Source organism: Osmerus eperlanus, chromosome 2 (genome assembly GCF_963692335.1).
Source record: "Osmerus eperlanus chromosome 2, fOsmEpe2.1, whole genome shotgun sequence".
In the NCBI taxonomy this organism is placed as follows: Eukaryota; Metazoa; Chordata; class Actinopteri; order Osmeriformes; family Osmeridae; genus Osmerus; species Osmerus eperlanus.
In genome coordinates this window covers 20,432,457-20,503,040 of record NC_085019.1, presented here as the reverse complement: position 1 = coordinate 20,503,040, position 70,584 = coordinate 20,432,457, and the positions used below count along the sequence as shown (strand labels likewise).

At 43.5% G+C, this 70,584-nt stretch overlaps 5 protein-coding genes across 6 annotated transcripts; all 5 read right to left on the bottom strand.

Annotated features, from left to right (window-relative positions):
- Positions 1-15,827: 15,827 nt before the first annotated feature.
- On the bottom strand, positions 15,828-33,897 carry LOC134034464 (centromere-associated protein E-like). The gene is made up of 9 exons (XM_062479010.1): positions 33,867-33,897; positions 29,391-29,460; positions 26,933-29,103; positions 23,237-23,324; positions 22,571-22,615; positions 21,754-22,380; positions 21,459-21,527; positions 20,061-21,293; positions 15,828-18,797 (listed from the first exon to the last, which is right to left on the bottom strand). Exons 4-9 carry the CDS (start codon positions 23,259-23,261, stop codon positions 16,822-16,824), a joined length of 3,975 nt encoding a protein of 1,324 aa, XP_062334994.1. The 5' UTR covers positions 23,262-23,324; positions 26,933-29,103; positions 29,391-29,460; positions 33,867-33,897; the 3' UTR covers positions 15,828-16,821.
- On the bottom strand, positions 30,400-36,787 carry LOC134037339 (interferon-induced protein with tetratricopeptide repeats 5-like). The gene is made up of 2 exons (XM_062482549.1): positions 36,750-36,787; positions 30,400-32,779 (listed from the first exon to the last, which is right to left on the bottom strand). The coding sequence occupies exons 1-2, from the start codon at positions 36,785-36,787 to the stop codon at positions 31,714-31,716; spliced, it is 1,104 nt and encodes a 367-aa protein (XP_062338533.1). The 3' UTR covers positions 30,400-31,713.
- Positions 36,788-37,909: 1,122 nt separating this feature from the next.
- On the bottom strand, positions 37,910-41,014 carry LOC134037323 (histone acetyltransferase p300-like). The gene is made up of 8 exons (XM_062482542.1): positions 40,985-41,014; positions 40,431-40,780; positions 39,973-40,076; positions 39,616-39,852; positions 39,086-39,185; positions 38,760-38,879; positions 38,240-38,357; positions 37,910-38,008 (listed from the first exon to the last, which is right to left on the bottom strand). The coding sequence occupies exons 1-8, from the start codon at positions 41,012-41,014 to the stop codon at positions 37,910-37,912; spliced, it is 1,158 nt and encodes a 385-aa protein (XP_062338526.1).
- LOC134034691 (CREB-binding protein-like) lies at positions 40,689-59,846 on the bottom strand. The gene is made up of 16 exons (XM_062479209.1): positions 57,776-59,846; positions 57,312-57,430; positions 56,889-57,128; positions 56,577-56,665; positions 55,349-55,429; positions 55,109-55,165; positions 54,853-54,930; positions 53,107-53,174; positions 52,818-52,968; positions 52,238-52,384; positions 51,902-52,015; positions 49,995-50,160; positions 49,537-49,704; positions 42,377-42,538; positions 41,915-42,196; positions 40,689-41,714 (listed from the first exon to the last, which is right to left on the bottom strand). The coding sequence occupies exons 1-16, from the start codon at positions 57,876-57,878 to the stop codon at positions 41,088-41,090; spliced, it is 2,652 nt and encodes an 883-aa protein (XP_062335193.1). The 5' UTR covers positions 57,879-59,846; the 3' UTR covers positions 40,689-41,087.
- A 1,620-nt stretch (positions 59,847-61,466) lies between these two features.
- LOC134034480 (uncharacterized) lies at positions 61,467-70,188 on the bottom strand. Of its 2 annotated transcripts, XM_062479011.1 has the most exons (6): positions 69,517-70,188; positions 67,356-67,403; positions 66,502-67,143; positions 66,105-66,161; positions 64,694-65,896; positions 61,467-64,418 (listed from the first exon to the last, which is right to left on the bottom strand). In XM_062479011.1, exons 1-6 carry the CDS (start codon positions 69,827-69,829, stop codon positions 62,737-62,739), a joined length of 3,945 nt encoding a protein of 1,314 aa, XP_062334995.1. In that variant the 5' UTR covers positions 69,830-70,188; the 3' UTR covers positions 61,467-62,736. The 2 variants fall into 2 exon arrangements, with proteins under 2 accessions (XP_062334995.1, XP_062334997.1); XM_062479013.1 differs by lacking the exon at positions 66,105-66,161.
- Between the last annotated feature and the right edge of the window lie 396 nt (positions 70,189-70,584).

Sequence of the window (70,584 nt, the reverse complement as noted above, 5' to 3'; positions counted from 1 at the left end):
CCTCCCCAGAAGAACAATCCTCAGCTCTGGAGGATCCTCAGACACTGTGGAGTAAATGTCAGAAATCACAAGTTTTAATTTGTTTTAGTAAGTGCAGCTCACAGGCACAGCTGATGGCACTACACACACTAAGACTTTCCAAAGAGTAATATACAATGTATGAAGAACACTGAAGCAAAGAGATATTATTACTATATATATATATATATATATATATATATATACATACACTACACACAACTATGAAGATAATTTCCCATATTCATGATATATCATGCCATATAACTTGGGGGTAGACATGATTTATGAATCAACTCACTTTCAGGAGGCAATAAATCATAGCTGCTGGTTCCTCTGTCTGAGAATGAAACATATCAGATAGAACAATGGAATGACTATTAGAATGGAACATTCATTCTGAATGCAATTCAAGCATTTGGGGCATTCATTTACAAAAGTGTAATAGTTGAGTGTAACAAGATTGCATGTGCTCCTTGAGCTGAATTCTGTAGTGGGTGATGTTGGTTCTTCAATAGTGTAAAAAGCTATGCTACATGGTCATATATTCATCCTAGATGTGAAAGATGCTAAATATGCCAATATCTGTAGCTATTGTAATAAAAACATGATCTGTTTTTGAGATGCATAATGAAAGCATTCGATTTTCCATATGATAGGGCGGTTTTCACCAAAATAACACAAGCTTTCAAATGTGACCTTGCCACAAAATTCACCACTCAGTCTATTTTGTTCTGTATATCCCAGCATTACATTATTTTCACAGTACATGTGTAGGTTTGATAGGTCTGAAAACAGAATAGTCCATAAATTTCCTTTGGTAATCAAAGCTGGGGTAGCCTATATTTCCTCAGAATGCGATGTTGTTGAACAAGAAAGATATTGGTTTTGATTGCCGAGTTTAAGGTTTTTGTGTTGAGAAGAAAAAAAATTGACAGTCTCCCCTTTATGAATGCAATCCAAACTGTGTAACGGCGGAGCATGTGGAGTAACCATGTCCACAGTGGAGTAACCATGGTGTAAGTAAGGGATAATGATAATGGACACCTCGGAGGGCATTATCCAGCTAAATGCCATGGTCACATGGCAATTTTTAATTTATGTTTTTATGCGTTTTATTTTGAAAAATCTAAGATTTTTCAGACGACATAGGCTAAGCCAACTCTGATCATTCTAGTCCGCACAGCTCATAGAACCAACACCGGCTTTGCAGCCAAAGAAACTGCACCACTTTACATACGGTCCCTGCGGACTTTTATCTCCAAGAGTGTATGGATGCAGCCTGGAGCCTCCCGTCTCATGCCCTCCCATCTCATGCCCAGCATGTCCAACGGTAAGTTCAGAGGTTCAAACATACGAAATCGCGAATTATTCACGAAAAGAATGAGGAATTCCTGAATAACAGATTAAGGACACACAGTCCTCACTGTCAGTGTCAGGACAGTTATCTTTCAGTTCCTCAGTTTCTTTTGTGTTGGCACAATTACAACAACGACATAAGTCTGTGCAACACAGTCCTAGCGAAAAACAGGTACATCTGCCAGTCTCACAGGCACTTTTGCAGCCGCAGTGTATCACATGCAAAACACTGTCAGGGGCCGAATTTCAAGTCATCCCGGTAACGTGCAAGGTCCCATCCTCTATTTGCCAACCATATCCATCCATGTGGACAAAAAGCAGCTACCTTATTGGTGTATAACGATCACGTGTCGAACCGTGCCGTCACGCAATCCCAGCATGCACCGGTCATCGCCATTTTGGCAGTAAAGTGGAGAGCCAAGTGGAGCGCCAGAGTGTACATACATATATACTTACATACATATTATACATAGTTTAATTTGCTGCCTATTTCAGTAAACGTTGATTTAACATGGTGGATAGCTGCTGTGCGCCGGGATGCCTGAACCATCGGGGAAAAGATAAAGGGAGAGCATTTTATAGGATTCCTAAGATCCAGAGAGAAGAACCCCATAATTCCTGACAACCACCCATGGCTTAAACTGAAGATCATTCAGTCTCTTGGAATGACTTATCTGTAATAAATGTTATGGCATTTTTGTGATGAAAAGTGCACTGATATAATGAACGTTAGCCAAAGTTAGTAGCTAACCGTTGACGAACGTTACAGACTAGCTAACACTAGCTAGCTATAGAAGTTATAAAACCGACTACATTAGCTAACGTTACACATAGCAATTTGTAGCCGGTAGACTTCAAAGCTGAATATTCATCACTACTCCCGCTGATTGCGTCCATTTATATCCTTCCAGGCTTTTGTAGGCTTTCAAAGATTCTCTAGAGTAGGACGAATGAAAGTTGATAGAGAGTTGTAAATATCTGGATACAGAAAGTCATGGAAACCTTCCGTTTCACTCGTAAAAAATAACTCCGGGAGCATTATATGGATCACTAATGTTTAATCGATCAAGTTTTGCTTTATAGTTGCGTATGTCTTTTGAATTAAAGTGCGCAGTGAACTCGGACAGGTTGAAATGCCTGCTGGCGCCGTTCATTTTTCAAATCAAATTTATTTGTATAGCCCTTTTTACACGCAAGCATGTCACAGAGGGCTTCACATATGCCCATAGAACTGCCCCTCAACCAACCTAAACCCTCAAGGAAGACAAGGAAAAACTCCCAAAAAACTCAACAGGAGAAAAAAAAATGGAAGAAACCTTGGGAGGAGCAATTCAGAGAGGGATCCCCTCCTCCAGAGACAGTTGGTGGGAGAGAGGAGCAGAACACAGGCTAAACATAGTCATACAGTGTCGATGTTTTTTTTTTGCCGCTACTTTCCTGCCAAAATGGCGACATAAACAGTATAGTCACGTGACGTCCGGAGCTCTATAGACTTTTTTTGGAACGTAAACAATAACAGATCAGTTTAGATCGCAAGGCCCTGGGGCCGGTTGCACAAAGCACCTTAAGTTTTTTCCTTAAGTATGACACTTAAGGGTAGATTTCTCCTTAGCTAAGGGATTTACTTAAGGGGGTTGCACAGAATCCCTTAAATGGTTTCCTTAGCTAAGGTGAAACGTTAAGGGATTTACTACATTAAACGTGATTTCACAGCAGTAAAATTCGACAGTTTCCACGGTGACCGCGTCTGTTCAGTTTTATCGTTAGTCACCTTACAAGAGCTACAGTAGAGCTAAAAATTGAAAAAAAGGGCAAGAAAACCGAATTGGTCAGAGGAGGAAAAGATTGTCCTTCTACAGGAATATAGCAAAATAAAACACATACTCGATCCGCACATAACAGCCCACAAAAAACTACGAATGTGGGAGGAAATAGCAACCAACATAAACTCACGAAGTTTGATCAAATGGTCAATTTCAGAAATTCAAAAAAAATATGATAACTTAACTGTAATGTCCAAAAAAGAGATCACGCATTTCAGGAGGGAGTCCAACAAAACTGGTGAGATCAACTTTACTTGTAGGTGTAGCTTACTGTAGTTGCTACACAGTAACGTTTTGTAACATTTACTGTTACAGTAGCTAGTCGAGGTAGACTAGCCGACCCGTAAATAGCCTTCATGTTTAGACTGCAGCAGCACAGTAGCATATACAGAGTGCTATAAAACAACTACATTGACATAAAATAAATTTTGTTTGGAATACATTTTCAGGTGGTGGTCCACCTCCAAAACCACTTTCAGATGAGGCAGTGATGGTAGCAAACATCATTGGTATCGACTCAACTGTAAACGGTCGGACAATTCGTAAATTGACTGCCGGTCAAATCTATAATTTCAGATCAATTGCTCATCATTAACCCTTGTGTTATCTTCGGGTCATTCTGACCCATCAGTCATTGTGACCCACCGTCGTATTGCGACAGATTTACCGCATACAAAGACAAAGTGAAGCATTTTCTTTTAACCGTTGGGCTGTCTCAGACCCCCCACATTGCAAAGGTTAAAAGAAAATTATTTTAATTTGTTTTTGTATTGGGTAAAATTGGGTAAACACAACGATGGTTCGTTATGAACCTTTGGGTCATGTGACCCGAAGGCAGCACAAGGGTTAAGTGTATCCATTGGGTTTTCGCGGTCGCGGAACACTTCTTGGGATAGGCCTACGTTCATTTATATCCATAAACTCGGCCATGTTGCGGAATAAAAATGAACTAGAGGTACCTTAAATTTTCTTCCTTAGTTTGGTTGCTAAGGTCTTTCGTGCAACGCTTAATTAAAGTTCGTTAATTAACGAACTTTAAGGGATTCCTTAAGTATAAGACGAAGTTAAGGAGAAAACCTTAAATACTTAAGGGAACATTTAAGGAAACCTTAAGGAAAATACTTAAGGGTGCTTTGTGCAACCGATTACATTTTAAGGAAACCTTAACTCTGACTTTAAGGAAAATCTTAACTTAAGGTGCTTTGTGCAACCGGCCCCTGAACTACATCCGGCTAGCGCGTTTCCTACATTATCGCTAGCTACTTTACCATCGAGTTAACATGACTAGTATGGAAGCAAATCGTTACCAAAATTCAAATGCAAATGCATTTCCAGAAATGATTTGCATTTTAAGAATGTGGCTGCATTATTTGACTTCTAAATGAAATTAGCAATCAATCATCCTATTTGCATTTTAATTTTCTTCTTCAAGAGTGCTCAATCTTTCACTTAATTAAAATGAAAAAGAAAAAGACATTTGAGATTTAATTTTCAAAACATGCCCCAGCAAATAGATACCAAAATTCAATTTGAAATGTAAAATTTGAAAATTAAAATGCATTTCCAGAAATGAAAATGAAAATGCATTTCTGGAAATGCATTTGAATTTGAATTGTGGTCACGATTTTGCAGCCACGTTCTTAAAATGAAAATGCATTTCTGGAAATGCATTTTAATTTTCAAATTTTACATTTCAAATTGAATTTTGGTATCTATTTGCTGGGGCATGTTTTGAAAATTAAATCTCAAATGTCTATTTCTTTTTCATTTTAATTAAGTGAAAGATTGAGCACTCTTGAAGAAGAAAATTAAAATGCAAATAGGACTTCTGTGATAAAACTTTTAGACAGGCTGGCCATTTCAGAGCTCACTGCAGGACCCACACAGAAGAGAATATCTAAGCAGCACACACATTTTTAATTTTAGTTTACTTCATTATAGTTTCATGATCATGTTTTTTGATTATCTAAATAAAGTCTTATTTAGAGTCATTTTGACATCATTACATTTACATTTAGGCATTTAGCAGACGCTCTTATCCAGAGCGACTTACAGTAAGTACAGGGACATTCTCCCCGAGGCAAGTAGGGTGAAGTGCCTTGCCCAAGGACACAACGTCATTCGGCAGAGCCGGGAATCGAACCGGTAACCTTCAGATTACTAGCCCGACTCCCTAACCTCTCAGCCACCTGACTCCCCACATCATACTTTCATTCCTCTATAGATACAATGTTGTACAATGTAATATCATTTTTTATTAAGTTTGGCAACTGAAGTGTTGAGATACCTCATTAATGATTTTATCTTTTAGAGAGAATCATTGAGTGTCCCAGCTGTGAATGATTTTATGAGGCAAGACTTGCCCCCAACAAATGTACCCATGAAGTTCGTTCAGCGTCAATGCACCCCTTCAGCCCTGTTATGCTGGTGTAGTGAGTGCCTGAGCCAAGGACACTGGACATCAGGTAATAAGCAATAGCAATAGATTCATCATAAAAGGAATACATATTTCGAATTGTAATTTTAATCTACGATGACATTGCAAGGTTCATTTATGTATAGGCAAAATACATTGAATGATGGAGAATAAAACATTGTGGTCTTTGGTCAAATTGAAAATAAAGTAAAATCATCTGTGGCAGTTGTTTGTCGTTTGAATTCTGTCATCTTTGCCCTTGCCTGATACTGCAAACAATACAGGTGTTGTACCGAAATCGGTGACCTATCGAAAACAGATTAGCAAAACCGGCAAGCAACAACAAAGAATTACAATTGGTTTAGCACATTTGTTCGTACTGAAATCACAAAACTCTTAGCACACACTTAACACAAGTCTGTGGATACTTTTTTCATGGCTGAAAAAAGTCAGATTTACATAACGGTCTGGCGGCTGGCGCACACCTGCGAGGATCACAATGTAGACTTACAATATAAATTGGTGTGTGAGTGTTGCCTATGAGTATAATTCACAGCACAGAATAGATTCTCAATGAGTTGTCAGTGAGTAGGCCTACATGAGCATCTGTTGCATAATCACACATTAAGTCGCGGACCCGTCACGATAGGACTGATGAGGGGAGCATCAGACCAAAAACGAAATAGTCGGTGGCTGTCTTGATTTACTACCGAGTGGTGCAGCACAGGCTACCGCTCCCATCTAGTGGTAGACTGTGGTAATGCACGCAACCACACTGTACTCCCATGTAACGAGTGGAATAAATCGTTTTCATAAAGTGCAGTGATACACGTCCCGTCGCAGCAATTTAACATGTTCCAGAAGAGGGGTTTTGTGTTGGCCTCAGAGGCATGTATACCAGAACATGACATCGAGACATGTTGTCATTCTTCATGTTGAATTTACATTCACACAGAGAAGCCTGACTCACTTGAAGGGTATGACTTTAGCTTCGTTCATCAAGCATCATAGATAGAACCCAGTGACATGTTTTCATGGTCAATGCAAAAAGAGCCCATCCTGTGTGTGTTGGGCGTCTGGTTTTGGAGAGAGACCCTTACTGGATTGTTGAGAGTGGATAAGTGTATGAATGTAATTATATTTTTCCAGGAGGAGGCACTGTTGCGCCTCATATGACATCAGTCACGTGTGATTGATGATCTTATAAAGGGGGATGTTCACCCTCTCTCTTCACTTGTTACCTGACTCTCACGGAGAGAAGCATCAATAAATAATGCCACACATTGATGGCTAAAAAGACAAACGTCTATAAATGTCCGTCCTTTCTCTGAATCATTATTCCGCTGTGCAGGTAGGCAGAAGGTTTAAGCCTACCTGTTAACAGGTTATGGGCCCAGCTAACGGAGAATGATGATAAAGTTTGACGGACACGTGCGTAGATAGCTAGCAAGACTGCGCTAGCATACAGAAGTAGGATTATCATAAAGAGCTAGTTTAGCATCGGGAGTACCGGGAAGCTAAAGCTAGGCTGAAAAGGAGCTAAACTGAGCTACAAACAGAAAAAGCCATGAACAAAAACAAGTGGCCCACGTTTGACGGGAGAGCAGAGGAGTATGAGCTCTGGGAAGAAAGGATGCTGTGCTGCATGCACGGAGTGGGGCTGAAGCAGACGATCCTCACAGAGCCCAGTGGACCACTGACGGTTGAAGAAAAGGCTAATGATGACAATCTGAATGCTGACGCCTATTGTGCATTAGCGCCGCTACTTGACAATACGAGCTTGGGACTGATATTCAGAGACACGAAGGACAAGGGCCGAGAGAGCCTCAAAGTGTTAAGAGAACACTACATCGGAAAAGGTAGACCCCGGATTGTCTCGCTGTACATAACAATGACTGCGCTGAAGAAAGCTGACAACGAGACTGTAACCAAATACGTTATCCGAGCTGAGCAGATCATAACGGCACTCAGGGGTGCAGGTGAAGCACCGAGTGAGGGACTGATGATGGCGATGATCATGAGGGGGTTACCGGAGAAGTACAAGCCGTTCACACTGATGGTGACGCATGGTTCAGCAGACATGACGCTGGGAGAGTTCAAGGCAAAGTTGAGGAACTTCGAGGCTTCAGAAGACTCAGACCCAGTCGCAGAAGAGGCGGGAGAAAGGGTGCTGAGGGCCCAAGCGGCGCCAAGGAAAAAGACCGGGCCAGTGGAGATGGTGTGTTGGTGGTGCGGAGAAAAGGGCCACAGAAGGGGTGACTGCACAGAGAAAGTTTGGTGTAGTTTTTGCAAAAGCAGGGGACACACAGACATGGCATGCTCAAAGAAGGAGCGGGAACGGAGCGCCCGGTGTGCGTGTGTCCAAGATGGCGGCGGCGACGGTAGCTGGAGAGCAGGTCGTGAACAAGATGGCGCCCGGGGAGCCGCGGGAGGAGAAGACCGTACCTTCAGGGCACACACAGAAGATGCCAGCCCCTCAGGTCAATGGCTGAAGATCCAGAGAAAGGGACTGATCGTGGACACAGGCGCGTCGTCCCACACCATCAACGACAGGAGCAAGTTCAAGCGCTTCGACAACACCTTCAAGCCGGAGAGACACAGCATGGAGCTGGCACACGGGAAGCGTACCGTCGGGGTGGCTCAAGGCAGGGGAGACGCACAGGTATGCCTCATAAACAGCGAGGGCCGCCGGTGTGCAGTGACTTTAAAAAACGCTCTCTACATCCCCTCGTACCCCCAAGAACTCTTCTCAGTGAAGTCTGCTACCGCTCACGGTGCCAAAGTGTTCTTCGACGAAGGTAAAAATGTCATATTGTCGCCGGATGGCACAAGGTATAATATTTATGTATATAAGAGAATGTACTACTTGCAAACCGAATGTGATGTAGATGATGTGTGTAATGTCAGCTATGATATCCAGACATGGCATGAGATAATGGGTCACTGCAATTACGAGGATATCTTGAGGCTGCAGGATGTAACAGAAGGCATGCACATTAAAGGTGCAAAGCTTAGGCCTGATAAAGAATGTACAGTGTGCATAGAGGGAAAGTTCACTCAAACGAGAAACAGAGATCCGGCTGATAAGGTAAAGACACCACTTGAACTGGTGAACACAGACCTAGCTGGTCCAGTAAACAATGAGTCCATAGATGGTTTCAGGTACATGCAGTCTTTCACCGATGTGTGTACAGGGGCAGTGTTGGTTTACTTTCTGAAAGCAAAAAGTGATGCAGTTCAGGCCACTGAGAAGTACCTGGCAGATGTAGCGCCTTATGGCACTGTAAAATGCATCAGATCAGATAACGGGACCGAGTTCATTAACAGAGAGTTCCAGACACTACTGAGAAAGAACAAAATTAGACACAAGACTTCCTGTCCTTACTCCCCGCACCAGAACGGGACAGCTGAAAGGGAAGGGCGCACTCTTTTTGAGATGGACAGATGTAAACTTATCGACAGTGGCCTACCTAAGAGTCTTTGGCACTATGCCATCCAGGAAGCAGCCTATACCAGGAACCGGTGTTTTAACAAACACACAGGCACTACCCCATATACAGCACTGACAGGTAAAAGGTGCAATCTAGGCAGTATGCATAAATTCGGGTCAGTGTGCTATGCCTACCAGCAAGACAGAGGGAAACTAGATTCTAGGTGTGAGAGAGGACTCTTTGTAGGGCATGACAAGGGCAGTCCCGCCTATCTAGTTTACTACCCCGGTAAAGGAAAAGTGGAGAAGCACAGACTGGTAAAGTTTATCACGAAGACAACCTGTGAAAACGAGACTCAGACACAGGAACTAGCACTGGACCCCAAAGTAGCTTGTGACAAAAGCATAGAGACTCCACAGCCTAGTGTACTGAGCACAGATGTACAGGCTGACGGTCCACAGTCAGCATCAGAGGATGAGGGCGAGAAACACCCTAGGGTGACGCCGCATGCCTCAGACAGTGGGAGATACCCCACCAGAGAGTGTAAACCCTCGGGATATCTGAGAGATTATACGGTGGAAGATACTGATGATGACAGTACACTCATTAATGTAGATTATTGCTACCGTGCAGTTTGTGGTGTACCTCTGACTTTTAAAGAGGCCATGACATCAACTGAGTCAGGGAAGTGGGAGAAAGCGATGGACGAGGAGATGAAGTCCTTAGAGGACAACCAGACCTTTACACTGACTAAGTTACCAGAGGGCAGGAAGACAGTGGGAGGAAGGTGGGTATACTCGATCAAGGGTGACATTGACGGACATGACCAGTACAAAGCTAGGTTTGTAGCAAAAGGATACAGTCAGATACGTGTAGTGATGCAGAAGGCAGCCCAAGACGATTTGATCTTACATCAAATGGATGTGAAAACAGCCTATCTGCACGCCCCCATTGATCGAGATATATACATGGAACAACCTGAAGGTTACGAAAAAGAGGGAGAGAAGTTAGTGTGTAAACTACAGAAGTCAATTTACGGCCTCAAGCAGTCGGGGCGTAATTGGAATGAGATGCTCCACACATGCCTAGTAGATGACAACTTCACTCAGAACCCGACAGACCACTGCGTCTACACAAAAGAGTCTAAAGAGACAGGGAAGGTAATAGTAGTTGTCTGGGTGGATGATCTTATCATTGCAGCCAGCAACAACGAGAGTCTAGAGAAAGCGAAAAACATGTTTTCTACCAGATTTAAGATGAAGGACCTAGGTAGGTTGAAATATTTTCTGGGCATGGACTTCAGCCAGTCTGATGGCTATGTAAAAGTGTCACAAAAGAGGTATGTTGAAAAGATATTGGAACGTTTAGACATGCAGGAGTGTAGAATCAGAGAAACACCATGTGACCCAAAGTTAGACTACTCTGAAGATGCTCCTAAAATGTCTGATGTTAAGAAGTACAGGGAGGCTGTCGGCAGTCTCATTTACTTGACAACCTGTACACGTCCTGACCTATGTTTCGTGGTGAGCAAGTTATCACAGCATTTTGCTGACCCTACAGATGAACATTGGGTTACTGTGAAACATGTTTTGCGTTATCTCAGGGGTACTGCAGACAAACAACTCTGTTTCAGGAAGAGCAGAGAGAGTCTAGGCCTACAGGCGTATAGTGACGCAGACTGGGCTGCGGACGCTAGTGACAGACGCAGTACCACGGGGTATTGTGTGAGTATGGGTAAAGACAGCTCCTTAGTCTCTTGGAAAGCCAAGAAGCAACCCACAGTAGCATTATCCACATGCGAAGCCGAGTACATGGCTCTAGCTCTAACAATACAGGAGTGTATTTATTTGGAGCAACTACTGGGAGGTATAGATACCTATGTGTATAAGAAAACTGTTGTTTATGAGGATAACCAGGGGACAATTGCGCTGGTTAAGAACCCTGTGTGTAGACAAAGATGTAAACATGTGGACATTAAATATCACTTCATTAGGTCTACCATAAGGGAAGACAAGATGTCACTTGTTTACTGTCCCACAGACGACATGGTCGCGGATGTTATGACAAAACCCGCCTCCAGACTTAAGCTGTGGAAATTTGCAGGAGTCCTGTTTGGTTTGTAAAATGTTGACATTTGACACTGCCATTTTTGTTTGTTTTGTTCATTTTATTATGTAAAAGTTGTACAGTATACATGTCATTCATAAGTGGGAGTGTTGAGAGTGGATAAGTGTGTGAATGTAATTATATTTGTACAGGAGGAGGCACTGTTGCGCCTCATATGACATCAGTCACGTGTGACTGATGATCTTATAAAGGGGGATGTTCACCCTCTCTCTCTTCCCTTGTTACCTGACTCTCACAAAGAGAAGCATCAATAAATAATGCCACGCATTGATGGCTAACAAGACAAACGTCTAAGTGTCCGTCCCTTCTCTGAATCATTATTCCGCTGTGCAGGTAGGAAGAAGGTATAAGCCTACCTGTCAACAAGCGCCGGGCGAAACAACCATCCTGGTCCACGTAACTCTGTCATTGTGCCATTTCATTCTTCTATTGTGGACTATTGTTTTTTTCTTCTGAAAAGTTCTGCTTCCTTCAACTGTGTTTTTAGCATGCGCATAGGCTACTTATTTTAATGTTAAACGTGTGAAACGTTCACAGCATATCTAAGATTATTTCATTGGAATGTCCCTGATTAAAATAAAAGAGTAGTGCAAGTCATGACTCTGAATTGTTAACACAAATGTTTCTTCTTTTCTTCCAACCAAAACGATCAACTTCATGGTAATGACAGTTACGTGGACCAGGATGGTTGTTTCGCTATCGATTTTGACGTTTAACATGCAATTTATACTTTTGCATAAGTAGCCTACTACTTGCTACATGCTTCGATAGCCAAACAAATGTCCTGGTGCACGTAACTCTGTCAGGCTATTGCATTTTGTACTTCTGTCGATCATTTCTTGTTAGTTACTGCATCCATTGAGCAACGAAGTGTAGTACTACCAACCCTTTCCCTTTTGAGTTAATGTAATGTGTTTTTGAGTTAATGTAATGTCGTTTCCCATTTGGGGGAGCGTGTCCTTATATTGGGGGGAGGTGAGCAAGTCATCCTAATTGGGGGGAGTTGACTCGGATTTGGGGGGGAGTGTTTTCTTTTGGGGGATGCACTCATGTTAGTGGGTGTGATTTGCACGTCAGGGCCACCGTAGGATGGCGTCCTGGACCATGTCTCCCCCCAGGTGAGGGAAGGAGGGAGAGGTGTGAGTAGAGCCTGTGGAGAGGATGAAAGATGGATAAGGGAGAGAGAGATATCAGGAGGAGCAGAGTGAGTGCATGGAGTGAACACAATCAACAGAATGTGCAGGACTGCCACGTACAGCACACTGCCAGTGAACACCATCAACATAAAGCAACATACACTGATGGCAACACAAATGTAACCTTCTAACACTGGAGAAGACGACACACATGCATAACGAATGAGAGTTACAACACTGTATGACTGGCATCACAGACACAGAATGTCACAAGCTGTGGCCGGGCCAGACCTGACACAGCTAGGGATAGACCTACCGTACTGTCCATAGGGTTAGGATAGGAAGCGGCCTTTTTAGTGCAGCGGAGAGAGGAGGGAGGGAGGGAAGGGATGAGACAAAGGGATGAGGTAGGTGGGAGGTTGAAATGTCTGCCTCACCGTTGGAGTCCAGCCTCTTGTCCATGTAGACCTTGTAAGTGAAGGCGTAGCGAAGGGCCACGGCTGCGAAGAACATCTCGATGCAGATGATGAAGTTCTGGTAGCCGGCGGCAACCGTGCCCTCGCCCACCGACACCTCGGCAGAGTTGATCTGAGGGATGGCACCACACTTCTCCAGGAGCCAGGAGCATGCCTGGGGAGGGAGGATGTAGGAGGGAGGGAGAGCAGGGGAAGGAGGGACAGAGGAAAGGGAGAGTGGGGGAGGGAGGGGAGGGAGGGAAGCGAGCAAAAGCAGAGGGAGATGTAAGGATTCACATTTTGACTCTTAAACAATGAGTATAAAAAGAATTGTTGGGAAAAGTCAGCATTTGGCTTACACTGATACCCATGATTCTGAACGTGTGTTAATCTGCCTGGTTTGCGTGTGTACATATTGTCTGTATTGCACGTGGGCAGTGATAAAAAGAGAAATAAGGAGAGAGAGAGTTGCTCACCCTGCCAGAAGGAGAGGAAGATGACCGACTTGACCATGAAGAACTTGAGCATGGGGCTGTAAGGGACGAGCAGGTCACGGGTGGCGAAGTAGAAGAGGAAGAGAGCGTAGAGGGACAGGCTGACCGAGACGTTGTAGATGATGGTCACGTACAGGTAACCACCTGCCACACTGGGGGGGGGGGGGGGGGGGGGGGAGGGGTACATTAGCATCAGGTACAGGTTCTGTAAAAAATCATGTCTCATTACCCATTCAATTATACTGGGGTAGACATTAGCATCACGTACAGGTAACCCCTCGTCACACTGGGGTAGACATTAGCATCACGTACAGGTAACCCCTCGTCACACTGGGGGGGCATAAGCATCACGTGCAGGTAACCCCTCGTCACACTGGGGGGGGCATTAGCATCACGTGCAGGTAACCCCTCGTCACACTGGGGGGGGGCATTAGCATCACGTGCAGGTAACCCCTCGTCACACTGGGGGGGCATTAGCATCACGTGCAGGTAACCCCTCGTCACACTGGGGGGGGCATTAGCATCACGTGCAGGTAACCCCTCGTCACACTGGGGGGGCATTAGCATCACGTGCAGGTAACCCCTCGTCACACTGGGGGGGGCATTAGCATCACGTGCAGGTAACCCCTCGTCACACTGGGGGGGGCATTAGCATCACGTGCAGGTAACCCCTCGTCACACTGGGGGGGCATTAGCATCACGTGCAGGTAACCCCTCGTCACACTGGGGGGGGCATTAGCATCACGTGCAGGTAACCCCTCGTCACACTGGGGGGGGCATTAGCATCACGTGCAGGTAACCCCTCGTCACACTGGGGGGGGGGGGGGGGGGACATTAGCACAAGTACAGGTTCTGTAAAAAATCATGTCTCATTCCTCATGAAATTATTTGATTCCGCCAGTGTGCCTAATTAGTCTGCTAATTCTGTAGCAGATAATATCCAATAATTATAGAGGAACTGATTTACAGTGGTGACATATAATTATATATATATATTTCTGTATACACACACACACAGTAAGGTCCAAAAGTCTGAAACCACTAGTCAAGATACATCCATTTGGCATTTGTTTCTAAATGTAATAGATATGTTTTCGTTACAAAGGATAATATCATCTTAACAATTCCCCCCCCCCCCCCCCCCCCCCGTTGCTTTAATGACAGTGTGCACTCGAGCTGGCATGGCCTCTACAAGTTTGTGCAAAAACCTGATGATCCCAGCGTGATATGACACGTTCCAAAGAGCTTCTGGTGATGTCACGGAATGCTTGGCTTTCTCAGTCTCTAATTGCCCCATTAAATGTTCAATGTGGCCTCAGACTTTTGGACCGTACTGTAAAATAAATAAACGCATAACTGAGTACATAGCACATAATCTGAGGTGGACCACTAGAGGGAGGGGCACAGCTCCACTCACTTGAAGTCTGTATCAGAATTCAATTGAAAACAAGTGTATTGTATGTACTACAATGAGATTCACTCTCTGTGTATGATGTTGATCTGAATATACTTCCACCTGTTGTTTTGTGTTGATCTTCATGGATCTGATGGTCCTCCTCACTGTGTTTCAGGTACTGGACAGCTGAGCTTGGAGGCACATTGTGGATGTGAAGCATCTATCCTTCCTCTCTAATGTTGTTTTGTATATAGGAATGGTTTGCTGGACCCCATGTTAGTTTCCTCAAGGATCACAATGACTCTTGCTTAGAGTTTTGCTGCTCTTGTTGGTTAGTGGTAACTGATTTAAATTGGTGAAATATTTTTTTACTGTTGCTTGCTTTTCTACAGGTACACTTGCACTTATAGCGATTCATGTTGTTTAATTGTAACTTGTTTAACTACATGCTCTTGTGGTTCTTCCCTTTGGCACTTATTTTGGTTGTTCACAATATGTGCTTCATGTTTTGGCTACCTGCAATGTTTTTGGGGCTATCTTGTTGTTATTATCAGTGAACTTGTAAAGCTCTCTCTTGGAAGTCGCTTTAGATAAAAGCATCTGCTAAATGAATAAATGTAAATGTAAATATAGGTTTCAGTAATTCTGGAATATCTGACATGTTGCTCAATATTTAGCCTCTTGTCCCTATTTGCAGTATCACCAGACTTTATTTAAAGTTTTAATACATTTGCAAATGTACGTTTTAATTGAGTTATTATGAATTATTGTATGTTGACTGACAGGAAACCAAAAAAACATTGTTACTACATCTATGAAACAAGAGTGTCATACCACTATTCTTTGTGAAAATCTGTGTACTAGTAGAAGCTGACATTTTCAGCGACCAGTTAAAATGAAATATTTTATATAACTTTAACTTTTTCTCTGTCATTCAAGAATCCATAGGACTAGCTTTTTTGTTATATATTTTCTGAAGTCCTATGGAGTTACAGTATCTCTGTCAGTACCACTTCTCACACATTGTTGACTGTATCACTGAGTCTAGATAGTAAATGCTACTGAACTGGGTTGGGTCAGTAGCAAACATTTAGCATATTTCTACTTTTAACTGCTTTTCTGAAGCAATTCTAAAGTCAACTATTTTGAAAAATAAATATATTTGATTCAAGCAGATTCAGTCGGTTTAATGATACAGTCTGTGCAAATAACAAGCTTTTCATATTTCACTGTGACAGTTTGTCCAGATCAAATCAAAATCAAAGGTAATAAAGATTTGTTTACGTGGCTGTAGTACGGTACAAACAGATACTTTAAGATAAAGTAACTCTTAAAAGTCTCAAGGCATCTAAATATGTGCACTATGCATATTAGTAGAAAAACTGTCCACAATTTGTTTATACATAATATCAATGGAAAACTGATTAACACTTCCACACTTTATAATACGATTTTGTTTGTTTAATTCAATTGAAACTATTTGATCGGAAAACAACATTGGAATCATCTTACATCTTACAGAAACACAAGTGGTAAACACTCATCACCATGTGATCATGTTGATTAATGTGTGACAGCTGACTGCTTTAATAACTCCACTCCAGTAATCACTCACTCTAATAAAGGAAACATGGTTGGGGGTTTAACATACATACAAGTACTGCATACAATCCCCAAGGAAAAAAGAACATAACACATAATGTCTTACTTTGTTACGTATGGTGGCAAAATACATAATTTTAAAATAAACATCACTAATACAGCTATGCCTTTGTTTACATGGAGTAACATGTATTTTTTACTATATTTTTGATATTGATGTTTCTTTCATACCCCTTCGTAGCCAAATAACATGTCTCTGTAAATGTACACAGACACTAAACCAACATTTCAGCTAATATGCAGATCCAGAGAGAAGAGCTAATTAGAAGCAAGAGAACAATGGTCTTACTTCCCTATGAGGGGGCTTAATTCCCCTCTGTACAGTAAGTTGCTTTGGATCCTTCTTCATGATATCATCATCATAACTGTCATATTCTCCATAATTAAGTATCAACAATTATAACTATTTTTTTAGATAAACAAACACTTACACAAATAATAAACAGTTTGTTGTTTTGGCCAATCAACAAAAACGCTGTTAAACTTTGCAGCAGAACCATGCAATTACAAAACATTACACGATGCATCTTTTTCAAATGACTTTTTCAAGTCATCTGACTGTTTTTGATGTTTCTTCCGTAAAGCATCCAATTCCGTCTTCAGCTTTGCCTTTTTATCTTCAGAAAGTGATATTTCTTGTCTCAGTGTATTCTCATTAAGGCTAGAGAGATTTTTCAGGACCTGATACTCATCATGATGCTTCTTAATAAGTTCTTCTGTATCTGTGGCTTGTTTCTCCATGAGGGCTTTGAAGTCCCTGGTGTATTTGTCTTTAAAGTCATTGAATTCCTCAGCTAGTTTTCTGGCCTCATCTTCATATTTCTTCTTCATGTTATTTATTTTTCTCTTATGGTCTTCCTCAATTTCTCTGCGCGCTCTCTCCTCCTCTTCTCTCCTGAGTCGATCCTCTTTCTTTCTCTTTATGTTCTCTTCTTCACGTTCTTTCTCAAACTCCTCCTGAAGCTTTCTCAGTCTGTTTCGCTCCTCCTCTCTTCTCTGTTCATGTTCTCTCTGTCTTCTTTCCCACTCATCTTTTCTTTCTTTCTCCCACATTTCACGTTGATCTGCCAGCTCCTTTTTCTTTTCTTCATATAATCTCTCAATTGTATCTCTTTTTTTCTGTTCGGCGTCCCTTCTCGCTTTTTCTTTTAAAAGCCTTTTAGATTCTTCTTCTTCAATTGTTCTCTGTTTACTTTCCCACGCTTGCTTCTCCTGTTTCATTCTTCTCTCATATTCCTCTTCTCTCCTTTTTCTTTCCTTCTCCTGCTCTTCCTCCCATAGTTTCTTACTCTCCAACACCTCCTGCTGTATCTCCATCTTACTCTCTTCAGCTTCTTTTATTTTTCTTTCCCATTCTAGTTTTTCTTTCTCATCGGCTTCTCTCCTCTTCTGCTCTTCATTTCGATATTCCTCACATTTCTTTTCAAATTCTTTTTGTTCATGACGTAGGCTCTCCTGTTGCTCTTCTTGTTTCTCTTTTTCTTCCGCTTCTCTTTGTTTTTGTTTATTTTGAAACTCTTCTGTTTGTGATCTTATTGTTTCCTGCATAGTTGTACATTTTTGCTCCCAGTCCAGGCTTTGCTTTTCTTCCTCATTTCTCCTCCTTTCATCCTCTGCTTTTCTTTTAGCCTTTTCAGTTTCTCTTTCTTTGTTCACGTTCTCGATTAATTCTTCCTTTTCTTTTAGTTGTTTTCCCCTCAGTTCTCTCTCCTTTTCAACTTCTGACCTCTGTTCCTCCAGTCTCCTCTTCATCTCTTCCACCTCTGTCTCATGATTCTTCTGCAGAGTCTCCTTCTCTCTCTGCATCTCTTCTTCTTTCTCCTTCAGAATCTTGTCAAATTCTCGTTTAATAGCAGCCTCAGCTTCCTGGAACATTTCATTGGTGTAACATCCTCCTCCATTTTTCTGGACCATCTCTTCTATCATCTTAATCAGTTCACTGACCTGGGAGCAGTTGTCTGGATCATTGTTGTTAAAGACATGACATCTCCCTCCACAGTCTCTAATCAGTTTTTGGACCTTGTCATCACCACTTGAAACATAATTTTCAATTGTCCGCTTCTTGAGTTCATCTCCTCTGGTAAACAGCACAATGATGAATATCCCAGAGTTCTTCCCAAAGCCTCTCTTGATCAGTTCTAATGTTTCTTGCGCTTCCTTTGTGAAGCGGCCGATGGACAGGATGAGTAAGAACACATGAGGTCCTGGAGCCAAAAGACTGATGCATTTAACAATCTCTTGCTCAACTTCCTCATTACTGAGAGTTGTATCGAACAAGCCTGGGGTGTCGACTACTGCAACAGACCGACCATCCACCTTTCCCTCTGCTTTCTGGCAACACTTTGTCACAGAGTTCTGGCTGATGTCGGAATCAAACACTTCTCTGCCTAAGATAGTATTGCCTGTGGCACTCTTTCCACTTCCAGTCTTCCCTATCAGCACGATCCTCAGGCAATCTGTGCTCTGATGTTCCCCATCTCCTGCAAGACAATAGAACTGTATATTACCTTTTCAGATCTGTGATTACATTTAGCAGACACCCTTATCCAGAGCGATTTACAGTAAGTACAGGGACATTCACCCCGAAGCAAGTAGGGTGAAGTGCCTTGGACACAACGTCATTTGGCACGGCTGGGAATCAAACTGGCAACCTTCAGATTACTAGACCGACTCTCTCACCGCTCAGCCATCTGACTCCACAATGATTAACAATGGACAGTCAGCTCAAAGAGTAAGACATAAAGTTGTGGTCCAAAGCTTACATCTTTACACTTGTAAAGAACATGTATGTCATGGCAGTTTGAGTTTCCAATAATTACTACAACATTTATTTGTCTGTGATAGAATCATTGGAGCACATACTTTGTCCCAAAAAACAGTAAAGAAATGTTGTTCTTTTATGCATTTATTATAGCCTGGCTGCCAGCCCAACTCCGTCCCGCCCACAAAAAAATTTGGTTGGGAAGTTGGGTCTGGAGGGTCTCGTATTGTGGACAACTACAGAAAACCCAAATCTGGGCGGACCAATGAAATTGCCAGGGCGGGCTTTATACGATGATGGACAGATGAACAACAGTAACGTAATCACCCACGACACAAAAGAGCGCTTAAGTTGAATTCGTTTTGAACAAACATACTGCTGGAGATCTGGGATGTTATGATTCTGCCATTGAGTCTGTTTTAGAAGACATCGACAGCGCATTAATTTTGAAAGAGGAACAGAGAAACGCAATCAAGGCATTTGACGATGGAAAATATGTTCTTGCCGTCCTTCCTACGGGATTCGGTCAAAGTTAACATAGGCTACTACGTTGCTCTGATTGGTTGTAGATCTATCCAATTGAGCGAAGAGGCATTTGTTTTCCAGGTTCGTTTGAAACACGCCCCGTAGTCACAGCCCAACGGAGAGTTCTCAGACTCATATTCTGACTAGAATTATGAGTATGACAAAGTCAGGCTACATTTATTATGGATCTTCTGAAAATGGGTCTGGGTCAAAAATAGAGTGATAGTAAATATTGGGAACTCATACATGACATACATGTTCTTTAAAGTGTATGTAAACTTTTGACCACAACTGTAAGGTATGTCAGTGAATTAATCATTCTTACAAAATACTTCTAAATAGTACTATTTGTATAAATTTAAAAGGATTTACTTTTATTTGTCTTTTTCCAAACTCTTCTAACAAAACTATTAGAGGTATCAATAGTACTTACTAATAGTACTTGTAGTAAACTTACGCGCTAACTGGTTCTGTTCTTTTAACTTCTGTATCTCTTCATTTCTGTCATCCAGCTCAGCCTGCAGTTTACCGAGCTTCTCAGTTAGTGTTTCCACATACTTCTCTGTGGTGAAGGAGCTGAAGTTGCATTCAGCCATCCCTCCCTCCACCTTCTCCAGCAGTTTAGACACTGATTGGTTATTTCTCAAATTCTTTATGTGTAGGATGTCAAATCTCCTCCCACAGTTCTGTAGCAGGTGCTGGATCTCTTCTGTTTTATACAGAAAGTCAGTCACAGGTTTAGCTGTAGGGTCAGATTCTGATGTGAACAGAACCATGTGATTGATTCTTGATCCATAGATGTCCTGCAGGGTCTGCATCTCCCCCTTGTCTTCATCAGTGAGTGGACCCACAGGCACCACCAGGAGGAAAGCATGGACTCCAGGAGGGTCACACAGAGAGACACAGCGGAGAGTCTCACGCATCACTTCCTCCTGAGTGAGGGCTGATCCATACAGAGCAGGCATCTCCACCAGGGTCAGCCAGCGTCCACACACCTCTCCCTCTCTCTTCACACACACTGCTGAGGAGAGAGACTCTGGCCTGGTCTCTCTCTGACCCAGTATGGTGTCGGCTGTGGAAGTCTTCCCACATCCTCTCCTCCCACACAGGACCAAGTTCATTCTAGGAATGTTACCCTCTGACTGTGGTGTCTCTTCATCATGTTTCAGGTATCTCCACCCATTCCTTCTCACCATCTCCTCTATCTTATTTGTTAACTGTGGGTGGTCACCTCCATGTGTCATTTTGTAATGACGTTCTCCACAATCTCTGATGATCTGAGTCACACAGGAATTCTTTTTCTTGGTGTCATGTGTTGTGATCACCATAGAGTGTCTGAAAGCCTCTCTTCCAAACTGGCTTAGGATTGATTTGGATCTCTCTTGGTCTTTATTTCTAAACGTCTCTGGTTTCAGCAGCAGTAAGAACACATGAGGACCAGGAGCAGACAGGGACAAACACTTCTTCATCTCCTGCTTTAGAACCTTGTCAGTCAGATTTTCTGCAAAGAGGTCTGGAGTCCTCACAACTGTTATGCTCTTGCCATTCACATGTGCAATGGCTGGCACACATGTTTTAGTGGAGACGCTTGGTAGATTAAAGGTACTACAACCCTTCCCCAGAATAATGTTTGCAGCCATAGCCTTCTTATCTTCACTCTTTCCCAGCAGCACAATTCTAAGTGATGATTCTGTTAAACACATTTCATGGATCAAATGGGTAAATGTTATATACTGTATACAGGATTTCATTCAGAACTATTGACATAAAATCCTTACTGATGTAATTAATCACAACTCTAAAAAGTGTATAAACATGTTGTGTCAGAACTGTTAGAAAACTGTATTATGCTTACCATCTTTATTCAGAGTGCTTGATGAGGACCAGGGTCGCCAGTTGAGGGCACCACCCAAACTATATAACCCTATATAAAACATTTAACTTCTGTCAGCCAAGATAAAACATTCCAAATGGTTGCCTATATCAGTACATATTGTAACGTATTAACAGTTACTAGTAGCATCTGTACTGCCATTCTAAGTCAGTGTAATTGGCTTATATTAACGATCACATTCAATGATCAAGTTCCTATACTAACCTACTGAATTATTAACAGTATTCCTGCAGTGTAATGTAGTATGGCCACTTACTATCACCCCATGCTCCCATACTCCACCCACTCCTCTCTTCTGCTTCTGCTCCGCTCTCTGTTGTTGCTCCTCCTGTAGACTCTTCATGCAGCTCACAGGTGAGGTGTCCTCCTCCTTTCTCTGCCACAATCTTGTCTATACTTGATATAAGGTTAGTCTGATCAACAGAGTGCTTTAAGTAACTCTGCCTGCATTCTATAAACAGTTCCTGAACCTGGGGATTTATATCCACACAGGTTTCCATGTCTCGTCCTCTATTGAGTCCAACATTTACTACCACCATTGAGTAGTCATACGACTTTCCACTTAGAGAATCAAGAATGTGTCTGATTCTGTTCCTCTCCTCCTTAGTAAACTCTTCAGGTTTCACCACCAGGAGGAGCACATGAGGTCCAGGTGCAGACAGAGTCACACACTGCTGCAGTTCCTCTGACAGTTTATCATGAGAGATATCTGGGTGTAACAGGTCTGGAGTGATGACCACAGTGAAGCATCTTCCCTCCACCAGTCCCCTGGCTCTCTCAGTCTGGTGCAGAACATAGTTGAGATCAAACACCTCTCTACCCAGGAGGATGTTTCCCACAATGCTCTTCTCTCTGTCATTCCTCCCCAGAAGAACAATCCTCACTGTGGACCAAACATCAAAATACATTTAGGTTAATTATAAGTGAATTATGAAGTGTGCAGCTCAGAGACACTGCCATGTGCAAGTGTCAAGTGAGGGGGGATACATGTGCTTCATTGTATCCCATTAGTATGTAGGCTACTGTACTCTAAATATATCAGTACAATATTGATGATTTAACAATTAACTTACTCTCAGGGGGGACGTCCATGCTTTTATGCCTCCGCCTCCTATTTTCTGAGACAGTAAATATCAAAAGAATAGACCAGTGTAAATAAAACAGGTGTTTATCCTTATATATGATCATATAGCCTAACTAAGCTTTGCATAAAAACTTTGGACGTATCCTATAAAATGTTATGGACGGCTTCTGTATCGGAGTAAGGTAATGGTTCTCAGTGTGTTTGAAGGTCCAAGGTTTCTAAAGTATTTTACTTGCTCACATTTTTTATTTAGAGAAATTTTGCAGATATCCATAATCTAATTCTAAAAGAATCACTTTAGGTAGTCTTTTGAGTTGTGTGTGGTTTTCTTGATTATCCAAATAAAAAGTATAATCCAAAATCCCAAATTTCTTTCAGACTTCACCCTACGTTCTGAAGACACTGTATATAGGGCATGATGAAGTTAAATCTTAAAACAATGTTCTGTCTTGAATATAAGTTTAGGACATATACAGAAAAAAACGAAGGCCTAATCAGAAAATGTATGTTGAACCATGAGACACGTGACCCTCTGGAATCAATAAGTTATATGTGCTTGATTGGGAATGATTGTTATTATCAAAACAGTAGTCTATAAATATGCCAGTTTACTCATATTTTTCTGATTTCAAATTGTATTGTTTAGATTACTCACCGAGAGGTGTTGTAGACTCCGCCATTTTATGTCAGCAAGTAACAAGGAAGTGAAAGTGAAGGTATAAACTCATTCAGTTAACCCATTCCTGTGAAGATAGAAGGTTAATGCATGCGGTTTTAGTTGCAAGCATGCAGGAACGTATCTTAATGTGTGCATCCGTCCATGATCTTTTATCTCCCCAGTGTGGTTCTTTAGCAACACAGAATACAACAGAACGCACATCAGCACAGCACACATGAATAAAAAACAGCAAAAAAGGGAAGGGGACACGAGGCATTCTTTAGCATGTGTAATGTGCACACCATATATACCACATGTTTAACAAATTGAGTTGTATGTTTCATCTGGTAAGGTATACTTTACAGTTTTAACAAACGCTACAATGATTCTCTTTAGTATCTCTTCAAAAGTCCCAGAAAACATTGAGACAATATCTATTCTTTTAGTTTAGCAAACAATAGTCAGGCAATGTTTTACAGTAACAAATTTGTAACTAAAGCAGTTTCAATTATACACTCTCATTTAAAGTTAATCCCTGAGCGCTCTTCCGAAGATGTGAGTGAATTCAACAGATGGATGTAGAACCTGAGAGTAGGTTAAATGAGAGAACCATGTATGATAGTTAATTCAGTTTAGAGGAGGAATGATTGACGGATGAGGGTATTTCAGTTGTCATTAACAGTTACTTTGTACATTCTGTCTAACTACATTAGAGCCTAATCAACTTTACAAATATTTTGAGAACTGATAGAAGAGTTTCCTCACCAGGATTCCGGATTTCAGTCTAACCAGTGGAGCTTTTTTACTTAAAAGCTCTTTTCTCATTTCTCATCTCATTTCCTTGCCTAGTATTAGGATACAAAACCTCATATAGGCCACACAGCTGGGTAGTCTTAAAAAATCCACTTGTAACAGCAGCAGGTTAGACCCATCAGTGCTTCCAACAGGCACACACTCTCATTTACAATACAACAGGGTTCTGTTTGGGTTCATTCATCCATGATCTTTTATTTATTTGTTTGTGGGAAACCACAATGACAAAACACATTAGTCACCCTAGTACCCATACCGTAGGCTATATAAAACACAAGGGAGAAAATACAAGGCCCTTCTTAGCTGGGATACCAGTACACCCTATCATCATCACTTAACAAATCAAACTGCTCAATCTTTAAAACAATTTATACACAAGATGTGTTTTTTTCAATGCTGGCGCTCAAATGTTTGCTTACTCAGTTTTCAAATATTCGCTATTCCATAAACCTTTTCAAATAGCACTTTCAAAAAGAGGTGTTGTAGATTTAAAGTTGTCATTATACAAGTTACTGTAATGATTTAGTGTAAATGCCAGGTGTATTATGTGCTGGACTTTTATGTGTTGCATGTGTCTGTTATGGGGGCGTTGCTATGGGCTACAAATGCTTGCTGCGAATCTAATCCTGAGCCTTGTTGCCCAGGGCACAGAAAATTGTTAATCCGGCCCTGGAGTGGTGTAGTGCGTGAGGATAGGTCCGTTCCCTGTATTAGAGGGGACGGTGGATGAACGTGAAGGAGAGATCCACACGACGGACGGGAGCGATCACAATTCAACAGCTCTGGCGACGGCGGAGTGAGTAGGGACCCTGGTGATGCTCCGGACGGGGTGCCTGGTCTGGATTCGAGGCTGACGGCCTTGCGAACGGAAGTTCATTACTCCACCCCACTGTGCTTCTGTTCCACTAGCTCGGTCTGTTGAAGGGTGTGAGTCAGCCTAAGCACTCCTGTCCCGCATTTTGTTTTCTGCAGCTTGGGGGAGTCCTCGAGGTGGGCGGAACGGCACGTCACCAGCGCTATTGCGGAGGCATTCGCAACGGACAGCGGTGCACAGATCAGGTTCTGCGCTGGAACAGGCGAAGGCGTGTGTATGCCGTACTGGACAGTGACTACACGCCTCACCTACGGTATTCAGCGCGGGGCTGACTGCATGGACTGCCTGTTTCATTGTTTTTAATACTGGTCGGTAAGGACAGACCGACCAGTACCAATTTATATTCGTCAGTGCTGCAGGCTGTTGGGGAGGACAAGGGACTGTTAGGTGTGGGAGCAGGGATCACCATGGTCGGCTATTGCCCAGCCCAAGACTACTCCCCTCTTGGTAGTGACTTTGCGGTGACTTTGCTGTGCTCTGCTGTGGCTTTGTTATGGGTCCTTAGTACCTTGCTGTGGGATGATATTGTTCTGTGGGGGGGCTCTCCGGTCAGGGCATAGCTGGCCAGTAAGGGGGGGTCTATGTCTAGCACCTAGTGGGATCCCAGATATAGCTGTTCTGTGCCACAGTCCTGCCTTTTGTAAAATAAACTTTTGTATAAATGTACTCTGTTTCTGGGTATTGTCTGTGACCTGGGAGGATCTGGTACTTGTGTGCTGCTAGGCATGACACAAGCACCCTCTGCTGGTCATTCCACATGTAATTCTAATTGGTCACCATGACTTTTATTGTTGGGATTAATTCAAGTGAGTGGATAGAAGTCTGTTACACGATTTGATCATAATATTTAGGGGAAAGACACCATTCTAATACTACAGTAGCAGTTTAATTCCATGTTCAAACTATTGTTTTGGTGGGTGGCTACAATATCCCTGAAGCAGCACATTCTCTAGTTCAAGACATCCCCCTTGAACATCCATTAATACTAGGGATTTAACGATACACTCAGCTCACGATTCGATATGAATCGCCATACTGGGTTCACGATACGATATGTATCTAGATATGTTGAACCCCCCAAAAAGAGTGTCATGCCCATAACCATGAGGCATGAGGGGCGCTGCACAAATACATTTGATTTACATTACTCGCTAATTACATCACTTGCAACCAACTTAGTCAAAGCTTTATAGTTACAATTTTGTCATTAGCCACAAGCATGCAGCCTCTACACCTTTAGGTCAGTTAGAACGTCAACAGGAAAGCTGCTCTATCCTCTTCCAGATAAACTGGATCAACCTCATTACACTTATGGAACCCTCCTCCATACACTTATGGAACCCTCCTCCATACTCTTATGGAACCCTCCTCCATACACTTATGGATCGCTCCTCTATACTCTTATGGAACCCTCCTCCATACACTGTAATTAAGGAATGTAAGGAATGATACTAGCAGAAAAATACTCTTTCCACGCCATCTTTATGCTTTTCTATTGTTTCAACAAAACAGTCTTCAAGCATAGACTATTTCCATGCTCTGAAGCAATTAGAAATGTTAACACTGGATTTCTGTCAGCAACCATCAGTATACTGAATTTGTGCCAGAATAAGTGAAACCATGGGTACGGTACTATACATGGAATACCATGATAGAAAGAAATCATGTTTAGAATCTGAAATATACAATATATAGGTACTATTAGGGCTTTTGTTCATAAAAGCAATTTGGGGGAATAGTTTGTGCCACTGTGTCTATTGTTCTAACCTAGCTATGAATGGGTACATTTAAATATTTCAAAACATGGTTTTCTTTTTTAGGCTCTGAGCACACTTCTAGTTGAAACTCAAAAACAATATCCAATAATCACCATGTTCAGTACTATCACACTTGTAACTTTTGTAACAATACATACTGTATACAGTAACAGTATTAGTGACTATGTTAAGATTGTGGAAAACTCATTGTCTATGTTTTGGATTCTGCTACAATGTAAATAATCTCACCTGGACTTTTGGCTCCTTTGGAAGTATCCATAGGATTTTCGTTTTGTCTGTGTTTCTGAAATAGTACCTAATGACTAACTTGACATTACTTTTTAAAGGAAGTCTCTTTTAGATCCTACAGATCCTCCCTAAACCAGTAGAGCAGGTCCTATGGTGTCACACACTAAGGAATGTAACCTGCCAACCGCAGGGTTTGGTGCAGCCAGCAGCATACCTTTACTGAAAACTGAACACAACTCATACTGTTTTGACTTGATGCGATTGTACAATTGTTTTGCACACACCAGTTTATTACTGCTTTTCTGGATCAAATTGTAGTAGCGAAAGATTCTGACTAGCCATAAATGCACAGTTGATTTAAGCAGATTCTGTTTTAAAAGGTAGCCAAATATTATACATTATATTGTTGTAAAATAGGATTCAATCAATCTACTAGTGAAATGGATTTGGAACCAACGACCCTTCACTGTGAGATAAACTACATCTAACCCATGTGCACTGTCAGTGTCATGGTCCAGGCCAGACTGCAGGACAAGTTTGGAACTGATTTGACTATCACATGAATACACCCTCTGCTGGTAGTCAACCCTATTATGTAATGACATAGCCTAGACAATGTAACACCTTTTCACTGAAGGCTGTTTATGGCAGCATTACACTGTAAGGTGAAGACATAAGAATTGACTGACTGTAGTGTAAGGCTGGGTGTCCCCCTGCCCCCACCCCTCATTATAATAGGATATAGATGTACAAACTCACCACAGGCAATTCTAGTTTTCAATGTACACTTACAAAATATTCACGCATCATGCACAGACAGGACACTTCCACGTTGCTGATAATGTGGGCTGCATCACATATGATCTTCACAGTGCAGAACAATAATTAACTGCAGTTGCTGTATTGTGAAGTGTCTTTAATTTGGAATGATAATGCTACTATTTAGGTGCTACATTTACTGGTCAGGGCCTCTTGCTAGAGACAGGCAGGAGCCAGAGAGTAGAGAGTATTGGGCAACACACTGATGAGTTCTGTCAGGTATGACCTTTCAAGAATACTAATATGCTGACCACATGCTGTGCACAGTGAGGACATATTCCATGGAATTCCATATATTTGAACTAGTGTACCATTGTATATAAGGCCTTCTGTAACTCATGGCCTCACTCATGTGACCACTTTTCCTGGACTGGTTTGAATGATCCGAGCTCACTCTAATAAACCAAGTCAACCCTTTTAAAATGTCGTCCATCTTTCCGGCCATCGTGACGACATCATCCCAACACTTCCTATTCATATAATCTCCTTCATTTACTGATGGAGCTGTGATAGGAATTTAAGTGCCATCTATGCAGCCAATTACACCTGGAAATCCTAAAATATATCAAATGTACTTATTAGAAGTCTTAAATCTTCATACAAATTTGATTAATTATTGCTTAGACTGGCAACTGCAATTTAATGGAATTCTTCTTTGATGTGTCTTGTGACTTGGAAACACCACAAAACTGTACAGAAAATGTTTCAGTGCAAGTCACATTTCTGACAGCACGACAGACGGTTGCCTTGGAAATATGCCCAGTGTCACCGATGTTATGTAAAAAAAACTCCCATTGACAAATGGGAAAACTAAGTGCAACATAAAGAACTTGTTCCAAACTGAGAGCATGTCCATGATGTGTCATGAACAATATAAGGGCTGAGAAAAGTGTTCAAATGAATGATCCGTTTTGTGCAGAAAAACGGTAACACTCAAACAGGTAATCATCAGGAAATGATCAAACATCCAAGCTGGGTCTGATCAACTCATGTCCTGCTTCTGCAGCCGAGTCCTCCTCTTCTCCTCCAGCTCATTCTGGATCTTATAGATCTTCTCGGCTAACAGGTGGTAGTACTCCGTAGACAGAGAGAGGAGATATGCATTAGGGAGGATCTTCAACTCAAATTCAATGTTATCACTCTACCTGTGTGTGTCCAATGCTAACCTGCTGTTGGCAGACTCATTCAGTGATTGAGTGTGCCTGTGGGTGTGTGTGCGCGTAGGTGCTCCTACCCTGCTGTTGGCTGACTCGTACATGTCCCCCTCCACCTTCCTGGCGTAGGCCGCCAGGTTCTCCATGCGCCGGTCCTTCAGCGCAGCCGGGTCCGGGGTGGGGAAGATGGCCTGCACACTGCTCACCCAACACACGCACAAACACAGAGAGACACATAGATTAATTACTGCAGTGGTGCATGGGGGGGGGGGGGTGTCTTGTCAGTCTGACAATAACAGTTATCTTGTAGACAACGCCTTTACTTAGTATTCTGTCTGTGAGGCAACGCGCGAGACAGAACTGTTGTAGGTCAACACTGTTATGGAATTGCATTGATATGTTCACCGTTCATGTTTGTGCAGACTGTAGCGTGTGTTTTTTCATTCAGAAACGGTGTGTGTCTGGTGCAGTGAGGGCGGACTCACAGCTTATGGACGAGGTGGTTGCGCAGGTCCTGGGTGATGTCCTCATGCCAGGACTTCCTCATGCCCGCTGCTGAAGGAGGCGTTGCCGTGGGCATGGAGCACAGACAAAATAGACAAATGAATGGCCAGGTACACATACCTGATGAAGTTAAAACATCAAATAAATTGTAGAACCATTTGTTGTACACGAGACAAGTGAACCTGTGGCAATCAATAGCCTAAGTTATGGGTGCTTGATTGGGAATGATTCTTATGTTCAAAACAATAGTCTACAAAGGTGCCAGTTTACAAAATATTTCTCAGATTTCAAATTGTGGGCCTATTGTTTAGATTGCTCACCGAGTGGTTTTGGACCGTGTACCTGCGGTGGCCATTGGTTTTTCTATTTTGATATCCATGTTGACAAACGCAAAATAGGGCCGTAATATCGTTTTGTCACTTTAGTAACTCACATTTAGTAACACATTTAAGTATAACAGCTTGTTGTTGTTGTTTTTTTTTGGGGGGGGGGGGGGCAGGGGTAATGAAATAACCATATAAAACAAATGCTATAACGAGCCATTAATCGTTGTTTTGATTATTCCATATCCTTTTTGCTGGTATCTGCAAACAAATGAAAAATAGGCTTGTAATATCGTTTTGTCCATTTCGGATGTCAGAACTGGATTATGGGGAAATGCTTGGATTGTTTTATTTTATTTTGGAATAACCATATAACACAAATGGTATTAAGAGTCATTTACTCGTTTGTTTGATTGGCCTTATTATGCATACTGGCACTCGTGAAAAGGAGAGAGAGGGGGAGAGATGTGCAATGATCGGAGGTGTTATTATTTCCAAACACCCGATGGCAGCAACGACTATCTTTTTTTTAACCTGTGATCTGTAGGCCTACTATCTTGACGACACAGCAGCAGGTTCTTTAGTAGAAGACACACACACCAAACTGTATGCACATGTTGACCGAGTTTGCTAGTTGCTACTAAGTTAATAAACAATGATCTTTGATGAACCCAAGTTTAATATATATTAGAAACATTACAAGGCGGGGCTCCAGTGTGTGTTCAAACAAGGCCAAAAGTGCCATAAGGTATCAGTTGAAAAAGACAATCACACCCGTCAAAGTAACCCTCCCCCCACCTCAATTACCTAAATAATCTATATACTACAACAGCATTATAGATCCCTGAAATTCAGTTATGACTTTTGATTTTGGAGTGCCACCCCAAGATTGTCAGTTGCCCCATCTGGCCACTCCTATGAAACATTTCTGGGGGCGCCACTGCTTTTGCCTGTTAATGCCTGCACTGCAGTGAAGAAAACTATATGACAACAATAATGTTTAATGTAACTGGCCCCTCTAACAGAACCTCTGGCCCCAATGTAACTGCCCCCCTCCCTCCCTCCCCAGAAGATGGGAAACTGAACAGTGTATTAGCATGAACCAAATAATGCCAATACCAATGGAATTACAGTTATTTGCCTCTAAGGGTCAAATCAGAGCAAGAATGGTCAAAGTAAGGTTACATGAAATATACATTTAATAACATTGCAAATGAATGAAATCAATTACAAGGCAAACGTGTTACCAAATGAAGGTAAACTCTTACCTACGCTACCATGATTATTGTAAACCAGAGATAAAAAGCAATATGTGAGGAAGGAGAAGGACTAGCCAGAGCTGAGGAGAAGGCCTCAGGAGATGAAGAATCCACAGAACAATGCTTCACAATTCCCTTTATACACAAGAACAACCAATCAGACCACATATTGACCCTTACTTATCAACATATGACTGGCAATGCTACAGTAAGTTACACAATGAGATGTGAGAGCCATCAAGTAGAGACCCCGTCCAGCAACTCCAGGTTTTAGCATATGAGAGGTGGGGGCAGGATGACACCCAGCCTTACATATGCATACATATTTAAAATATACAGAAATATCAGTTGCAAAATGTAAGTACACCAATGAAAATTCTCCAAATGTTTGGATGTTTGATATTAGTTTAAACAATAGGTTTGGAGGTGATATAGTAAAATTAAAAAAAATAAAAGTGCCCCCAGCGTGGCAAGCACACCTCACAATTTCCCTGAAATTGTACTCTCTCTAGTTATGCAAGTATTGTATGTTTGTCTTTGAAAATCAACTAGTCACATTCAGTTAAAAATGTTTTAGAGGTAAAGTTACAAATTATTTCCATCTCAGATTGGCAAACAGCATGGGCAAATGTTCAATCTAAAACTCAAAAGTGGTTGACAGGTCATCCCTCATTTTCTCCTGTAGCATTTGCTTGTTCTCCTTCCTTTGATTCTCTTTCTCTTTATTCATCTCTCTCTCTCTTTCTCTTTTTCCTCTCTTTCTTCTTCTCTTTCTGTAGCTCCCTCTTCTGCCTCCTGCTCTCCTTCACACTCCTCTGCTCCACTCTTGATTTCTCCTCGTTCTCGTTCTCCTTCTCTCTTTGTCTCTCCTGCTCCTGTTTGTCCTGGTCATGCAGAAAGGTCAGTATCTCATTGGCTTCCTTGGAATGCTGTGTGCTCCACCATTCAGCTATCAGCCTCAACTTTTTTTCTGCCTTGTGTTTTTCACCTGTATGAACTGGAATTTGATAGGCTGCTTTCAACTGTGTGACAGTTGCGCTCAGGCTCCTGATTTCATACATCAAGAAACACCCATAGGAGCATAGCACATGCTGCCGCTCAAACTCCCCCAGGCTCTGGTCCTTCTCCAGGGAGATGAAGATCTTAGTAGCCTCTTCCATCTGCAGGTTTTGACCGTAGGCCTCTGCCAACTTCACACGAGCCGAGATGTTGGAAGGCTGTAGCTCCACAGCTCTTGAGAAGTGATGTATGCTCTCTGCAGTTTCGTTGTCAAGCATGCTTTCCGACGCAACCTGCTTCATCCTCGCACGCTGCCTCCTCTCCTCCAGCATCTGGAAGAGCAGCCACTGGTGGCACAGGCCTGTCTGGTAGTGCAGAGAGAAGGATGTGGGAGTGACCTCCAGAGCCTTCCTTAGAACATCCAAAGACTCCTTAATGGATCCCTCCATTTTAAAGAACTTGGTTAAATGGTTGGTAACCAGAAGAGAATCTGGGGACAGGCTCAGGACCTGCTTGACAAGTGCCATGGCTTCCTGTCTGTCCTTGTCCTGGCTTTGCAGTTTTAGGGCTAAGAGGGCCATAACCTCCACATTTTCAGGCTCCAGGACCAGGGCCTTCCTTAGCTGGCTGGTTACCTTGCTGGTCTCCTCTTCTCCCTGTACCTTGCCCTTTAACCTACCATCTAGTCTGTACAGCACCACAGCATAGCCCACATTGAAAGACACGCTCTGTGCTTTTGAGCAATTGAATATATCTCTTGTTCTGCCTGTTTTGTGATATACATGCCTAAAAGGTGCCTAATATTTATATACTGATATAAAATCGGCATTATAATTATTAGTACTATGATGATTTTTGAGTTGGCAATTTTTTGGTGCCCCCTCAGGACTTGGTGCCCTACGCACAGCGCGTAGTGCGCGTTATGGGAGCGGCGGTACTGAGTACAATATTGATTATTTAACAGTTAATTTACTCTCAGGGGGAATGTCCTTGCTTATACACTTCTGCCTCCTATTTTCTGAAACAGAAAATATCAAAAGAATAGACAAGTGTAAATAAAACAGGTGTTAATCCTTAAATATTATCATTTGGCCTAAATAAGCTTTGCACAGAGACTTGTTGATGTTGTTGCATCAGCACTGTTTATGTAGCATAAACGTATCGTATAAAATGTTATGGATGGGTTCTGTATTTGAGAGTACAGTAGGGATTCTCTGTGTGTTCGCATTTTTTCCGTCTTAAATATAAACAGAGGACATATACAGAAAACGCACTTGTTCCGGGAGTACAACGGTACTTAGGAATGGTTCGCTTGACCCGATGTTAGTTTCCTCAAGGATCACAATGACTCTTGCTTAGAGACTTGTTGCTCTTGTGGTTAGTGGTAACTGACTTAAATTTTTGTACTCGCTGTGATATATTGTTTTTATTATTGTTGCTTGCTTTTTCCACAGGTACACTTGCACTTATAGCAGTTCATGTTGTTTAATTGTAACTTGTTTAACTACATGCTCTTATGGTTCTTCCCTTTGGCACTTATTTTTGTTGTTCACAATGTGTGCTTCATGTTTTGGCTACTCGCAATGTTTTGTGGCTATCTCGTTATGATCAGTGACCTATGCACTTTGTAAAGCTCTCTCTTGGAAGTCGCTTTGGATAAAAGCGTCTGCTAAATGAATAAATGTAAATGTAAAACAACTTACGCCTAAACAGAAATTGTATAGGTTATGTTGCACCATGAGACAAGTGAGTCTGTGTCATCAATAAGTTATGGGTGTGTGATTGGGAATGAAAGTTTTAATAAAAACTATGTCTATAAACATGCCAGTTTACAAATATGTCTCAGATTTACAATTGTATTGTTTGGATTACTCACCAAGAGGTTTGGGAGACTCCGCCATTTTATGTCATCAGAAAACAAGGAAGTGAAAGTGAAGGTTTAAACTCATTCAGTTAACCCATTCCTGTCAAGGTAGCAGGCTAATGCATGCAGTTTTTGTTGCAAGCAGGAAAGCATCTATCATGCATGTGCATGTAGTCTGTCAATCTAAATAGAGCTTAATCAATTTTACAAATATTTTAAGAACTGGTAGAGGTGTCCCCTCACCAGGATTCTCTGGCAATTTCAGTCTAATCACTGGAGTTTTTTTCTTAAAAGCTCTTTTCTAGTTTCTCATCTCATTCCCTTGCCTACTATTAGGATACAAAACCTCATATTAGGTCAGTAGTCCACACAGCTGGGGCATCTTAAAAAGTCCACTTGTAACAGCAGCAGGTTAGATCCAATAAATATCAGTGCTCCCAACAGGTACACACTCATGAACAATAAAACAGGGTTCTGTTTGGGTGCATTCATGCATGATCTTTTATTTATATGTTTGTGGAAAACCCCAACGACAAAATACATTAGTCACCCCAAAACAATCTTCAAGCACAGACTAATTCCATGCTCTGAAGCAATTAGATATTTTAACACTGGATTTCTGTCAGCAGCCATCAGTATACTGAATTTGTGCCAGAATAAGTGAAACCATGGGTATGTGGCCGACATGTAATGAGGTGCCGACTACGCCACCTAGTTGTAAGTCTAGGAACTCAATTGGTTCGTTCTGAGAGGGAGGAACCCGTGTGTTTGACCAAAGGAACAGTCAACAACCATAAACTATTGTATTTTAATAAGTAAAAGGTATTTACAAGCTTTCGAAATGTCTAAAAGTCTAAAAGAGAGAATGTCTCAGTCTAACAGCGTCACCCGTGTGTGCTGACTGGTAGCCTCGTCCGTAGGTCTCCTTCCGTAATCCGGATCACTGTCTTTCGGTCCTCTGATTACCTCGGTTCCCGTCTCGTTCCCACAGCGTCGTCCGGGTGTGCCGACTGATAGCCACGTCCTTAGATCTCCCTCCGTTCCCTTGATTGTCCCGATCGGGTTCTCCGTGACTTCGTCGGTGGTCTATCTCTCCTGTTTCCCCGTGACTTCCTCGTTTTATAGGCCAGGTAGCCCACCCCAACTGCACTCCAATTGGTCCCTTCCCTTATTGTCAATTAGGCCCAATTGCGCTCCAATTGATCCCTTCCCTTATTGTCAATCAGGCTTGGTGATTCCGGAGGTACAGCTCCGCTGTCAAAAGAAAAGCAAAACAACCACACAGCAACCAAACAAAGCACACCACTGCAAACCAAATAATAACCCAGTTAACTAATTATACAAATACACCCTGTACCTCACTTTCAAGCCTGTGACAGGTTCGGTACTATACATTGAATACCATGATAGAAACGTGGAACCAATACATCTGTTCTTCAAAATGAAGTTTTGAGCAAGTTCTTTTTAAAGAAAGCTCTTTCTGAAAGCATGTTTAGAATCTGAAATATACAATATATATGTACTATTAGGGCTTTTGTTCATAAAAGCAATTTGTGGGAACAGTTCAACTGTCAATACTCCATTTGTTTGTGCCGCTGTGTCTAATTGTTCTAACCTTTTTTTGCAGGCTCTGAGGACACTTCTAGTTGAAACTTAAAAGCAATATCCAATAATCACCATGTTCAGTACTATCACACTAGTCATTTTTGTAACAATACATACTGTGTACAGTAACAGTATTAGTGACTATGTTAAGATTGTGGAAAAGTCATTGTCTATGTTTTGGATTATGCTACAACGTATATAATCTCACCTGGACTTTCGTCACCTTTGGAAGTCTCCAGAGGTTTTGTGTTTTGTCTGTGTTTCTGAAATAGTGCCTAATGACTTACTTGACATGACTTTTTTCTGTTTTAGATCCTACAGATCTTCCCTAAACCAGTAGAGCAGGTCCTATGGTGTCACACACTAAGGAATGTAACCTGCCAACCGCAAGGTTTAGTGCAGCCAGCAGCATACCTTTACTGAAAACTGAACACAACTCTATTGTACATTGTATTGTTGTAAAATAGGATTCAATCAATCTACTTGTGAAATGGATTTGGAACCAATGACCCTTCACTGTGAGATAAACTACATCTAACCCATGTGCACTGTCAGTGTCATGCCAAGTCAGACTGCAGGATAAGTTTGCAACTAACAAGTTTGCAACTTTTATGTACTGACATAGCTTAGACAATGTAACACCTTTTCACTGAAAGTTGTTTATGACAGTATTACACTCTGTAAGGTGAAGACATAATAATTGACTGACTGTAGTGTAAGGCTGGGTGTCACCTTGCCCCCACCACTCATATGCTAAAATCTGGAGTTGCTGGACAGAGTTTCTACTTGATGGCTCTCACATCTCATTGTGTAACTTACTGTAGCATTGCTAGTCATATGTTGATAAGTATTGTAAATATGCAGATTGGGAGAGAAAACTATAAATCTGACAATAAATGACAATAAATGACAACACATCACCAGGCTTAGGTCTCAATCATGTCTCTCTCAGCTCTGAAGGCTGGAGGACCATCTTTTATAGGGCACAAGAATGTAAACATAGATAGTGACAATTAGGCAGTAATGATGTTACAACAATCAAAGAGAAATAAATTCACAGCTCCCCGCTATTGACCACTCTCAGGGCAGAGAGGGATCATAGTTGGAGCTCTCCTTGTAGTCATCACAAGGGACGTTTACCCAGTACTTTCTCCTGACGCCGAACATCTATTCAGCCTGGCACATAGACACAATCTACACTTGTTAGTAGCAAACATATTAACTAGTATCCAATAACTAGTTCTATTGATTGGTGAATAATGTAAGTACACAGGAAATCCTCCACAGTACCCTCTGTCACCAAGCAGGTAACCATCAAAATCTCCCATGATAATACGAGGATACAGTTTGCATTTTCAGTTGCAATAGGAGGAAACAAAATATACATTATAATAGGATATATATATAGAAATTCACCAAGAGCAAATCTAGCGGTCAGTGTACACTCACAAAATATTTGCGAATCATTCACAGACCCAGGACACTTCCACGTTGCTGATGATGTGGGTTGGAGTATGAAGCTGCAGTTGCTGTATTGTGAAGTATCTTTCATTTAGAATGCTAATGCTACTATTTAGGTGCTACATTTACTGGTCAGGGCCTCTTGCTAGAGACAGGCAGGAGCCAGAGAGTAGAGAGTATTGGGCAACACACTGATGAGTTCTGTCAGGTATGACCTGTCAAGAATACAAATATGCGGACCACATGCTGTGCCCTGTAAGGAAAATGTATATGGAAACTATATTTGACCCACTATACTGCATTGTATATAAGGCCTTCTGTAACTCATGGCCTCACTCATGTGACCACTTTGCCTGGACTGGTTTAAATGATCCAAGCTCACTCTAATAAACCAAGTCAACCCTTTTAAAATGTTGTCCATCTTTCCAGCCATCATGACATCATCCCAACACTTCCTATTCACATAATCTCCTTAATTTACTGATGGAGCTGTGATAGGAATTTAAGTGCCATCTATGTAGCCAATCACACCTGGAAATCCTAAAATATATCAAATTAACTGATTAGTGCATCAAGTCTCAAATCAATACTACATAAATAAATGAATGCTTAAACTGGCAACTGCAATTCTATGGAATTCTTTTTTGATGTGTCTTGTGGGTCAGTGATTGGGAAACAGTACAAAACTATTCAGAAAACATTTCAGTGCAAGAGTCAGAACAAGAGTCACATTTCTAACAGTACGACAGACCCGGCCCAAGCCCGGCCTTGGAAATATGCTCAGCGTCAGTAATGTTATGTGGAGAACTCCCGTTGACAAAAAACAAGTGCATCACAAATAATTTGTTCCAAACTGAGAGCATGTCCATGATGAGTCATATGAACAATATGAGGGATGAGAATAGTGTTCAAATGAATGATTGATTTGTGCAGAAAAAACACTAATGGATAATTATCAGGAAATTATCAAACATATAAGTGGCGTCTGATCAACTCATGTCCTGCTTCTGCAGCCGAGTCTTCCTCTTCTCCTCCAGCTCATTCTGGATCTTATAGATCTCCTTGGCTAACAGGTGGTAGTACTCATCCTGGGACCGAGAGAGGAGGTATGCATTAGGGAGTATTTCCCCTCTCTAATATTATCACTCTACCTGTCTGTGCAACACCAAGACTCATTCATGTGATTGAGTGTGTCTGTGTGTGTGTGTGTCTGAGTGTGTGCGCCCGAGTGTGTGCGTACATGTGTTCTTACCCTGCTGTAGGCCAACTTGTACATGTGATTGAATGCATGTGTGTATGTGTGGTAATAGTATTCCTACCCTGCTGTTGGCTGACTCGTACATGTCCCCCTCCACCTTCCTGGCGTAGGCCACCAGGTTCTCCATGCGCCGGTCCTTCAGCGCAGCCGGGTCCGGGGTGGGGAAGATGGCCTGCACACTGCTCACCCAACACACGCACAAACACAGAGAGACACATATAAGCCAAGTGGACACGGGTGTCCTCACCTGACCACACCTCCAACACTGCCTGGTCAGGGAGCGAGGCCAGGTTAATTACCTCAGTGGTGCACGAGCGGTGTGTCTTGCCAGTCTGACAATAAGAGTTATCTTCACAACGCTTTTACTGTATTTTTCTACATCTTTGATGTATTCTGGCTGTGAGGCAACTCGCAGACAGCAGCGCTGTAGGTCAACACTGCTATAGAAATGCGCACTTTGATTCAAAATCTCTTTGGGTGCTGTTGGTTGACGTGTTCACCGTTCACGTTTGTGCAGACTGTGCGCGTGTGTTTTTTCATTCAGAAACGGTGCGTGTCTGGTGCAGTGAGGGCGGACTCACAGCTTATGGACGAGGTGGTTGCGCAGGTCCTCATGCCAGGACTTCCTCATGCCCGCTGCTGAAGGAGGGGTTGCCGTGGGCATGGAGCCCAGACTGCCCACCCCACTGTCATTCATCAAACTGAAGGGAGGGAGAAGGGAGAGAGAGGGAGGGAGGGGGAGAGAGACAGGGGTAGAGAAGGAAAACAGAGGAGGGTGGCGAGGGAGAAAAGCAGAAAAGAGAGAACGTGAGTTATGGTGCGAGCCCAAAGCCAAGATAGATAACAGAGATGATGACTAGCCGATTCAAGGGAGAGGAGGGTATGTGTGTGTGTGTGTGTGTGTGACCTCTGTGCGTTCATGCTGTTGTGCAGCATGGCGTCTGGGAGCAGGTTGGACTGTTGGTTGGGCTGCTGCACCCCACCATTCACTCCCATGGGGTTCCCTCCTGGTGGACAAACACACACAGAGCAGACCCACAGCGGTCACAACACAGCTCCTGCTGGCTTCCACTTCTGTGGAGAACTAGTTATACAAAATAGCATGCACATTTAAATCATGCTAAAATAAAACTATTCACTACATGACTGAAATGTACTCAAACAAACTACATATGAAATAGGTCTTCCATCACATTTGGTCCCGAAAACAACCAATCACGTGGGTGATCCAAAACATATAGGCAAGAGTGATTATGTCAAACTCTTGATACCTGACAACAACATACCACTCTAAAGCAAAGCTGTGACAAGCTCTCCTAATTCAAAACAAGATTGAATTACTCCTGTGTGGTAATCAGTGACTCAGAGCCTTTTGCAACAGCCAGCACATTTGCGCTGAGCGTGCAAGTGTCGAGGCTCTCCCTTCTGCCAACTCACCCATGGTGTTGAGGGACCTCATGCCAGGCTGGCCAGGCAGGCCCTGGTTGGCCATGTTGCCCTGGGGGGGCTGCTGAGGCATCTGGTTGCCCTGGTAGGTGAGGCCCAGGGCTGCGTAGGCCCGCTTGATGGAACTGGGGTCGATCTGGCTGGGGGGGTTCAAGTTGGGGGTGCTGGGCTGGCCCCCAGGTACGGTTCCGAGGGAGCCCAGGCTTACCCCTGCACTACTTAGGAGGGCTGTGGAAACAGACGACCACTATGAGACATGTGAAGGCATATCAACAAATAGTAAGGTCTGGGACCACACAGGCGTGCACCTACCCACACACACACACACACACACGTCTGTACACTCACACTGCTGGTTCCGCTTGTCTCCAGCGTTCTTTAGCGGAAGGCAGACAGGACAGTGCAGTTCTTCCAATGGGAGATGATCTGTCTGGATGAGGCACAGTGCGCCACTGACAAGGAAAAGAACAGACAGAGAGAGAGAGACAGAGAGACAGAGAGACAGAGAGACAGAGAGACAGAGAGAGAGAGAGAGAGAGAGAGAGAGAGAGAGAGAGAGAGAGAGGAGTTTGAGTATAAAGACAAGGTGTCCCTGGGGAGAGCTGATAGTGGCACTAGGAAGGTCCACCCAACAGTAGGACTCAGGGCAGACACAACACCGTCTCCAGAAATGGAGAGAGAGCCATAGCCCTCTGTTTCAAACGTAATCAGCAGCTGCCTTAGTGACCACAGGTCTTAATGACTGACCCTGACCTCACTTAGCCAGTGTTAGGACAAACAGGACTGTCAAGAGTGGCCCGACTCACCCTGGCAGGACTTGCCGGCCTGGCAGTGGGTCATGTGGTTGAGGACGTTCTTCATGGTGCGACAGTGGGGCAGGTTGCACTGGCGCACCTCCCCGTTGGCCTGCTCCCGCCGCTGGCACTTGTGGGCGTGGAGGAGCAGCACCAGCTGCTGCTGGATCAGCTTGCGCTTCTCCGGGTCGGCCGTGGGGGGCGCCGCCCCCGGGCCCGTTCCGACGGCGCCAAGGCCAGCCTGGGCCCCGGCCGCGCCCGCTGCTCCGCCTACGGCCACGCCTCCGATGCCTGAGGGCTGCTGGGAGGCCTGGAGATGGAGGGGGAGAAGTGGAGAGGAGAAGGGGGTTAATGTGATTGGACTAGGGGACTAGTTCTCACTGACTGGATAGATCAGTCAGAAAATAAGACATTCTCAGTGACCACTGCCTTGTTAAATTAGGGATGGACCAACAATCAGGGTTGGACGATATTACCTTTATTTGTGATAAGAACAGATATATGGTGCATTAAGTGTGAGAAAAAGGTCTCTACAGTTTCTAGAGGTTAGTATTTAAGATTAGCACCAGACTGATGAGCTCTGGCACTGACTTCATATTTCCCTGCATTCAACAGTAAGTGTAGTTAAGTCAATAAATCAGGGTTGCTAAATTGGAAGTGACAGAAGTTCTAAAAAAGTAACTGGTAGGTGAGGCCCAGGGCTGCATAGGCCCGCTCGATGGAACTGGGGTCAATCTGGCTGGGGGGGTTCAAGTTGGGGGTGCTGGGCTGGCCCCCAGGTACGATTCCGAGGGAGCCCAGGCTTAGTCCCCCGTCCCCCCCTGGTCCTGGGGGGGGCTGGCCTACCCCCTGCATGCTGGCCATCCTCCTCCTCAGCATCTGGGCCTGCTGGAGGCGGTGCTGCAGCTGCTGCTGCCTCAGCTTGTGCTTGATGTTGAGGCAGAAGGGCACAGGGCACTTGTTCTCCTGGCAGTGCTTGGCGTGGTAGCAGCACAGGGCGATCAGCTGCTTGCACACGGGGCAGCCACCGTTGGTCTTGCGCTTGCAGCCCTTGGTGTGCAGCACCACGCGCTTCATCTTCTGGCAGGACAGCAGCGAGCAGTTGGCGTTGCGGCACTGGCAGGCGTGGACCAGGCACTGGATGTAGCGCTGGATGCTGAGGCGCCGGCTCTCCTCGGGGGACTCGGACGCCTCGCCGCCCTGGCTGTTGCTGTCGTCGTCCAGGCCCAGGCCCCACTTCACCATCTGGTGCTCGTGGCCCTTGGCGTTGTAGCAGATGATGCAGAGGTCAAAGTCCTGGAGGAGGGGAGGACAGGTTTGTAAACCGGGGGTTGTTTTACGGCGAGGCGCAACCAACAGGCTGCTGTCTGTGTGCATCTGTATAAGTGAGTGTGTGTGAAAGAGAGAGAATGTGAACACAGTGTTTGCTCGCTCCATCCCTCCCTCCTTCTTCCATCCATCCCACCCTCCATCCCCCCCTCCCTCATCCTCCTCACCTCGCAGACGGTGCAGTGCCAGCGTGTCTCCACGTGGTGCTTGCACTCGTTGCAGGTGTAGACGAAGCGGTCCTGGCCCTGGTTGTGCAGCTCCACCAGCATGCACATGGAGCTCCACTTGCAGCGCCGCAGCGAGCTGAACTCCCAGTGCTTGTCCCGCGCCAGCGTCAGGAAGGCGTCGCGGCCGTCCATCAGGTCGCAGGTCAGCAGGGGGTCGGGGTCCATGATGGGGGGCAGGGTGTTGACGCTGGGGCCCGCGTGCAGGTGGATGACGAAGAACACCTGGGGGGGAGGAGGAGGAGAGAGAGAGAAGGGGAGGTGAAAGAAAAGGAAAAAGCTGGAACTAAAAAACCTTACAAACGGGTGCTGAAGAGCTGTGTCCATGTCAAGTCCAAAACAAGTGCCCTGTTACGGCTCAAACCCCCTCGCCCCCTTAGTAGCAGGAGAGCCTGAGGCCCCTACCTCCTTGTGCTTCTCCAGGGTGGCGTACAGCTTCTGGGAGAGGTCATTGGCCACGTTGGGCATCCCCGGCTTCTTCTTACTGGCCCGGCTCACGCTGCTCTTGTTCTTATTGGTCTTCTTGTTGTTCTTCTTCTTGGCGTTCTTGGTGTCGCCCTGGGTTCCCTGGGGAAGGGTCAATCGCTCTGTTTAGCGCCCGAGGGCTACTTGCACTTGTTGTGCAGACAGGAGACTCAGCAACCCATAGTTAAGACAAGACGACGCCGCCATATACATTTGTGAGACATCAAAACAAATACTTAATTACAAGTATTATTATTTAACCTTTTAGGAATCCTGTTAAATTTGCCTGAAAACGCCTAAACAGCATACCCAAAGTAAATTGAAAGCTGTTCTTGAACCATTTGGAGTACACTCTGAAGTTATTTCTCCTGATGTCAGGACCCCTGTCAGTCCTACTAGTGTTGAGTAATAGAAGCTTGAACACAAGGAAAGTGAAAGTTTCTATTTCCGCCTATATTTTGTTTTGAAAACAGAGGCCTGAAGAGGCCTAGAGGTGGTATGTATTAGCTGGAAGACAGAATTGGACCACAGCTTGAAGCCTAACCCAGCCTAACTAATTATTAAATACACATCCACACCACTCCCTGTTACTGCCAAATCATTTGAACACCATTGTGCGATGCTAACTGATCCTATCAAAGCATGCTTAATTGTTCTTTATCGCCCACCAGGCCCGCTAGCCGACTTTGTGGAGGAGCTGGACATGCTCCTCAGCGTCCTCCCGGATGATGGAACCCCCCTGATAGTCCTTGGGGACTTCAACATCCACCTCCAAGGAACTCAGGCCGTCGACTTCTTGTCTCTCCTGACCTCCTTCGACCTGACGTTGCTGAGCACACCGGCGACCCACAAAGCAGGCAAACAGCTAGACCTCATCCTGACACGTAACTGTATCACTGACTTAACCTCTGTAACCCCACTGCATATTTCTGATCACTACTTTATCCAATTCTCTATCTCTCTCCCTCCAACTCCTTCTACCTCCCCTCCCCTTGTAACTTTCCGGCGCAACCTCCGCTCCCTATCCCCCTCCCATTTCTCCTCTATTGTAACATCCTCCCTCCCCCCCATTGACGAGTTCTCGTCCCACCCCACTAACACTGCCACTGACACCTTGTTAACCACTTTAACTGCATCACTTGACTCTCTCTGTCCCCTGTCAACCAGGCCTGCACGATCTTCTCCCTCCTGCCCGTGGCTTACGGATGTTATCCGTGAAGAACGGTCCACCCTTCGGGCAGCTGAGAGGAGATGGCGCAAGTCCAAAGGCGGTCCGGACCTTGATAAGTATCACTCCCTCCTCAAATCCTTCTCTTCTCACATAACTGGTGCTAAAACCCTCTACTTTCTGAACAAAATTAACTCTGCTTCAAACCCCCACAAACTTTTTTCTACCTTCTCCACGCTTCTTAACCCACCTCCCCCACCCCCTCCCTCCACCCTGACAGCAGACGACTTCTCCTCCTTCTTTGAGAAAAAAGTCGCTGACATTAGCAGTCGGTTCCCTAAGCCCACCTGTCCTACCCTCTCACCCTCCATGACTGACCCGACTAAATGTCTAAACTCTTTTTCTCCCCTGTCTGAGGCAGAGATCTCTGACCTCATTCTCTCTCATCGCCCCACCTCCTGTCCCCTTGATCCTATACCCTCCCCTCTCTTTCAAGCCATCTCCCCCTCCATCATAACTTTTCTTCTCCATGTCCTAAACTCCTCTCTTACCTCTGGCACCTTCCCCTCGGCCAGAGTTACCCCTCTACCCAAAAAACCCTCCCTTAACCCAGCTATCACTCCAGAACTACAGACCAGTATCACTGCTACATTCTTTTCAAAAACAATTGAACGCACTGTATCTAACCAACTGTCAAACTTTTTCTCTCAGAACAACATCAAGACTGGCCACTCCACAGAAACTGCCCTCCTGTCAGTCACCTCTGCCCTCCAGTCTGCCAGAGCGGCTTCAAGGTCATCCGTCATCATTCTGCTGGACCTTTCTGCAGCATTTGATACGGTTAACCATCAGATCCTGCTCGCCCGACTCTCTGGGATGGGCATCACTGGCATTGCACTTCAGTGGATCTCATCCTACCTGTCCAGAAGGTCCTACCAGGTCTCCTGGGGAGGCAAAGTGTCTGGCCCCCGCCAGCTCTCCACTGGTGTCCCAGAGGGCTCCGTCCTTGGCCCCCTCCTCTTCTCCCTGTACACCACCTCACTTGGACCGTTCATCACCTCCCATGGCTTCTCCTACCACTGCTATGCTGATGACACGCAGCTGTACCTGTCGTTCCCCCCGACTGATCCGGGGATCTCCGCTAGGATTGAGGCCTGCCTCACAGACATCTCCGCCTGGATGACCAAGCACCCCCTCCAGCTGAACCTTGCCAAAACAGAACTTCTCATCATCCCGGCTAAACCCTCCATCTCCCACGATCTCTCAATCACCCTGGGATCTGCGACGGTGACCCCTTCATCCTCTGCCAGGAACCTTGGGGTTACCATGGACGACGAGCTCTCCCTCACGGCCCACATTGCTGCGGTCTCCCGGTCGTGTAGATTCACCCTCTACAACATCCGGAAGATCAGGAGATACCTGTCTGAGCACTCCACCCAGCTGCTAGTCCAAGCACTTGTCCTCTCCAAGTTGGACTATTGCAACTCGCTGCTCGCTGGTCTCCCAGCATGTGCAACCCGCCCTCTTCAGAAGATTCAGAACGCAGCGGCCCGCCTGGTCTACAATCTACCCAGACGCTCCCATGTTACCCCGCTCCTCATCTCTCTCCACTGGCTACCTATCATGGCCCGTATCAGATTCAAGACCCTGGTATTGACCTTCCGAGCAGTGAACGGGACTGCACCCGTCTACATCAAGTCTCTCCTGCAGCCCTACACCCCCACCCGTCACCTACGGTCTTCTTCAGACAACCGCCTGGTGGTCCCACCGCTCAAGACCGCCCGGTCCCAACACAAGCTCTTCTCCTGTCTGGCCCCCCAGTGGTGGAATCAACTCCCCACTTCCATCAGAGACACTGACTGTCTCTCCACCTTCAAGAAAAGGCTCAAGACGCACTTGTTCCGGGAGTACAACGGTACTTAGGAATGGTTCGCTTGACCCGATGTTAGTTTCCTCAAGGATCACAATGACTCTTGCTTAGAGACTTGTTGCTCTTGTGGTTAGTGGTAACTGACTTAAATTGTTGTACTCGCTGTGATATAGTTTTATTATTGTTGCTTGCTTTTTTTCCACAGGTACACTTGCACTTATAGCAGCTCATGTTGTTTAATTGTAACTTGTTTAACTACATGCTCTTATGGTTCTTCCCTTTGGCACTTATTTTGGTTGTTCACAATGTGTGCTTCATGTTTTGGCTACTCGCAATGTTTTGTGGCTATCTCGTTGTTATGATCAGTGACCTATGCACTTTGTAAAGCTCTCTCTTGGAAGTCGCTTTGGATAAAAGCGTCTGCTAAATGAATAAATGTAAATGTAACCCAATTCAAATCAAAAGTCAAACATAATACCACAATATATTCATATTTGACACGTTTTTATAAGAGTACATCCAGGCGTTTTCTAAAAGGGCCTTTTGGAGACTCTAGAATGACCCTTTGTAACCAAGGTCAAATACTTAGGATAAAAAGGTATTATTTTTCATAATTGTTATCTCTAATGAAAGGTGGTACTTAGAACTATCATATATAATAGCTAAATCCCTCATTAGTATTACTGAAACACAAAAACTGAAGCATGAACACATTGGAGTGCTTTATCTGATTCCCAGGATTGGCGCACAAAGAACACTGATTCTGTCAACCATGCGCAATATACTTTTATTTTGAAGGCTTCACAGATACATAGCAAATGGGGTATTAGCATTTACAGCTAGCCCTCAGCTACAAGGCTAAGAAGCTAATTTCAGAGCCTGTCAAAGCCAGTTTGAGAAATGTTTTTAGAACGAGTGTGTGTGTTTGTGTGTGTGTGTGTGTGTGTGGGGGGGGGGGGGGCAGGGAGGGGGCAGGACGCAGAGACCTAGTTGGTTTAGAGGGCTGTCAACGGGGCATGGAAGCTCTTATTGGGTCAAACAAGGTGTCAATCGAAAGGGCAGAGTGTAGCGGCCATTTTAAGACCATCCACTCGTAAGTACTCAAACCACATCTCCTCCTTTGATGCGTGAGAGACTGAAATAAAAATAATTGGCGAAGGAAGAATGAAGCAACAAGATCGTGGCTATGTATGGATATAATTAATTGTTTGGACAACTACTCGACATGGTTAGATACTTTGGACCTTTGGGAATGTAAGCAGATGAGGTTTTGATGGGTTATTCCCTTACAAAAAATATGTATATTAAAGTATACTATAAGTATACTAAAATATGGCAAAAGGGTTGCATTATGCATTTGAAGGTTATACTGTCAAACTGACTGAAGAACGAAATAACGACGTGAAAAACTGAAGATAGCGTGGCTCATTGGCTGGTCAATTCCCATGATGCAAAGCGGTAAATAGTGTTAAAATTTGCTGCTAAGTTTGCCGTTTGTTCGAAATACAAATGTAAGTTCATGAATTTCGTTTTTCAAAAAACCCACCAGGAGCACCGACAACGTCGGCAAACCTTCGCCTGGCCTCATTCTTTTTATTAATGTCTTTGTACAAATACAGAGACGTATCGTACAGGACTGGATATGCAGCCACACAGGCGATTAGTTTCTCCTCCATCTTAAAAACTGAAAGCTAGAAATGTTTACCATGGTTGCTACGTTACGAGAAACAAGAAAACACTGCGATTGGCCATCCGTGCGAAAATCGCTCCTCATTTGCATAAAGTTGAGAAAATCTCAACTCGATCGTGTCGCTACCCACAATGCACCACGCAAGCGATTCGCCTGGCTCCATTGAAAATGAATGGAAAACATTTTGTCGCTCGCATCACGTCGCTGCAGTGTAAACGCACCGTATCGCGTCGTGTCGCTACCCACAATGCCCCACGCAAGCGATTCGCCTGGCTCCATTGAAAATGAATGGAAAACATTTTGTCGCTCACATCACGTCGCTGCAGTGTAAACGCACCGTATCGTGTCGTGTCGCTACCCACAATGCCCCACGCAAGCGATTCGCCTGGCTCCATTGAAAACGAATGGAAAACATGTTGTTGCTCGCATCGCGTCGCTGCAGTGTAAACGCACCGTAACTTTGCAAGGGCCCCCGTTCTCGCTAAGTGACTTATAATCTGAGGGGCTCCTAAACATTATAATATATTAGTAAGTAATAGTAAAATTATTAATTATTATATTATTTAAAAAACTTAGCCGTGGCAGCCAGCCACGGCTAAATTTCTGTCGCCACGGTATCAGAAATACGGCCATACAAAAGGCCGTCTATCAGCAGAGTGCATGTCGGAGAATAGCACGGACACGCGCTTCACACCGCGGGCACGTGCGCCACTCGGCGTTAAAGGGAGAGAAAGAAAAAAGAGACTGCCGCTGTCCGGAGGATAACTAGCCAGTTGAGATTGCGTGTGGGCGTCCTTGAGAACTTTAAGTCGTATAACTTATGTTGTCAGTTCATTTTAGCCTGTTGTTGTATTAGTCTATAGTTCGTGCAAATATAAATTAAGTTAACTGGTGATTTTCGTTGTTTGCATTCTTCACCTGCTAGCTAAATTGCACTTGGCTGTTGATTTGATAGCGATTGCTGAACGCCCTTGCTCACGTTTGTATTTTAGGTGCCTTATTATGCTGAAGCAGTTACATGGCATTAAGATAATGTAATTAATAGTGAGTTTATTGTTAATACTTGCTAGAGAATGTTTAGCCAATATGTCAAGATCAAATTAAGCAGACAGTTCCGTTTTTTTGGGGGGGGGGGACAGGCCTGCCCCCACTGCTAAAAAAAATCCTAGCGGAAACACTGCCAAGGTATACTTTTAAGTACTATGGGAAGTATACTTTATGAACTGAAAGTGCACTACACAGGTTACTTTAGAGTATTCCAAGGTATACTTTTAAATACTTTAGGAAGTATACTTTATGAACTGAAAGTGCACTACAAAGGCTACTTTAGAGTATTCCAAAGTATACTTTGAAGTACTTTAGGAAGTATACTTGATGTACTGAAAGTGCACTACACAGGCTACTTTAGAGTATTCAAAAGTAAACCTTGAAATACACTATAAGTGTACTTTAAAGTGTACTAAGTGACCTAAAAAGTGGGCCAATTCAGTTTACTTAGTACAAAAATAGTATATAAATAAGTAAAAAAATAGTATATAAATAAGTACACTGCTAGTATACTTTAACTAACATGATAATAGTATACTTTTTATACTAAGTATACTTACAAAATAAACTTGAAGTACACTTCTTTTTTGTAAGGGTTTGCATATCTGGACCATTCCGAAGTAATGGTAGGTAAGTACAACTTTGTATACTTACAAAATAAACTTGAAGTACACTTCTTTTTTGTAAGGGTTTGCATATCTGGACCATTCCGAAGTAATGGTAGGTAAGTACAACTTTTTCCTCTGGCTTTGTTGATATATTGGTCACCGGACAAAGACGTTGACTGTACTTGCTGTTGCGACTTGATCTTGAAATGGTTTATTTCAATGGAAGCACAAGAATCGTAGCTTTCCAATGATGTACAACATGTGTAGCAGTCTAAAAAATATATTTATTAACATTTAGTGCGTAGTAACTGGGGGAGGAGGGGGCAGCGTTTCCGAAAATCAGGTTAAAAAATTATTAAACTATGTATCAATTTATATAAATCCCCCTGTTTCTCCCTCCACCCACCAGGGTCCCTCCCAGGGTCCCTCCATCCCTCCCAGGGTCCCTCCCTCCCAGGATCCTTCCCTCCCAGGATCCCTCCCTCCCAGGGTCCCTCCCTCCCAGGGTCCCTCCCTCCCTCCCAGGATCCCTCCCTCCCAGGGTCCCTCCATCCCTCCCAGGATCCCTCCCTCCCAGGGTCCCTCCCTCCCTCCCAGGGTCCCTCCCTCCCTCCCAGGGTCCCTCCCTGCCAGGATCCCTCCCTCCCAGGGTCCCTCCCAGGGTCCCTCCATCCCTCCCAGGATCCCTCCCTCCCAGGGTCCCTCCCTCCTCCTCACCTCAGGGGTGTCACAGGAGGCTGTGTGCTCCTCCTTCTTGCGCTCCTCCTCCTCCTGCTCCAGCTCCTTGATGCTCTCCTCCAGCACGTTGGGCCAGAAGTCGCCCTCGAAGTACGGCAGCTCGTTGGCACTGGTGATGCAGTCGTCCGTCGCCTGTTTGAAGATGTCCTGCACACACACACACACATCAATGGTTTATTTATTTATAAAAAAAGAGAGCATATTTGCTTTTAATTCTAATTTGTTTTTATTTGTGCCCAAGACTTTGGATCTGTGACTGAGTACAGATTTTCGTTTTTATGCTTTTGTTTAACAGCAACAATTAAGTATGAAAGGAAAGCCGGGGGAGGAAGAGAGAGACACAGAGACATGCAGCAAAGAACCTAGGGCGGATTTGAACCCAGGTCGCTGCGGTGGTAAGGGCTCCCCTCGGTGACCCCTCCCCCTCGGCCACACACCTTGTAGTCGTGCAGGATCCTCTCAGCTAAGGCCTTGTCCAGCATCTTCTTGCACCACTTCTGCAGTCGTTTGGACTTTGGGATCTTCTGGTCCATGGGGTGACAGTGGAAGATGTAGTCGTCACCCTCGCTGGGGGGACACGCCCAGATGTGACCCGTCACGTACCTGGAGGGGGTACATTGTTAGCTGGCGTTCGTTTTGATTCTTTTCATTTGATTACATGTAATAAAATAAAAACATTCAGGACCCTATTTTAACAATCTGAAACGCAAGTATCAACGCAAAACGCAAGTAACTTTGTGGGCGGGACTCCGGCGCTGTTGCTATTATACCGGCGGAATAAATGAACCCTCCGCCCAACGCAAATCTAAAATGGGTTGGTCTGAAGTAGCTACATTACTCATAGGTGTGGTTTGGGCATTACGTGCAATAAACCAGAGCGTCAGAGCGTCATCTCTCATTCCCTTTAAGAGCAGGCGCGCTTGTTCCATGGCGGATTGCTATTATAACGGCGGTTTTTCCAGGCGCACGTAGGGTTGCAAAGGGGCGGAAAGTTTCCAGTAAATTTCCGGAAAGTTTCCGGAAAGTTTCCACGGGAATTTTGGCTCGGGAATTTTGAAGAAAAGAAAAAAAACGTGCCAAAGTTTTTTTTTGCAAAAGCATATAACAGGGAACTTCAATGTAGTTGAGAACAAGACTATGCACGCCTAGCTCAGCTGGACCCTGAATGCAGCTGGTTGGGAACATTGTCTGCCTACAACAAAAACCTAAATGTAAAACGTTCTGTTGTTTTTGAACGTCTTTGTCATCAGTGTTGCGTCTGAACGTTTCAGCCCTATGCCTGGCAAGTGTGAGAGCTCTGAATTGCGTAGAGGCCACGAGCGGTATTGCAGACAGAGATTTCAATTATAGCTGGCAACATATTGAAATATTTTTGGAGCTGTGAACTTAAACATTTTGAACTATGAACTGAACTAGTTCATGTAGAAAGTGAACTTTCCCAACACTGTTTGTCATTACCTAGCATATTGATTACTTGGTAAACTGAAGCCATGTTCATTTAAATACCAGTGTTAGTCTACCATACAGTAGACTAACACTTTTTACAGCAGTGAGAGTAGGATGTATCTATGTCCACACAAAAGTTGTATTATAAATGTTTGCATGCATGTCTGCTTATGACATGGTAAATACAGTTAAATTACCCCCAAATTTCCAGTTTATTCCTGTTAATTCCCGTTAATTCCTGTGGAAAGTTTCCAACTTTGAATATTCCCGGAATTTTGCAACCCTAGGCGCACGCCAGGAGCGGTTCACAGCCGAGGAGACCGACGTTCTCGTCAGTGCCATAAAAGATAGAGAAGTGACATTTTATGGGGATGGGAGAAGAAACCCACCCATATTAGCTTCGGTTAAACAGGCGTGGGAGGAAATTGCCACAATTGTTACAAATCAAGTTCACATACATAGAGATTTCTCAAGAAAATCTTTTCAATCATTGACATGAAAGAAATTTAACACAGTCATACAATAAATCAAAAGCTTTTCAAGAAGAAGACCCTGCGCCAGCAGTGCGCACGGGCTAAGCATGCGCCTTTAAAATAGCATCTGAATAACGAGCCACTGACTTTAGACTGTTTTTCCTGGTCTGTGGCGGAATTGTTTTCTGAAACTGCAAAATAGCACCGGAACACGCCTCCTTTCACTGAACCGCCCCCGGGAGCGCAAATGTATTCCCTAATTTACCGACGTGCGTCTGTGAAGGGAAAAGTCCGCTGTGCGTTGAGTGCGAAATAGGAATGATACATGCGTCGGTGTACAAAGTCAATTGCGCTGGGTGCAAGATAGGACCCTCAGTGTCCATATTTGAGAGGGTCTGTGTGTGTGTGTGGCTCTGAACACCTACCCCAGTTTCTTGACATACTCCAGGTAGCCAATCAGGATCTCGTGGTAGACGGCCGTCCTCAACCCGCGGGGCTTAAAGAAGTGGATACTGTCCAGGTACGATATGTACACCCGCCTGGAGGGAGGGAGCAGAGGGGGAGAGAGAGGTGGTCAGGGGTACCGTATCTCAAAAACAGCCAGTAGAAATACAGTATCCTGGTGTGTGTTTTTTTTATGCGGGTGGAGTCTATGGGTCCTGACTTTTGACAAGGACGTCTCATGTCACGTATCGTGTCTAGATTCATAGTGGAACGGGCCTGAGGGGGCGGGCCTGAGGGGGCGGGCCTGAGGGGCGTACCTGGTGTTGGGGAAGGAGCACTCAGAGCCATACTCCTGGACGTGCATGCCGAAGAAACACACGTCCACGCCGTCGATCTCCTCAAAGGCAAAAAGTGCTTTGGTTCTGTAGGGGAAGCTCTCCATCATCTCCCCAGAGTCCACAAACCTGGTGGTGAGGAACACGCTGTCAACACATGGTTCTTCCACACAAATAAAAAGTACATATAAATGTAGCACATCTAAATGTGCAGCGACAGTTTTTGTATCGCCATTGTGTCTGTTATTTATATACCATTTGAAAAACTAAATAGAAGTACTGTGCAAAAGACTTCAGTACAAATAAATTGAAGAATTGAAGACAATGAAAAGAGAAAAAATAATCTCAGCCCTTTTATACTGCAGTAGAAATACTGAAAAAAAGCTATATTTACGATCAAATTTGTGTAACAAAAAGACTCTTGCACAGCACTGTGTAATAAATTAATGAATAAAAATGCTATATATAAAAACTTAACAAATGCTATTTTTCATGCTAACTGCTTGCATGTTGACAAACAGAACACGTCAAACACACGCGTGTCTCCTCCGTGGTGTGTTACCTGGTCCTCATGCCCGGCTTCACCTCCACCGTCTTGTCGGAGCTGGCCACCACCCGCACGAACACCTCCCCCGCCTCCGGGTGGTTCTGCCTCTTCAGGTACTTGTTCACCCGGTCCTCGATGTACATACCCAGCCGTGTGGTCTGCAACCCTGGGGTGAGGGAGGGGCACACACACGGGCACGCACACACACACATCGAACAAGGATTAGAATGATCATCATGCTTCGTTTGTGAGTCTCATCTCACAGAAGGAAGGTTGTTGTTATTTGACGGAGGCTCTGACTTACTCTTGGCTGCAAACTTGTTCTCCTTTCTCATCTTGTCCGACTTCTTCAGACAGTTGTCACAGATGAAGCTGGGGAGACCACAGGACAGACCACAGGAGAGACCACAGGAGAGACCACAGAAGAACCGTCAAAACCCTTCAGCTTACTCATCTTTCAAACGCAGATCCGAGTCGGCTAAATTGAGGATCGCAAGACTAAGATGGAGGATGAGAAAGAGAGAGAGAGAGAGTGAGAGAAAGTGAGAGTGGGAGAAGGAGAGAGAGGGAGGGAGAAGAAATGAGAGAGAGGGAGGGAGAAGAAAAGTGAGAAGAGAGAGAGAGGTAGAAGAAAAGAGAGAGGGGGAAAGAGACAAAAAGAGAGAGAGGGAGAAGAAAAGAGAGAGAAGAGAGAGGGAGAAGAAAAGAGAGAGAAGAGAGAGGGAGAAGAAAAGAGAGCAAAGAGAGTGAGAAGAAAAGATAGAGAAAAGAGAGAGAGGGAGAAGAAAAGAGAGAGAAGAGAGAGAGAAGGAAGAAAAGATAGAGAAAAGTACGGTGGCCCTGAAGTGCAAATCACACCCACTAACATGAGTGCATCCCCCAAATGAAAACACTCCCCCCCGAATACGAGTCAACTCCCCCCAAATAGGATGACGTGCTTACCTCCCCCCAATACAAAGGTACGCTCCCCCAAATGGGAAACAACATTACATTAACTCAAAAACACATTACATTAACTCAAAACGGAAATGGTTGGTACTGGTACTACACTTAGTCGCTGAATGGATGCAGTAACTAACAAGAAATAAGAAATTGATCGACAGAAGTACAAAATGCAATAGCCTGACAGAGTTACGTGCACCAGGACATTTATTTGGGTATCGAAGCATGTAGCAAATAGTAGGCTACTTATGCAAAAGCATAAATTGCGTGTTAAACGTAAACATCGATAGCCAAACTATCCTGGTCCACGTAACTCTGTCATTATAATGAACTTGATCGTTTTGGTTGGAAGGAAAGAAGAAACATTTGTGTTAACAATTCAGAGTCATGACTTGCACTACTTTTTATTTTAATCAGGGTCATTCCTATGAAATAATCTTAGATATGCTGTTAACGTTTCACAATATTAAAATAAGTAGCCTATGCGCACGCTAAAAACGCAGTTGAAGGAAGCAGAACCTTTCAGAAGAAAAAACTAATAGTCCACGACAGAAGAACGAAATGCCACAATGACAGAGTTACGTGGACCAGGATAGTTGTTTGGCTATCAATTTTTACGTTTAACACGCAATTTATACTTTTGCATAAGTAGCCTACTATTTGCTACATTCTTCGATAGCCAAACAAATGTCCTGGTGCACGTAACTCTGTCAGGCTATTGCATTTTGTACTTCTGTCGATCAATTTCTTATTTCTTGTTAGTTAGCCTACTGCATCCAATCAGCGACGAAGTGTAGTACCAACCCTTTCCGTTTTGAGTTAATGTAATGTGTTTTTGAGTTAATGTAATGTTGTTTCCCATTTGGGGGAACGTGTCTTTGTATTGGGGGGAGGTGAGCACGTCATCCTATTTGGGGGAAGTTGATTGGTATTTGGGGGGAGTGTTTTCATTTGGGGAATGCACTCATATTAGTGGGTGTGATTTGCACTTCAGGGCCACCGTAGAAAAGAGAGAGAGGGAGAAGAAAAGAGAGAGAAGAGAGAGAGGGAGAAGAAAAGAGAGAAGAGAGAGGGAGGGAGAAGAAAAGAGAGAGAGGGTGGCACTAACCCAGACGGCCAGATTACATCATTGTGCAGCACGCAGATCTGGTGCATCTTCCTTCCACAGTCCTTACATTCAACAAACCTGGAGGAGGGAGGAGAGGAGGGAGGAGAGGAGGGAGAAATGAGATAGGAGAAGGAGGTGAGAGTAGAGGAGGGGGAGGGTAAGAGAGGGAGCGAGAGAGAGGGAGGAGGAGAGAGAGAGAACATCCACTAGGGCTCCGCCCATCCACATGCCCAGGAGTCTGCCTGACCACACTCACGGCTCAGGGTCCAACATGTCGTTCTTCTTCTTCTCAAACTGGTCTTTACAAATCATCCTGGAGGCAGAGAGGACCAGAGAGGGACTTAGTACAGCAGATGACCAGAGCATGAAGCCCACCATGGGAACAACAGCCCCAGAACTGGGTCTGATAAGTACTGTAAATATGCTACTTGAAGTCCCAACAACCAGGCTGAAGTAGAGAAGTCCAGGTTGTGGCTGTGTGTGTGTGTGTACTCACGTCTGAGGCTGTGCAGGGTCGTCCCCCAGGGTGACACTGTTTCCCTGGATCTCGTTGAAGCACTTCTCACAGAAGTGGTACCTGTCGGCGACATGATTAGGCATGTTAGGGTGAGCTGCAGCCGGCACACACACTGTAGCAGCAGGTGACAGGAGCAGGATAGAGGTGACAGGTAGAGGTGACAGGTAGAGATGACAGGAGCAGGGTAGAGGTGACAGGTAGAGGTGACAGGAGCAGGGTAGAGGTGACAGGTAGAGGTGACAGGTAGAGATGACAGGAGCAGGGTAGAGGTGACAGGTAGAGGTGACAGGTAGAGATGACAGGAGCAGGGTAGAGGTGACAGGTAGAGGTGACAGGTAGAGATGACAGGAGCAGGGTAGAGGTGACAGGTAGAGGTGACAGGAGCAGGGTAGAGGTGACAGGTAGAGGTGACAGGTAGAGATGACAGGAGCAGGGTAGAGGTGACAGGTAGAGGTGACAGGAGCAGGGTAGAGGTGACAGGTAGAGGTGACAGGTAGAGGTGACAGGAGCAGGGTAGAGGTGACAGGTAGAGGTGACAGGTAGAGATGACAGGAGCAGGGTAGAGGTGACAGGTAGAGGTGACAGGAGCAGGGTAGAGGTGACAGGTAGAGGTGACTGGAGCAGGGTAGAGGTGACAGGTAGAGGTGACAGGTAGAGGTGACAGGAGCAGGGTAGAGGTGACAGATAGAGGTGACAGGTACAGATGACAGGAGCAGGGTAGAGGTGACAGGTAGAGGTGACAGGTAGAGGTGACGGGAGCAGGGTTGAGGTGACAGATAGAGGTGACAGGTACAGGTGACAGGAGCAGGGTAGAGGTGACAGGTAGAGGTGACAGGAGCAGGGTAGAGGTGACAGGTAGAGGTGACAGGTAGAGGTGACAGGAGCAGGGTAGAGGTGACAGGAGCGAGGAGAGGTGACAGGTAGAGGTGACATGTAGAGGTGACAGGAGCAGGATAGAGGTGACAGGTAGAGGTGACAGGGCTGTCCTGGCTGTGTCACAGGAGGGAGGGATGGGGGGAGGGGTCCTTTATAAGCACATGGTGTTGGTTCATCTATCTCAGCTGTTGAGGGACAGGTCCTCTGTGGCCTCAACTCAACCCCCCCTCCCTCCCTCCCTCCCCTCCCCTCCCCTCCCCTCCCCTCCCCTCCCCTCCCCTCCCCTCCCCTCCCCTCCCCTCCCCTCTCCCCTCCTCTCCCCAGGTCTCACCTGTTCTGGTAGCTGTAGTAGGTACCGTCCCTGGAGATGGAGCAGAGCTGTTTGCTATAGCAGCACAGGGTCTGGGGCGAAAACTCATACTGGGGGGTAAGGGGCACACGGACACACACACACACCCACACACACGGACACAGTTAGAACATAGCTAGGATTAGGGGTGAAGGCATGTTTGGCTACTGATGCATCTAAGCTATTGGTTCTTCCTACGGCTGAAATGTACACACATGCCTTCCACACCATCAGCAAGTCTCTCAAACGTTTACAGTCCCTCCCTCCCCCCCATGCTCCCCCCTCCCTCCTCACGTTCCGCCCGCAGCAGTAGCCCATGCCCTGCATGACGGGGTCGATCTCCTGCTCGAACACCTCGGCCAGCTTTGAGCAGTATTTGTAGAAGTGCGACGTCTTGCGGTTGTACAGCCAGGCGTTGTTGAACATGAGCCAGATGTCGTCCACGTACTGCCAGGGCTCCTGGTACTGGCCCGTGTCCAGCTTCCTCTTGATGCTGGACAGGTCCATGGGGGTCTTCACAATGTCAAAGTAGTCCTGGTGGGGGAGGGGGGGTGGGATGAATACAGTGAAGGGGAAATGACCCACGCCTAGGGGTCCAGGATCTATGTCATGCATGTCTGCGTGTATGGAAGTGTGTGTCGGTGCACATGGGTATCTGTGTGTGTATCTAAGCCTGTGTGTGTGTGTGTGTGTGTGTGTGTGCGTGTGTGTCCTCACCGGGATGCCCAGCAGCATGGGGTCCACAGGCTGTCTGAAGGGCAGGGACTCAGGGTCCTGGCGGTACAGAGCCTCCAGGGTGGGCATGAGGGCCTGCCGCAGCTCCGCAGGCTTGAAGACTTGAGGGGGGGTGAGAAAGATACAGAGGTGGGGAGGAAGAAAAGAGGGTTGAGAGGAAGTGGTTGCAAGAAAGGATAGATGGTGGAGAGAAAGAGAGAGAGAGAGAGAGAGAGAGAGAGAGAGAGAGAGAGAGAGAGAGAGAGAGAGAGAGAGAGAGAGAGAGAGAGAGAGAGAGAGAGAGAGAGGAGACATTATATGAAGGAATGGGGATGGAGGGGTTAACACATTCAAAATGTATTGTTATACATTCATATGTATATATAACTAAAAGGATAAAACAGCTGCATTTCCAGAGATCCAATGAGATCGGTCTGGAGAGAGAGGGATGAGGAGGGCCGACTTACTCTTCTTCTTACTCTGAGCACTGGTGGGGGAGCTGTGCGTGCCTGAAGACCCCAACCACTCCTCTTCCTCGCTGGCCGTCCCCGACGAGGACGATGTGTCCATTGGCTCGCCCTTATACCAGTCGCCCAAGGGCTTCTCCTTCTTAATGTGACAGGACAACGGAACAAGAAATCGTTTAGTCACTTAACTGTACTGTTACGGCGTAGCTGTTTGACGATACGAAATCAGTCTGCATTCACAGTAAGTTTAGTTAAGTCAATCAATGAGGGTTGCTGAACTGGAAGTGACAGTTTAAATTCTATAAAGTAACTTGTATGCCACCCTGCCAACTTCCACACCAAACTCCCTAAATTTCTTCTGTGTGGGGCGCCCCGGTAGCTCACTGGGTAGGACACGTACCATATGGGCTGAGGCCCACAGCCAGCTGCCCAGGTTCGGTTCCAGCTCAGGATATTTCTGCATGTCTCACTCTCCCCTATATTTTTCCTGTCTCTGTCCAAATAAAGCCATAAAAGGCGAATTATATCTTTAAAAAACTTGACTTCTTTATGATGATGGTTTCCATAATTTTTGAATAAAAGGTTCATCAGGGTTTCCCGCAGAAAATGTGTTAGTTAAGGTGGTAGGGTGAGGTTTGCTTTGATAACTAGAGAGGGTACAATTTCTGGGGAAATTGTAGGGTGTTCAGATGGGTCCGTGTATTAACTGTAACTTTTACAACTGATATTTCTGTATATTTTATATAAAATTAGGGCTGTGAAATGATAAAAAATGTTAATCAAATTAATCATAGGTTTCTGTGGATTAATCATGATTAATCACATATTACCGATTTTCAAAATTGTTGTCATTAGTGTGAGTCTTTGACTTTGCGGTGCTTTGATGCTCGAGTCCCCCGTTGCCACTCGCAAAACTTCGGTGAACCCCTCATCCTCAACAATATTAATCGGTCTACAGCTTTTTGCAATCCATTTGGCACCTGTGCTAGTCAACTTGTCACAGGCAGTCTTAGTGAGGGCCCTACGCTGTTCAGTGAGGGTGGCGCATTACTTGAACTCCCCTCGCCGACCAACGCATGCTTCGCGTTGAGGTGGTAGCTACTTTAGGCTGGTATTGCTTTGGTGAAACAATAACGTCTTCTCGCAGAGTGTGCATATCACTTTGGTTTTATTGAATGTTCCATCTTTGTTTTTTGGAACACAAACTTCCCATAAGGTCCTCAGGTTCATCAGAATTATCCATGTTGTTTGTTTGTTTGGATAGCAGCTGCCGTCTGACTGCATTAGAGCAGCGACAAGTGCAGATTGGGTGGATTTGTGGATATTACGTTAATGCGTTAAACAAAAATAACGAATTAATCCTGTAATTTAATCATAACGTGTTAACGCGTTATTTTTCACAGCTCTAATAAAAATGCATACTTATTATTTATGAAGATTGCATAGATTTAAAAGCATACATTTGTTGCTGCTCATTTACAATTCAGAATACAAAAAGTGAAGTGCAGAAGAAACGGTTGTCTTCTCATGTCCCCTGCAAGAGGGAATAGTGATAAGCTATAGCAGCCTCAGTTGAAAAGTTGGATCAAACGAAGATATTGGGCAATCCGGTGTAAAAATTGTTCTAACCTCTATGACTTAAAGATCCCATGACATGCTGTCTTTGGATGCTTTTATATAGGCCTTAGTGGTCCCCTAATACTGTATCGGAAGTTTCTTTCCCGAAATTCAGCCTTGGTGCAGAATTACAGCCACTACGAGCAGTCCCACAATGAGCTTTCCTCAGGACGTGCTGTTTCTGTAGCTTTAAATTCTATGAGGAAGAAAGAGGGGGGGGGGGGGCTAACTGCCATGCTTCGGTCGTTTGCAAGCCATGATGTCTCGAGGAAAACCAATATCGCGCTCGCACGGTCGTAGCTCATTTTTTCATTGGTGGGCCAAATTATCTGTGCGGGCAAAGCAGAGAAAAGGGAGGTAACCTTCACTCTTATGGCGTCATAAAACCAGCATTTTCAAAACCGAGCGTTTCAGCTTTTATTTTCTCAAAGGCGGAGAAGAATACCCAGGGCTTGGTTTACACCTTTCTAGCCACTGAGGTACCAAAGGCAGGCTAGGGGAACTCATATTAATGTTAAATAACCTCCTAAAGTAAACAGTTAATGTTATGGGACCTTTAAGCCCCATATATTTTTGTTCCCTAGTTATCTTGTCTATGTCAACTTCTATTTTATTGTACTCTATTTTAGTTTTCTGAACTATGCTAACTTGTTCCTGTAAACCAACCACTAAATAATTAGCTTCTCTAACATTAAAAAATGTCATTTTGATTAGTCTCACCAGCATAACGCCTGGGACCATGGGCGGATCTACAAGGGGGCAAGGGGGGGCAGCTGCCCCCACTCTAGAGCCTTGCCCCCCCCAGCTGCCCCCCTAACTTTGGTGATCCAAAAACAGACCGCCACTATGTCCACAAACTTCTCAAAACATTGAACTGAACAATACATTTACCGAAAGTGAACAATTACATTTTTTATTTTAAATGCATTCTCAGCCCCCTGCCCCTAAAATACTTAGCTACGTCCCTGCATCAAACGTGCAGAGCGGTGTTCACACAGTCTGGCTCGCACACAACGAGTCTGCTGCGGTGCGGTGGCATTGCATCCCGGCAAAGACTGGAGCGACTGAGCTGCGCCTCCGAGCCTCTAAAGGTGAAGTCAGTTTCCCCAAGTGAAGTTTAAACGCACATGTTTAACTTAAAGTTACATTTGTAATGAATGTAATGCTAAACACAATTCAGCATCAGCAAAAACAGTGAGTCTATTACGTCCCTCGTGATCCCGTGATCACGAGATCCGTAATCCGATTACGTGATCCGTAATCCCTCGTGATTAAGAGCACTCACAACAAGGCCATGTACAGAGTAGATAAGCGTAAAACGTAGAACGTAGGGTGCTGAGCTGCCCGCTACGGAGGCTGCTGGACTGTCCTGCGAGGACACGGCGGAGGGGATGACCGACACTGCCCACGATGGCCAAGAGCTTGCCCCGCATCTGTATCTTCTACCATCTGATTGATGGTGAAGATAATGTAATACATTGTTACTTTGTCTATGAAACAAGAGTACCACTATTCTTTGTGGCAATTTGTGTAAAGGTAAAGACTAACATTCTCAGCAACCAGTTCAAATGAAATGACTGAAAAGTAATTTTGCATTGGGATGGGTTGTGCCACCATCTAAATAATCTCACTAGAATTTTTTCTCTCTCTGTCTGTCTGTTTTTTTTTATTGTTTCTGAAGTCCTTTGGCATGGGGAATGTCAATAAACATTTAACATATTTAATGATACAGTCTGTGCAAATATCAAGCTTTCCATAATTTACTGTGATAAATTGTCTAGATCAGTATTGTGACAGGTAATACAGCTTTGTTTATCTTGCTGTACTACAGTACAGGTTTACAGATGAAGTAAGTCTTAAAATTCTCAAGGTGTCTAAATATATGCATTACACTAATAGAAAGCTGTCCACTAATTGTATATACAGTAGCAATGGAAAACAGATAAAGTATTGTGTTTAAAAATTCCATAATCGATAATAATTGTTTGTTCAATCGAACTGAAAGAGAATTTGGTAGGTACAGAACATTTGATTAAAAAAAACAAAGGGGTATATTAATGAATATTAGCGTTAGGGTTACTGACTGTTTTAATCACTCCACTGCAATCACTCTAATAAATGAACCAGCTAGAGGCTTAACATTGTTCATTGTTCATACAATAAGTACAGCATAACATCCCCAAGAAAAAATAACATAATACCTTAGGTGTTACATACATAAAATACATAATTTTAAAATAAACAATCACGGAGCATAAGGCACTTATACAGCTATGCCAGTCTACCATTGCAGGAAGTAACATATGCGTTTTTGATTCACTTAATATTCATGTCTCTTTCATGTCCCTTATTGTCATAACCCTTCCCAGCCTATTAATATTTGTTTGTCTGTATATATACATAGATACTGAATCAGCATTTCCACCTAAAACACAACTTTTAAACATTATGTAGAACAAGGCCCTTCAGGCGTTAAAAGTTATTTGGCTTTTGTTCAGGTATGCACCAAACACAAAGGCAATTTGATTACTAGTTGTCTTTCAAAATGTATTGTCAGAACATAAGACAATTAAAACATTTGCATCAATGACTAAAAGTAATATTACACAAATACGACACAGCACATCACATCATTTAGTGAGACATTATCCAGAAGTGTCCAAGCAAGGGACACCATGATAGTTATACAGCAGTATTGCTAAAACACAAATTTATCATTACTGTTTTACACGTTAGTTGATCAAATAATCCAAATTAATCATACACTGCTTGAGACTCTACATACACATGCATAAGGACACACTTTCTATAAACCATTAACACCATTGAACCATATTTTAAACCATTTAGATTCTCTGATGACACCTGATAATTTTAAACCCTTCCCTACTAGTTATATGGCACTACTACTTGTTTTTAACTGAATATTTGGTTTGAGAATAATAGCATGGTGTACACAATTTCAAGAATGTGTACACATACATTTGGGAGTCAAAACACGGTCACGTGAGACAATCAGTCAAGTTACTACTGTTACTACCACCACAGCCTTAATGTGTCCTGATATTTTATATACCAGCATTGATTTATTGTACAAAACATCCTGGTTTCCAATAATGGGCACGTTTAAAATCTTCTATTTGTTTTTTATGTTCCTCCTCTAGTCGTTTCCTTTCTTCGTTCAGTTTTTCTATAGTGTCTAGCTTTGAGAGGTCTTCCAACAGCTGACAGTCTTGTTTATGTTTCTCCTTCATAGCTTCGTATTCCTCCCAAGATTTTTTTTTAAAATCATTAAACTCCTCTGCTTTTTTCCGAGCCTCATCCTCATATCTCCGTTTAATTTCTTATCTTTCTTTGTCATGAGCTTTTACCAATTCCAGGCGCTTTTTTTCCTCTTCGTCTATCTTAATCTGGTCTTCATTACTTTTCTTTAAGAATTTGTCTCTCTCTTGTTCCAACGTCTCTTGTAGTTCTCTCAGTTTATTTTCCTCTTTTTTTCTAATTAAATCTTCTTTTTTTCTTTTGTCTTCATCCATTTTCTTCTTCAGCTTCCATTGCTCTTGTTGTGCTTTCATTTCTCTCTTCTTATCTTTTAACTCTGTTTCAAGCCGTTTTCTTTCCTGCTGCTCTTTACGTCTCCTATCATTTTCTTTTTTTTCTCGTTTTTGCTTTACTTCCTCTTGTTCTCTGTCAAAGTCATCAATCAGTTTCTTTTCTTTCTCAGCCCATTCTTGTCTTTCTCGCTCCCTGTCTACAGCCTCCTTTCTCTTGTTTTCTTCAGAATGTTCTTTCTCCATTTTCTCATACTTTCGAATAAGTTCTTGTTTTATTTCTTCTTTACCCTTCTCTGCATCTTTAATTTTACTCATCCACTGCTGTTTTACTCTTTCAAACTCTATTTCTCCCTCATCCTTCTTCGTCTTTTCTTCCCTCTGTCTCCTTTCAAATTCTTCTTTTTCTTTGTGAAGTTTATCGTTCCATAGTTTTCTCTCTTCCTCTATCCTGGTTTTCTCCTCTACTTCTCTTATTTGTTGTTCTCTTTCCCACTGTTCACGTTGTTTTATCTGGGCCTTTTCCATGTCATTAACTGTTCTCTCCCATTGTCTCCGCTGTTTCTCTTCTCTGTCTCTTCTCTCTCGTTCTTCTGTATCTCTTTTATCTTTCTCCAGCCTCTCCCTCTCGTGTATTTCTTTACCAATTTTTTTGATTTCATCTGCTTTTCTTTGTAACTCTTCCTCCTTCTGTTTTCTCTCGTTCTTAACCTCAAGTCTCTGTTCCTCCATTCTTTTTTTCATTTCATTCATTTCCTCCTCGTGTTTGGTTTTAAGTTGATTCTTTTCTCTCTCCATCTCTTCTTCTTTCTGTTTCAGTATTTGATCAATTTCTTGTTTGATGGCAGCTTCAGCCTCCTGGAACATCTCGTTGGTATAACAACCTCCTCCATTTTTCTTCACCATCTCATCTATCTTTGTCATCAGCTCCCTGACCTGGCCATGGTTGTTCTTGTCTTTGTTATTGAAGACATGGTACCTGCCTCCACAATCCTGGATCAGTTTCTTCACCATCACATCAGCTCTTTGAATGTAACTCTCGATTGACTGATCTTCCTGAAGATCATCGCCTCTTGTGAACAAGACAATACTGTAGATGCCTGCATTTTTCCCAAAGTTTCTCTTGATGAGATCCAACGTATCTTTTTCTTCTTTTGTGGTTCTTCCAATCTGTACTGTCAGTAAGAAGACATGAGGACCTGGAGCTAAAAGGCTGATACATTTCACTATCTCCTCTTGAACTTGATCATTAGAGAAAGTTGTATCAAACAGGCCTGGAGTGTCGACTACTGCAACAGACCTGCCATCTACCATTTCTGTTTCCTTCTGGCACACAGCTGTCACAGATGTTGAACTTGTTTGAGAAATGAACTTATTTTTCCCTAAAATGGTGTTTCCTGTTGCACTCTTTCCACTTCCTGTCCTCCCAATCAGCACCACCCTCACACACTCTTCAAGGCTGCTCTTCTGGGAACCTGACAAAGTAAATGCAGTCATGTAAACAATCTGTAAGGTGTTCTTATAAGCAATGTAACAAATATAACTGGTACTATGGGCAACAATTTCATATTTTCACAAAACAATATTTTAGATGTTGGGTAATGTTAGACCTTTTGAATGTACTATATGTATGTCAAATGATGATGAAAGGTTACAACAAAAGTTTTCTCTATAGAAATAACTATTTTAACAGACTCCTGATATTAACATTTTAATACATACTTATATATTAAATTCATAATCTTCTCACCTGTCTGTATGTTTTTGGTCTGGTTCTCCAGCTCATTAATCCTCTTCAGAAATTCTTTCGAGTTCTTCTCCAACTGCAACTTCATATACATCTCAAGACTGAAGCAGCTGTCACCAGCCATCTTCTTTTCTATCTTCTCTAGGAGCTGGCGGACTTGTGTGTCATTAAAAAATTGATTCCCTTTTCCACATGACTGTAGGAGATCAACACAGCTTTCATTGCGATTCAATACAGCCATCAATTCATCATTTGTTGCTTGAAGATCATGAGTGAGTACAGCCAAGACAAAGTTACTGATTTGTGAGCCGTAGAATTCCTGGAGTTTCTGTAGCTCTCCCTTGTCTTCATCAGTGAGTGGACCCACAGGCACCACCAGGAGGAAAGCATGGACTCCAGGAGGGTCACACAGAGAGACACAGCGGAGAGTCTCACGCATCACTTCCTCCTGAGTGAGTGTTGGTCCACACAGAGCAGGCATCTCCACCAGGGTCAGCCAGCGTCCACACACCTCTCCCTCTCTCTTCACACACACTGCTGAGGAGAGAGACTCTGGCCTGGTCTCTCTCTGACCCAGTATGGTGTCGGCTGTGGAAGTCTTCCCACATCCTCTCCTCCCACACAGGACCAAGTTCATTCTAGGAATGTTACCCTCTGACTGTGGTGTCTCTTCATCATGTTTCAGGTATCTCCACCCATTCCTTCTCACCATCTCCTCTATCTTATTTGTTAACTGTGAATGGTCACCTCCATGTGTCATTTTGTAATGATGTCCTCCACAATCTTTGATGATCTGAGTCACACAGAGATTTCTTCCCTCTCCTTCATGTGTTGTGATCACCAGAGAGTGTTTGAAAGCATCTTTACCAAACAGGCTCAGGATCCACCTTAATCTTTTGTTGTTCTCTTCTGTGAACTCCTCTGGTTTCAGCAGCAGTAAGAATACATGAGGACCAGGAGCAGACAGGGACAAACACTTCTCCATCTCCTTCATCAGACCGTCTGCTGTCAATTTTGGACTACAGAGGTCTGGTGTCTTCACAACAGTTGTTTTCTTGCCCTTCACATGTGCACTGGCTGATACACATGTGTTAGTGGAGAAGACCATGGTGGGACTAAACTTTGTAAAGGAATTCTTCCCTAGAATGAAGTTTCCAGCTGATGTCTGCTTGTCATCACTCGTCCCCAACAGCACAATCCTAATTTCTGAAGAAATAATTGAGCATTCGATTACAATATAACATATACACATGCTTATCAAATTCACACATTGGATTGTTAGTATTGTAAATTGTACAATATATACTGTCTATGATATATACTTTTAAGATAATTTTGCACTGATATAATCACTTTTACTTTCTATTAAATTGTTGAAATATATGTAAATGTATCCCCATAGTGTGAAACTTACGACAACTTCTTGTACTGACTGATGACTGCCCAATACTGCCTTGAATGATGGACACCCCTGAATAAAGTTAAACACCAAACCTTATGCGTTCTGTCAACAATAATGCTGTAATATCCTTAACAGGGTATCTGCAGACATTGATTAATATTCTTATAATTTCAATTGGCTTCTGCAATTTAGCTTTGTGCTTGTTTCTATATGAATGAAATAAATCCAACCAAATATTTTAAACAAAACTCCAAGAACATATCAAGCAAATCAATATCTTTCAGTTGGAATATTATCCTACAGCCAGATTTGGTAGTTTATGCATGTCTTATTGCCTCGTTAACAATAATATATCCATTCATTTATCCATATGATACTAACATTCTTGGAGGATGGACTACATACATACCAACGTTTCTCACTGTCTCCCAATTCTCCTGATGTTTTGCTGCTTCCTCGGTTGTGCCACTTGCAGCATCTTCAAACCGATCACAGGCAAGGTGATCTCCTCCATGGGCCCTTACAATCTCCTCTAATTTAGCTAGAAGTTCAGTTTTATCATCAAGGCTCTTCAGCTGAAAGTACCTTCCTCTACATTTCTTGACCATTTGAGAGAACAAGGAATTTTCTGCTATATAGGTTTCCATTGGTTTTCCTATGTTATCTGCATTAACTATCATCATCATTGAGAAATCAAATGACTGCTGACTGTTGAGGGAGTTAAGGATATATGTTAACCTGCGACTTTCTTCTTCAATGAACTCTTCAGGAGTCACCACCAGGAGGAGCATGTGAGGTCCAGGTGCAGACAGAGTCACACACTGCTGCAGTTCCTCTGAGAGTTTTCTATCAGAGATATCTTGGTGTAGCAGGTCTGAAGTGTTGACCACAGTGAAGCGTCTTCTCTCCACTTGTCCACTGATTATTTGAGTCTGTTGAGAATAGTTAGGATGAAATCCTTCTGTACCCAGGAGAAGGTTTCCCATAATGCTCTTCGCTCTGCCGTTCCTCCCCAGAAGTACAATCCTCCGGTCTGGATGATCCTCAGACACTGAGAAGCAAACATCACAAAATCACAAGGTTGAATTAGTTTTAGTACGAGCACATCACAGGCACAGCTACTAGCACTACACACACTAAGACTTTCCAACGAGTAAACAATGTATGAACAACATTGAACCACAGACATCCTATAAGTATAACAATTATTTATAGTATTTACAATATATAACACCACAGAATAATTTGAATGAATCAACTTACTGAGAGGAGGCAATAACTCAGAGCTGTTGGTCTTCCTCATTCCTCTCTCTGAGAATAAAACATATGAAATAGAACAATGGAATGAGAATTTGAATGGAACATTTATTCTGAATGCAATCCAAGCATTCAGGGCATTCATTTAATGACAATTTATTGATTAATGATTATCATTAACATCCCTAATTAGACTTAACATTTATATAGCCTAAATAAACTTTGCAGGGAACCGTTGGATGTTGTTGCATCAGCACTGTTTGTGTAGCATAAACTTATCCTATAAAATGTTATGGACGTGTCCTGTATACAGTATAGGTTCTCGGTGTGTTTGAAGGTCCAAGGTTTCCAAGTAAGTAAGTAATTTTATTTGCCATAATTGAATCTTGAGAGAAATACAGCAGAGATCCATTTCGGTAGTCTTCGGAGTTTTGGGTGGGTTTCTTGGTAATCTATACAAAGTGTCCCAAGACTTCTTTGCAAAAACCATCAGTCCTGATCCATGCGTAACAGGCACACCTTGTAGTGCATCATTTTCTTTAATGTGTTGCCAGGGAAAACATCCAGTGTGATGCTGATGAAAACTGGAACAAATGGAGACCATGTGGTATATACTGCATTTGCGTTGCATTTTTGACATTTGTGTTGCAACACTTGCCTGTTTGTGCTGTGTTTTCTTAGCGATTGTTTTTTTATTTGTATTCTGCTGTATGCATATACAATAGATTGCAGAGTACATGGAATTTGTCAAGGAAAAAACAAGTATCTTGTATGTAAAAAGCCTTTTGTTTCTGTATATTGAGTGACTTTCTTTCTGATTTAATGTGGTCATTTTGCGATCTTTGGTAGTCTTTTTATTTTATGGTCTGTGGTCAAATTATTTTCGAAAATAATATTTTTCACAATCGGCAACACGTCTACTCTTCTCTTATTGAACATAGACTAATGATAGTATCAACAAAAGGCCCAATCAGGGTTAACTATATTAGGCTATAATAATAATTGTAGTTTGTATTTATTGGACCATTGTGTTGACCATTGATTGAACATTCAATGTCAGGTTGTATGTTTTGATGAAGATTGGTTTTGTGTCATGCTTTTTTGTTATAAGAATTTGTGTTCCAGTTTGGGGCTGCATGTTTTGTGTTTTAAGAATTTTGTTTAGAAAGGTGGGCTCATCCAATTGATTCTGTAACAGTTACTGGGATCTGTACTGCTATTCAGCTTTGGGCTCCAAATGCTTCAGCATAAATTGAACCATGTTTGTAGTGACAATATTTTTAATATAATAATATTATTATTTTATTTTTTTACAAATGTAATACGGATTACTGTTTTGTCAGAAAGAGGCAACCCTAACCTCTTGCAGGCAAGTAGGGTGAAGTGCCTTGCCCAAGGACACAACGCCATTTTGCACAGCCGGGGAATCGAACCAACAACGTTCTGATTAATAGCCCGACTCCCTAATCGCTCAGCCATCTGACTCCTTTTGTTGATACTATCATTAGTCTATGTTCAATAAAAGAAGAGTAGACATGTTGCCGATTGTGAAAAATAATCCCTTCTAAAATAATTTGACCACAGACTATAAAATAAAAAGACTACCAAAGATCGCAAAATGACCACATTAAAGCAGAAAGACTCCGACTCCCTAACCGCTCAGCCATCTGACCCCCTCTTATTTCTATCTGTTTCTACTATTGTTTTCTATTTGGATAGTCTTTACATCAGAGGGCGCACTAGGTAAATATCACCGGTGGCTTCCACTGCATTGATTGGGCATGATTGGGCTTCATAAACAGGTGCATAGCTCCCATGCACAAACAATGCATGGAAGACCACTGAGACGCCACTGTTGAGTAGCTTAGCTTGGAACCATGTATTCAGTTGCCTGTATTTTAGTTGCAAGCCTCTATTTGTGTTGTAGAACGGTTTAGTTGTAATTATTATTTTGAACGCTTAGAATCTTTTTTTCTTTCTTTAAGGTTTTCAACCTGCTTATTCTGCTGGAGTAAAAGTCCAATAAAAAGCACTAAAGCCGAGTTGAGCCTTGCGTCTCTCTGTGTCTCTTCCTGGGTCTTGCCAAGTGGACCAGCATTGTTGGAGATAGAACTTGACAATTACAAATAATTAAGAGCAGCTTATGCCATTTAGCATGGTCACTTACCAACAGCCATGCCACGTTCACCATATTCACCCGCTCCTCTCTCATCCCCCCAACTCCTCTCTTCTGCTTCTGCTCCACTCTCTGTTGTTGCTCCTCCTGTAGACTTTTCATGAAGCTCACAGGTGAGTTGTCCTCCTCTGTTCTCCTCCACAATCTTGTCTATACTTGATATAAGTTCGGTGTGGTCGACAGATTGTTTGAACTTGAAGTATTTCGATCTAAATTCTCCAATCAATTGCTGTACCTGGGGATTTATATCCTCACAGGATTCCAAGTCTTGTCTTCTGTCTCGTTCAGCAGTTACTACCACCATTGAGCAGTCACAGGACTTTCCACTAATAGAATCAAGCAAGTGTCTGATTCTGTCCCTCTCATCTTCAGTGAACTCTTCAGGTGTCACCAGCAGGAGGAGCACATGAGGTCCAGGTGCAGACAGAGTCACACACTGCTGCAGTTCCTCTGACAGTTTATCATGAGAGATATCTGGGTGTAACAGGTCTGGAGTGATGACCACAGTGAAGCGTCTTCCCTCCACCAGTCCCCTGGCTCTCTCAGTCTGGTGCAGAACATAGTTGAGATCAAACGCCTCTCTGTTCAGGAGGATGTTTCCCACATTGCTCTTCTCTCTGCCATTCCTCCCCAGAAGAACAATCCTCAGCTCTGGAGGATCCTCAGACACTGTGGAGTAAATGTCAGAAATCACAAGTTTTAATTTGTTTTAGTAAGTGCAGCTCACAGGCACAGCTGATGGCACTACACACACTAAGACTTTCCAAAGAGTAATATACAATGTATGAAGAACACTGAAGCAAAGAGATATTATTACTATATATATATATATATATATATATATATATACATACACTACACACAACTATGAAGATAATTTCCCATATTCATGATATATCATGCCATATAACTTGGGGGTAGACATGATTTATGAATCAACTCACTTTCAGGAGGCAATAAATCATAGCTGCTGGTTCCTCTGTCTGAGAATGAAACATATCAGATAGAACAATGGAATGACTATTAGAATGGAACATTCATTCTGAATGCAATTCAAGC

Coding starts and splice junctions, on each gene's coding strand:
- LOC134034464 (XM_062479010.1), bottom strand. CDS start 23,261: ATGGCGGAGTCTACAACACCTCTCG. Junction 22,381..22,570: donor CATGGACGTCCCCCCTGAGA/GTAAGTTAATTG, acceptor TTTGGTCCACAG/TGAGGATTGTTCTTCTGGGG. Junction 21,528..21,753: donor TATGGGAGCATGGGGTGATA/GTAAGTGGCCAT, acceptor TGTTTTATATAG/GGTTATATAGTTTGGGTGGT.
- LOC134037339 (XM_062482549.1), bottom strand. CDS start 36,787: ATGGGAGATTTTGATGGTTACCTGCTTGGTGACAGAGG. Junction 32,780..36,749: donor TACCTGCTTGGTGACAGAGG/GTACTGTGGAGG, acceptor TTAGGCACCTTT/TAGGCATGTATATCACAAAA.
- LOC134037323 (XM_062482542.1), bottom strand. CDS start 41,014: ATGAAGTCAGTGCCAGAGCTCATCAGTCTG. Junction 40,077..40,430: donor GGCCGGCAAGTCCTGCCAGG/GTGAGTCGGGCC, acceptor TTTCCTTGTCAG/TGGCGCACTGTGCCTCATCC. Junction 38,009..38,239: donor ACGAGTCAGCCAACAGCAGG/GTAGGAATACTA, acceptor TCTCGGTCCCAG/GATGAGTACTACCACCTGTT.
- LOC134034691 (XM_062479209.1), bottom strand. CDS start 57,878: ATGGACACATCGTCCTCGTCGGGGACGGCCAGCGAGGAAGAGGAGTGG. Junction 42,539..49,536: donor CCTCCTGTGACACCCCTGAG/GTGAGGAGGAGG, acceptor ACCCTTCCCCAG/GGAACCCAGGGCGACACCAA. Junction 42,197..42,376: donor CCCTGGAGAAGCACAAGGAG/GTAGGGGCCTCA, acceptor CCTCCCCCCCAG/GTGTTCTTCGTCATCCACCT.
- LOC134034480 (XM_062479011.1), bottom strand. CDS start 69,829: ATGGTGGTAGTAACTGCTGAACGAGACAGAAGACAAGACTTGGAATCC. Junction 67,404..69,516: donor TGAACGTGGCATGGCTGTTG/GTAAGTGACCAT, acceptor TTTTATTCTCAG/AGAGAGGAATGAGGAAGACC. Junction 65,897..66,104: donor AGTCAGTACAAGAAGTTGTC/GTAAGTTTCACA, acceptor TTATTTCTTCAG/AAATTAGGATTGTGCTGTTG.